The sequence below is a fragment of the Tiliqua scincoides genome, chromosome 7 (assembly GCF_035046505.1).
Source record: "Tiliqua scincoides isolate rTilSci1 chromosome 7, rTilSci1.hap2, whole genome shotgun sequence".
NCBI classification, from domain to species: domain Eukaryota; kingdom Metazoa; phylum Chordata; class Lepidosauria; order Squamata; family Scincidae; genus Tiliqua; species Tiliqua scincoides.
This window is the reverse complement of record NC_089827.1, coordinates 56,642,858-56,714,946: the sequence shown is the minus strand read 5'-3', so window position 1 is coordinate 56,714,946 and position 72,089 is coordinate 56,642,858. Positions and strand designations below refer to the sequence as shown.

The following is a 72,089-nucleotide window of genomic DNA, read 5'->3' as shown; positions in this document are numbered from 1 at the left end:
GCCAAGTGGGGCAGCGCAGAGATGACCAATGAGATCAGCAAAGCCCTGGTGGCCTAACCAGACAGAGATGCCATCTTTGCGAAAATCATCCACAGAGATCCCGGCTAAGATTATCTGAGGACCAGAAGGTGGGCAGGCAGAGGGGGGGGGATGTGCTGTGCAGAAGGGTAATGAATACACCTTATATGGACTTCAGAATTGGTCCTGCAGGGCTGGACTAAAGTTCTATGTAAGCCACCTTTCTGTCCTCATCAGCAGTCAGCCAGGTGTCTTTGGAAAGCCTCAAATAGACAACAGCACCCCTGTGTCTCTTGTTCTGTACCCTCTGGCAGTCATAGATATACTACCCTTGAACTTGGGGGCTGTATTTGTGGTAATTGCTAAAAGTAGTGTTAAGGTAGAGTGGTACATTTAAGATTCTCGCCCTAAAAAGTGGCACATGGTGTGCTGCAGGTTGGCCACTTCTGTGTTAGCATATTAGTGAAGGAGGACTGACCTTTGCAGAAAGATGGCTGTCCCATGTCAAGGATGTGGGTTCCCAATAGCTGTATAGGTGTTTCATCCATGGTATCATACATACCCAACCCTGAAGGCCAAAATTTTGGCCTCCAGAGTCCTTTATACTCCTAAATGCACAAGTTCAAATGGTCTGGCAGAATGGAATAGGGACCCAGGATGAGGTAATTAAAGGGCTAGTGTGCTTTGGCAGGGCTGTGTGGGTGGTCCAGAATTAGAATAGAAGTGGGTGCAAGAGGAAGCTGAAGTGAAAGACTCTCTGTTCAGGAGTGAACTGCCACGCATGCAGCCCTAGCACCTCCTGACATTTACCCCTACCCCACCTCTGGCTTGAAAACAACCAGAGGGACAAAACCTTGGAAATCCCCTCTGCCTGATCACATGGGAAGGAGGAGGCAGTCTTGGTTGTGATCTCACCCTCTTTGTCTCAGTGAGTGACATTAGTGACAAAGTGGGCTGATGGTGGTGGTGTTGGGGGGGCAGAAGGACGGCGGGAGGGAGATGACGGGCAGGAAACCAAGAACACATCAGAGGCTCTATATTTAGTTTTTATTCAGCCGAGGACAATATTCCTAGATTTTGCATTGTTTGGGTCAGGGCAGAGGGCAGGGGAGCTATTGAAACCCTTTGTCTTCAGAGATGCCACTTCGTCTGGGTCCGCAGGGGTGGTGGTGAAGGTGCGACATGTTAGTCCACTCAGATGTGTATGTCGTGGGTATTTTTGTTAGAGAAGGTGTCCTGGCCTGGAGAGGAAAGAGAGTCTCTGTATTGATTCTTCGGTCACTGCCTGGCTCCTGTTGCAACATGGCTCTTGTTTGTCCTCCAGTATGGAATCCTGGAGCAGCATCTTCTATGGCTCTCTAATGAAGATTAATTGTTGTCACCTTTCAGGCAGAAGAACTGCAGAGGTATTTCACTGCCTAAGAACAGAACAGCATGAAACTGCTACTCAGTGACAGAAGTTTGCAAGGATGCCTGGAAGTGACTGGAACATACATCTTCTCCGCAGCTCTCTGGTATCATGTGAAAACATGAGCGTGCTGTAGTGGGATGTGCATGAATAGCAACAGCAGATTGTGTAGCTACCCCACTTTTAACTATTTCACAGCAGGATTTTTCACATGTAGTATCCCATATTTCTCTGCTAACTGAGCATAGAGGCACTTGTTCAAGTGGTGCTCCTCTTATATTTAGGAAGGGGAGAGTAACTGTCCCTTTTCACTCCAGCAAGTGTCTTTTCGCTGGTGTCCTTCTGCATCTTTTTAGATTGTGAGCCCTTTTGGGAGCCATTTAGTTATTTGGTTTAGGCTGCAATCCTATGCAGACTTTCCTGGGAGTAAGCTCCATTCAGCACAATGGGACTTACTTCTGAGTAGACATGCGTAGGATTGCACCCTCAGTCTGTAAACCACTTTGTGAACTTGCACGGGGGTGGAGGTGGGAACAGGACCTGGACCCTCTGAACGTGACCAGAGCTGTTCTCCGGTCAAGTCCAGAGAGTGTTCTGAGGACAAGGGAGGCTGTGTGTGGCCTCCCTGATCCTCAGAATGCCCGTTTTGGGCAAAGAAATGTGACTTCTGGTTTCACAGGGGAAATCGGAGGAGATGTTTTTATGCTTATATAAGGTATTCCGAGGCCTGAGAAAACCACACAGGGCTCTCCTAGGCTTCAGAATGCCTTATAAGGGCATGAAAACATCACTTCCAGTTTCCCCTGAGAAAACGGAAGTCCCTTTGTTTACCCAAAACGGGCACTCTGAGGGTTGGGGAGGCTGTGCATGGCCCTCAGAACACCTTCCAGACATGACCAGAGCACAGCTTCAGTCACGTTTGGGGGGATTTGGGGCCCTAATCTGCTAATGGGCAGTCCAATCTTGAGCTGCTCTGTGTTCAAAGGAGCAGTGGCACTGAAATGGCTGCCACTGCATCGAATAGCCACAGGGTAGCCACCGGACCTGCTCCCTCCCCTGCCTTCCCCCCCTCCCCCACCCTGGAATGCCTCCCCTGCCCCCACCACCTGGTGCTCACCCATAGCTCTGGGCGGCGTGTGATGGGCCTCTGTCCGACGCTGGCTCAGTGCAGGCTCAGCCACGCTGAGCCAGCAGTGAGTGTCGCAGTCGTGCCTTATGGCACATTTGTGACACTCAGCACTGGCAGTGGACTGGCAATGACCCAATACGATCGGGCCCTTAATCAACCACAGGTTTTGGTATCCATGGGGGTTCCAAGAACAGAGCCGCTATGGATAATGAGGGCTGCCTATATGTCATTTTGAATTTACATAAGTGATATGGACTTCTGTGTGTGATTCATCTGTAATGGCTCATTCACACATGCAGGTTTTCACATGGTGCTTCAAATATGCAGCTATAAATTGGCCCATATAAAGTCTATGCTATTAACTTAGCAGTTACACCAGATTACCCTAATGTGCAAACACTCTTTGCAAGCTTTATTGTGTTCAGCCCTTCAACGATACTGTGAAGAGAGGCACTATTCTTCCCATTTCACAGACCTCTTCAAGCCACTGCAGATGTAGTACTGTACTTAGGCCCAAATCTCCTAGATCAGGGGTGTCCAAAGTTTTTGGCAGGAGGGCCACATCATCTCTCTGACACTGTGTCGGGGGCCATGGGAAAAAAGAATTAATTTACATTTAAAATTTGCATAAATTTATATAAATTAATATACTAGAGGTGGAACTTACATGAATGAATGAAGGTCTTGCAATAGCTCAATGCCTATAAAAGGCCTTGCACAAAGCAAGGCTGGCCTTTTCTTTGCTGCTGCTACTGCATCACAGATGTGAAACAGCAAGCAGTGGAGGGAGCCCTCATCCCACAGATAATGCCAGAGGTCAAACAGTTGCCCTCATGCTGAGAGCAGTTGTGTTGGGCCAGTGCGGGCTCCAGCAAGTTTCCGGAGGGCCAGAGGCTTATTGGAGACTGGGGTCTCCCTGAGGGCCCCATTGGGAGTCCTCAAGGGCTGCAAGTGGCCCCAGGGCTGGGGTTTGAGCACCCCTGTCCTAGATCTAAACCCAATTTCCTACTGGATCTCACAGTTAACTTAATTCTTAAATCTTAAACAGAATTCTAATTTCAGTGATGAATGTAACTTGTTTGTTTTTTTCTGCATAATATCTTGCTGCTACTTTGTTCAATTTCAATTAGTTTTGCTACTCATCACAGGCAGCTTCACAAAATGAAACTTAAAAAAAAAAAAGTGTTAGAATCTCCCCAGATTACACAAGCAAAGAGAGACAGCTCAGCTGAAGGGCTCACTCACATCCTGAACCTGGAGCCTGATAGATCAAGGAAAAGTCATGTTGCTAGACTGAGAAAAAGGAGATCAGATCAAACTTTCTAAGATAAGACACCTTGAGATCTCTAGGTTCTAAATGAGGGGCATCCATTATGTTCAAATAGAAACCCATGAAGATGGTTCTTGAACCAGGGGGTTCATGCATACCCATACATGCCTACGTATATTTCTTGAACCAGGGTCGAATCCAGCACAGTTGTTCAGCAGCCTGCATCAGCCTCTGCTAAAGTTACTGGAACCTGACCAGTTTCTATTTATGACTTGCAGGGGAGGGGAACTCCTATTGGGATTCATAAAGCTTCCTTGCAAACACAATGTCAGGCAGTTTCCAAGATTCCTCAGGAAACTCCTCTCCAAATTCAATGCACACACAGGGCAGGCTTTAGGAAGATTAATGAAGATGGTGGGTCCCAGGAATCCAAGGCACACTGATCACTTCTAAAGTGCCTGGATCATTTTCAGGGCAAGCATCATCAATCATCATCATCATCTCTAGCTGCCAGTTAGTCTAGTAGACAATACAGGGCTAGATGGATCCATGCTATGACTTCATAAAAGATACCTTCCTAGTTTCATAACTTGGCCAAATGGAACCTGTTGTCAGAACTCATTCCATAGCTTATACCCCCTTTTCTATGCTAATATTACACAAATGCTAAACCACTAGATGGTCAGTTCTGAGGCATCAATGCACATAGTGGAAAAAATGGTTGCAAAGTCAGGAAGGTCAGGTACAAACTTGTGAACCAAAGACAACATGGAAGTTGAAGAAAAGTTCAAGTTTGATGAAATATGGGAAAGAAAAATGGCAACCATGCATTCAGTACTAGATATCTTCCTGTCTGAATGGATCACACTCAAGAGAGATCATCAGGAAGAAAATTTCTAGGATAGAGGTTCTCAAAATTTTGGCCTCCAGAGTATACTCTTAAATGGAATCTTGGGGAGGCCTGCCGTTGCATGTGTGGAGTCTTGGGGGGGGCAGAGCACTGGCACAGGTGTGGAGTGGTGTAGCACTTACCCCAACGCTAAATATCCGTGAGAAGCCAGGAGGGAAATGAGGAAAGAGAACCTGAACAATAAAGGCAGGAGGGATGGGCAATGGATTAGCATACCGGGCAGGCGACAGATGGTGGCCACTTATGGTGTGCTTGTGGAGTCCCTGAAAGAGTCTCAGGGAGCCCCAGGACTCCAAGTAGCACACTTTGAGAAGTGTTGTTCTAAGACCTTGGATAAGCCTTCACTGAAGCATGTATTCCCATGTCAAAATATTAACTCTGTCCTTCCTCCACATTCCCATTTTGTGGATTAGGCAGAACCCATTGCCCTCCTTGACCCTCCATCTTATGGTTCTTGCCCTATACCTCCAGTAATTGTCTTATCTTTAAGAAAATTGAACTCTGAAAATGAAATGTAATTTTTTGATAACAACTGGGAAGGAGTCAGTGCCCAATTCACCTGGATATTTACCTGAGGGTGCAGCACCTTCTGAAATTCAAGATGATTCCCCTCCTCCTTCTTAGATCTGATATGCAGAAGAAGCTGGATGGAGGTGGGAATAAGGTATACTAAGTGCAGTGGGGTATGTGTGTGTGTAAGTGTGTGTGGGGAGAAATGCCACTGCTTTTGGTTTTCACATCTCTTTATTTTACCTCATGAGTCATGTCATCATGTTCTCAGGAGCTGAGTAACTGCCGGTCTATTTTTACTCTTATTCAGCCGGCTTCCTTTCCTCAGCTGCTGCTGCTGCTGCTGCTATTAAAGAGATGAAGGACAGGAGGATGGTGAGTTGGGGGAACGGATGGGCCATACCAGAAAAAGGACTAGGGCTAGCTTGTGATGGTAGTTGGAAAAAAGGGGAGGCTGACCATCCTTCCCCAGTTAGGAAAAAATAATATGCTAATATCCCTAAAGGACAGGATGTGGTGTGATGTATGTCATAAATAAACATGTATATTGTTATATTTGGGAGGGTGTGGGAGGGGGCAGGGGGAGATATTCCTTTCCAGTGCTATTTGACTCTTTGGAAAAATAAAGAATAAAAATCAGAATGGTTTTTCCTTCCATCAAAACAGGAAAGAGATCAGGGGAGAGAAGGGGTGGTATATACCTCATCAATTGCTCCTAAGGGTGGGGAGAGCTCCCTTGTGTCCTGAAACTCAGGAGGGGGGGAAAGAACAAATGTGGGGTGTGTGTGTGTGTGTGTGTGTGTGTGTGTGTGTGTGTGTGTCTTAGGCAAACCATCTTCTCCCCCCTCCCCTGCAGGGAGAGATTCATCTTCCCTGAGCATTTTCTTTCACTGTTACATCCATAAACAGACTACAGCAGCATGCTCAAGTTCACGTCTCATGGATGAGTTGCTTCTCAGCATCACGGAACCACCCTGTGGCACTCACATCCAAAGTTGTGAAAGGGCGCACCTTTTCCATGCTTCTGATGCATTTTGAATGGATGAAGCCGGACTTTTAGCAGGACAGTTGTATTGCATCCGAGGGTGATATTTCAGTGTTAATAAATGCCAGGGACAGGGTGTGTTCATTGTGTGAGAATTGTGGATATAAGATTTGTCTAATGCTCCGGATGTAAAATGGGGTTGGAGGCTGCAAGCAGGGCAACTCTCTTCTTTCCTACTCCCCCTCTACATGATGTGCTCCTGTAGCTCTTTGAGGATGGGAGGGAAACACAGTTTCCTTTAGGCATGAAATTGTCTAGACTAGAAGCCACTTGCAATCTTGTCCAATCCATTTCACATGTCTTTTGAATGTTGTGGGATTAGGGCAAACAACTGCAATTAAGATATATTTGTCCTTTTCAACACTACTGAGGATGGGTTGATAGATGGATGATGGCTAGTGCCACAAAAATACTAAGAGGAAAAGGGTATCCTCACCTATTCCCCGCTACCATCATGCAACCTTGAATTTGCTTTTAGCATGCTTGATTTATTGACTCAGTTGTCAGGGACCTCTCCAGGAGCAGAAGGAAGGCTGTCCTGAAGCTGGGGTGGGGGTGGCTGAGTGGAGAAAGAAATCCACCCAGGTCAAGTGAGTGATAGTGAGGCAGAGGCTTGTTACTAGGCCTGGCATGGCAGTTTTTGGCAGGCACTCATTCTCTTCCTAGGTGGCATCTTTTGCTCCCCCATGCCATGAGAATGGTTCCTCCCCCATTTTATTACCTGAAAAGACTTGAGCCCAAAGGCCTCTTTTATCCCTCCAGTTCCTGGAATTCAGCTTAAAGACAGTCTATTCAAATGCCAAACACCCTTTAATTCTCAAATCCAACTCCTACAATGTCAACACTCCCCCCCCCCCCAAACTCCTCCTTTAAGGCTAAAATAAGCTGGGTGCAATTTCTCAAGCAGGTCTCATGTGCGTGGTCTGAGTTTGGAATGTCATTCTGATTGCTTGGTCAAAGTTGGAGCAAGTCCATTGAAAACCACCAGAAATGCAATGAGCATCACACTGATGGGAAATCAGAAAGACACTCCAGTGGTTACCATCCCCCCTAGTGCTTAACTTGTGATGTTGGTGTTCCACAGGTATAATTCCAGTGCATTTTAATTTAAGAACATATTGGAATACTAAGTAATATTAATATAGCCCTAAGGCTAAAACCAACACAGCAGCCAAGTAGTTGATCTAGAGGTCCTGCAACCTAACTGCAGAACTGTGGTGCATATCTAGGTTGATGGAATGAGCATCTATATAGCACTGTAAAAGCATGTCACCCACCTGATCTTGTTTCAACCATTACAACAATCCTGTAAGTAGTTTAGTATTATTACACCCATATTGCAAATGAGGTGGGGAGAGGCTGGGAGAGTGACTTGCCCAAGACCATCTGGTGAGCTCATGGCAGATGTGAGATCTAAACAGGGAGTACCTCAATCTGTAGCCCTGCCCTTTAGTCACTGTGTGAGACCAGCCACAATGACACTCTACATTTGCTAAAAGAGTCCTTTGTAGCAAAGCGTTCAGCCTAATCTCTTCACACCCCTCGCAAGGGCCCTACATTGTTCCCATTTTACAGATGATAAACTGAATATACAAACAGTATACATACAATATATGATTTGCACAGTTTTAAAAAAATATGACTTACAGTAGAAGGAAGGGGGCAACCCAAGCTCTCCCAGCTCCAAGCCCAGCTTCTTGCCTACTGAGCCATACTGGCACTGATTTCCATGCCATCTTTGTCCATTTTTGCTTGGTCCATTTTAAGTATATTGGGCTGGTAACTTTTGAATCTCAACTGCAGCAAACTCCATTGCCTCTAAGCACATTGCAGAGTCGAGAAGTACTGTAGCTTCTTTTCATGCTACGATGCTCATTGCAGAGTGATGGGGTCATAGAGGATGCAGGCCATCATTCAGTGGTAAGTACAGCATCTGCCTTGCCTGCAGAAGGTCCCAGGTGTACAAAGGTCCTGAAAAGATGTTCCCTAGAAGGAACAGAGTCATAGTGAGTCATAGGAAGCTTCCTTAGCTTACAAAGTCATAAGCCATTGATTGTCCCCCATGCCAATGAAGTCTCATTATATCAGGTTACTCAGTCTATCAACCATGGATTCACCAGGCTGTCCTGTGCAAGCTACACCATTATGCCTTCTTCCCCTTTAGTCCTTCCTCTGCAGTTCAGAATTGTTGTAAGGATTGCTAAGTTAATGAGTGCAAAGCAGGTTGAACATTATTCATATTTTATACCGCTGTCTAGCTGTTTTATTTATACTGCTGCTTTTTTGCTTCTTCTTATTTTATTGTGCTGTCATTGTACTTTTATTCTGTATTTTACTGCTTTCATTGAAATGTTTTCTGTTGTAAGCTGCCTTGGATGACCTATTGCAGGGGAGGGGGAAAGCAGAGCAGAGATTGTTAAATGATAAAATTTCAAAACCTAATGGAATTAGGAGTATAGATTACAAGCAGCTTGCAAGGTTCACTCTGCTTTAACGTATCAAAATGATAATGAAGGAATGGACTTCTCCACCACATATTTTAAGGTGTCAGAGGATGGAGGTAGGCAGTGGTCTCAGTGGGTCAGTCCTCCTTTTTTTTGGCCCTACCAAAATGCACTGGAGAGCACTAGGCAAAGCTGGAGTCCACCTGATCATCTGTCTGTTTCATTTACACCCCTCCTTTGTTAGAGGAGCTCAAGTTGGTAAACCTGTAAAGTTGATTAGGGCAATGACAGTGACAGCCCAAGCCTACGCATGTCTACTCAGAAGTAAGTCCCATTATAGTCAGTGAGGCTTACTTCTGGGTAAGTGTGGATAGAATTGCAGCCTGAGCTGCCTTAGATGGCATTTCTCAATACTGCCCCCCTCAGCAGTACCACTGGAAGTAACTGGTGATGACATAATCACCAGTTACTTCTGGATTCAGAGACTATGACAGGCGGGATTTTTCAAGCATGCAAAAACCGTGTGCTGGAGCTCTGCCTGCCAGGTCAAGCCTCCTTCCGCTGTTTGAAGTGCCCATCGTGATCTTGCTGCCAGGTGGTTGTTCCTGCACATAACCACCCAAAACTACCAGCATACCTCCAGCTGAGAACCCCGGCCTAAGGCCATCTACTGAGATCGCAGCTGAACAAGGCATTCCCAAGCCTAAATCCACTTCTCTCACCACTATATCATACTGTTTCTTATCTCTCGAGGGCACTCTGGAGCAAGGATAGTCAGATTCTGGGCTCAACTCACAGTCACTTCACATAGACATCTACTCTTGTCTACTTTAGAAAAGTAGGTTCCAATCCTTAGATTTCTAAGGGCCCAATTCTATCCAACTTTGTATCACTGGCCAACAGGGTGTGTGCTGCATTCTGTGGTAGTGGAGAATGTCTGTTCCCTTACCTCAGGGCTGCATTGCAGCTGCATCTGTGCTGGAAGGCTGGATTAGGAAGGCTACAAGGCAGCAATGCCATATTCTTTGAGAACCTCTATTTTCCGATGATTCTTAGATGACCAGATCCTATAAAGTTTCTATCTAGATCTAATATCTATCTTTTCTGAATCTCACCTGGAAAAGATTTCATAGGGCAAATCTGTTCCATTCCGATGTCAAAGAGACTATTGAAATAGCCATTGAAATCTTAAGCGACTTTGAATTTTATTTACCTCTGGCCCCAATCAGGCCTATAGGTGGATAGTCTACTCCAAACATCCTTTTCCTCATTGTCTGAAGAATCAGTCAGACATAGCTTCTCTTGAGAGCCATGCTTCTAAAAATTCCTCCCAGCATCATCCACATGTAAATAAATAACCTGTTTCTCATCTCAGCTCCCACGTAATTTAGCCGGATATGGAAAAGACAGCAAGGGCTGGAGGGCTCAAAAACGCAACCTGAGATTTCCAACATTCCTGTGCCACAAATGTCGAATTTGCTGATAAGTCAGTCCTAGCCTCCGCACAGACTCTGTTTGATTTACATAAAAGGGATTGGTGAGTAGTACACCCCACTAGAGTACACACTGTTCCTTGTCTGGATAAGGAGACAGCCAATGGTGACCTCTAGGTGTGATGGTTGCAGAAACCCACCTAGATGATTAGAACAATAACTCTATTGTTTGTGGTTTTGTCTAAAATGGGACACTGTTAGCATCTTTTTTTGCACATACTAATGTTCAACTAACGTGAACTAATGTTCAAACAAGGTATTCACCTCCAGGACTGAACTAGTCAAGAAGGTTAATAAACAAAACTATGCAAATTACATACTATAAACATGAGTTAAAGGCGCATTGTCTAAGCAAAATTTCAACAACGCTAACTAGTTCCTATATTAATGTTTAGGCTGTGATCTCCTTGATTTCAATAGAATTACCAAGTAAACATGATGAAGATTTTTAAAATGTAGATATAACTTTCCCAGAGGAATGCATAAAGCAGCATACAATTTAAAAAAAAAAAAAAGCAGAATTCAACATTAAAACCCATGGATGTAAAATAGCACAATCCATATGAAAAGACTGGGATATACTGCTAGTTTGTGCATTTTTCAGATCCACAGTTTCAGTATAAGGCATACACTGGCTCCTATAGATGTTGAGCTGATCAATGCTCTTCTAGTTTCTATCTTGTCAAGCAATAAGGTTTACCTCAAGTGGAGGAACCCCTGCTTTTCTGGGATGATCGGTTCATGGGTTGTCTTCTAACTTGATCAGCCAGACCCTAACAATGCTTACTGAGGGTCCAATTCTATCCAACCTTCCAGCACTGGTGCAGCTGTGTCAATGAACTGGGCACTGCATCTTGCGGTGGGGGTAAGCACAGAAGGTAAGGGGTGTTTCCTTAGGGCCGCATTGCAGTTGCATTGGTACTGGAAAGTTGGATAGGATTGGACCCTCAGAAGCACATCACAGTTCAATGGAGACTTGTTTCCAAATAAAGATGCTTAGAAAAGCAGTTGACGTTTTGCATAGCAATTCTTCTCTCCCATTTTGAGTTGCTTGACTTGTTCAATGACTTTATGCCAGGGGTGTCCAAAGTTTTTGGCAGGAGGGCCACATCAGCTCTCTGACACTATGTTGGGGGCTGGGGAAAAAAAGATTAATTTACATTTAAAATTTGAATAAATTTGTATTGTATTGGCAACCTTCAGTCTCGAAAGACTATGGTATCGCGCTCTGAAAGGTGGTTCTGGAACAGTAGTGTGGCTGAAAAGGCCAATCCGGGAGTGACAATCCCTTCCACACCGGGAGCAAGTGCAGTCTGTCCCTGGTCTGTCTCCCTGGCTATGGGCCTTCCTTCTTTGCCTCTTTGCCTCAGACTGCTGGCAAAGTGTCTCTTCAAACTGGGAAAGGCCATGCTGCACAGCCTGCCTCCAAGCGGACCGCTCAGAGGCCAGGGTTTCCCACTTGTTGAGGTCCATCCCTAAGGCCTTCAGATCCCTCTTGCAGATGTCCTTGTATCGCAGCTGTGGTCTACCTGTAGGGCGCTTTCCTTGCACGAGTTCTCCATAGAGGAGATCCTTTGGGATCCAGCCATCATCCATTCTCATGACATGACCGAGCCAATGCAGGCATCTCTGTTTCAGCAGTGCATACATGCTAGGGATTCCAGCACGTTCCAGGACTGTGTTGTTAGGAACTTTGTCCTGCCAGGTGATGCCAAGAATGCACCGGAGGCAGCACATGTGGAAAGTGTAAGTGAATATATTAAAGATGAACTTATATGAATGAATGAAGGTCTTGCAATAGCTCAAGGCGTATAAAAGGCCTTGCACAAAGCAAGGCTGGCCTTTCCTTTGCTGCTGCTACTGCATCACAGCTGTGAAACTGCAAGCAGTGGAGGGAGCCCTCATCCCACAGCTCACGCGAGAGGTCAAACAGTCCCCTCACTCAGAGAGCAGTTGCGTCGGGCCAGTGCGGGCTCCAGCAAATCTCCAGAGGGCCAGAGGCTCATTGGAAACTGGGGGTTCCCTGAGGGCCACATTGAGACGCCTCGAGGGCCGCAAGTGGCCCCAGGGCCAGGGTTTGGGCACCCCTGCTTTATGCCATAAGACGACTTGGCCAATAATCTACAAGCAGGTTTGGCTTGAGATCCTCCTGGGCCTCCTGGGCCTGAGAGGTGATCCTCTCCTGCACCCCGTCTTTTTGTCTGTAAAGGAAAGGCCGTTATAGTCCCTTACCACCTGTAGTCTTTCCAAAGCATATGTGACAACTATATTTGCTTGTGAGTTCGCTTCCAGTCATTAACAGATGGTCCATGGAACAGAAGGGATGCATAGATCTAGTTCCGCTGTGCGTGGTAACGTAAATCCCCTGAATCCTGAACTGCAGTAGAATAAATGAGACCACACAATGCAGCCTTTTAGGGATTGAATGGCTTAGCCAGCGTTGAAGTCTTGGGAATGCCAAGCTGCAACCAAGGCTTGAATCAGGTTAATCTACTGTGGCTGTCATTCACACAAGAGGTCAGGATCCTGGGGCACCACATAGATAGCAACACCAAGGTCCTAGCTGGAATGAGATTTCTGGTGCTGTTTGTTGAGCGCCTGCCACAGCTGAACAGAGGCTGGCTATCAGCCTAGCCTGCAATGTCTGCACCCTGCCAAGGTTCTTTGACTTTGCAGTGTAAAGTATTTCTAAATCCCAGAGGTATAAAACTGAAATTGGAGCATGCTCTATAAGCCAACATGTGTCTGACTGTATCTGTGTGACAGAATAAGAGAATGAGGAAGTTGTGCCATTCATGAACATGTGTGAATGAAGCTGCCTGGATACCATATAGTTGTGTGCCTGAGTGTGAACTCAGGGGATTTTATTTTTCTAATTCAGCTGAAACAATGGTTGTACACAGTACATGGCCTTATGGCATTTTTAGCTAAACGCAACTGAAAAGGTATTCTTGGATCAAATAAACTCTCTTTGCAACCAACACATGATCCATTTCCTTCTACACCAGACAACTTCCAGTTTCAGCACTGATTATGTCAACCAAATGACAACCACAGAGGAGCTCAGAACAGAACGGGAAGCTTAGAACCAACCCCATTTTTGTGATGAAATATTGTTTATTAGGAGAGGCGTTCTGGGCCCCTTATCTCCAGTATCTGTGTGAAAAGCTTTTGCTACCCAACTCTTCTTGGAACAAGACCCAAACACCAACAACTAGGACAAAGGACTTCCATAGAGGAAAAGGTACAAGGTGGTTTAAGTGGCTTTTGCAGCATAATCCTCTTTGCCACAGGATGTGGTGATGGCATCTGGCCTTTAGAAGAGGACTGGACAGATTTCTAGAAGAAAAGTCCATCATAGGTTACACATTCGTGATGGGTATGTCCAACCTCCTGATTTTAGTAGGCTACCTCAGAATGCCAGGTGCAAGGGAGGGCACCAGGATGTAGGTCTCTTGTGGTCTTGTGTGCTCCATGAGGCATCAGGTGGGCCACTGTGAGATACAGGAAGCTGGACTACATGGGCCCTGGGCCTGATCCAGCAGGGCTCTTATGTTCTTATGCCCCAATCTGTTTGTGTGAATCTTAGAGAACGTCAATAAGACAGAAGCAAACTAGTTTGGTGGGGTGAAATATTTCTTTGTTAAAAGATACTAGTGTGTAGGCATATTAAGGAGCACTCAAACACAGTACTGCAGAGGGCAGAATGGCAGTACCACAAATATTCCTCCTTACAGTAGCGTAGCTAAAGGAGGTGCAAAGCATTAAGTGTTGCACTGCACCGCACCATGGCATGCAAGTGGCCCCTTCCTCTTGGAGCCATTCCAGGCTGCAAGAGCAAAATGGAGGAGACACCAGTGCTTTGCACTCCCTCTAGCTACACCACTGCTTCTTTAGACAGAAAAATAATCCAGCTTTTCCCCTACAATTGGACTCCATGCCCAATGCCAACTGCAGTGCAGAGGGACACACTCTCCCCCCTGTGAATGAACAACATCATAGAGAATCCACAAGTGGGATGTGCACTGGGCTGCATCTGAAGTGGCACAACCTTCAGGAAACTCCTATCATAGTCACAATCTAAATTGTATATGGGCGTAATCCAAACCCTGTGTTGGGCCGGCCCAAGTCCCTTGGGCTGGCCTGGGAGGGTTGCAAACCTGCCATAAAGCACGTTTGCACCTCCTTGGAAGGAAGCCAGGCTGGTGCTCCCAGAAGCGTCAACCTGCGGAGGCTGATGGAGGCCCCTGCGCTGGCTTTCTCCCTGCTCCTTGCGTTGGCTCGGATGAACCAACACAAGGGTGACAGATAGGCAGGGGGGAGGTGGAGAGGGGGAGGAAGGGAGGTGTTCCTGGGCAGGGGGGAGGGAGGCCGATGGGTGGCTCCAGGGATGGGTGCGCGGGGAGCCGGAGGCAGGGCTGGAATCTGGCAGTTATGCCGGATCCCAACCCCCGTCCCTGGGAAGAACAGAGCGGTTTCAAGCAGCTCCAGACTCCTCTGACCTATGCCACCTCTGGAGGTGGCGCAAGTCCGAGGAGACCCATTGGGGCCAGCAGCCCTTACCTGGGGGTAAGGGGAAAAGTTTCCCCTTGCCTCTGACTAAACCGCTGCTGGCCACAATCCTGCGCTGGATACAGTGCAAGCCTCCTGGCTTGCCTGTTCCAGCGCAAGTTAGGACTGCGCTCAGAGTCAATGAAGGGCTTCCTATCTCATGCTTTGAGTATCTAAACATGAAATGTTAGAGGACATCAGACTGCGAATCTTGGTCTTTTGTAGGTCTACCTTACCTGCCTCTCATTTTGTTACTGTATCTCTCCTACTCAGCCATCAATCCCTCCTGCGCTGCCTACTCTCAATTTCTGCTATCTTCTCCATCTAAGGAGGGTTATTAATTGTAGGCCTATTAGTTATGCATAGATGAGGGCTGCTCTGACAAAAGTTATTCTCATGCATGGAGAATCAGACAGGAAATAGCCATAGGCACCACAGGTCTTACATGAAGAGGTGCCATAGCTAAGAGGTAGAGCATATGCTGTGCATGCAGAAAGTCCCCGGTTCAGTGTCTAGGTAGGGCTAGGAAAGGACTGTCTGAGAGCTGCTGCCTGTCCCTGTGTAAACAATATTATCCTGGATGGACAAATGGTTTGATGACCCAATCCTATCCAACTTCCCAGCACTGGTGCAGCTGCAATGCAGCCCCAAGGTCAGGGAATAAATGTCCCCTTACCTTGAGGAGGCCTCTGTGACTGCCTCCCCACCACAGGATGCCGTGTACACCCCATTGGCATGGCTGCACCGGCACTGGAAAATTGGATAGGGTTAGGCCCTGAGTCAGTTAAGGCAGCTTCAAATGTACAACCATCTCTTGCCACTTCCCTACATGCGGATTCACAAGACGAGAATATTTAACATTACATGTCCCCCTGAAAAAGGATACATTTAGTCTTTAGGGAAATTGTGCTATTTTAATAGAAGATGACTCTGTCTTGCTTTCACCTATTAACTAATTGCACCTACTTCCCCCAGCAAATATCTGCTGGCTCAACTTTCCAAAGCTCGGATGTTTATTACATTGTGGAAATTACTATGCAACAAAATGCCTTCCAGCGCCGAAAGTAGCGCCAAGTGCCAACCTCCGTGTGGATCCTGTTGTAACAACTTTTCAAATTTCTTTGGCTCGCTTTGCCATAAGTAGACAGATCAAAGATATTTTTTAAAAAAAACCAAACACAAACCCTGCCTTCCTTCAGAACCACTGAGGTGGCAGAGTTTTAAGAACACAAATTAATCTTGTCTCTGAAAACCGTCTGAACTTCAAAAGAGAATATCAGGAGACAAAAACACAAAACAAAACACAACCCTGTTCCAATGGGCACGACCCTCTCTTTATTACCCTCCTGAAGGAAGAGGTGTTGGGAGATTCTCCCTTTTGAGAAAAGCCATAGTTCTACATTCATACTGTTTGTTAATGAAGGGTTGGAGGGGGGGGGAATCTGACGTGTACTCATTTTTTTTTCCCCTCTCTGATTCATGGCCAAGAGAGGAGTAACTTGCACGCCTGTCTCCACCCCCCTCCTGCTTTAAAAGGAGCAACTGAAAGGGTGGCACCTTACTTTTCAACAACGAGCCCCAAACTACTGTGAGCTCTCTCCCTGGTGCTGTCTCTCCTCCCACTTGTGCTGATCTACCTTTTCTTTCTTGCTACCACAGAGCACAAGAGCTCGGCAGGCAGCAGCAGCAGCAGCAGCAATTCCAGCCTGAGACTTAGCAGGACTCCACCAGCACATGCACACCAGCTCCACCACAGCCCTTCGCTCACCTGTCTGCAAACATACCGACTTCACTCTCACCCAGCCAAAGCAAACCCATGCTCTTTGGAGAGAAGCCTCAAAGAGAAGCTTGGCAGAAAGAGAAGATTCAAACTGAAGGGGGCCAGAGTTTTGAGAAGAATAAAGAATGGGGGGTTTGAAAACATCTGTTCTCCCTCTTCAACTTTTATTCTTTTGAAGTTTAATATTTTTTTAGGAGTCCTGCAAATAATTTTCCTTTTGCCGTGGACACTTTTTTTCTCTTTTTCAAGAACTTCTTTCATGTGGGCTGCTGAATCAAAGGAAATGTTGAGAGACTTCTTGTAGTGAAGAACTGGGGTAGAGCAAGATACCCTATTTTGGAGGGGCAAGTTTGTCGATGGGGGGATTATTCCATTCTATTTCTTTATGCTTTGCCTTCCCTAAGAAGGAGCCAGAAAAGTAACCAGTAATTATTCCTTAAAACCTTCAGAGAATATTTAGGAGTGTTTGTGTGATTTTTTTGGGGAAGGCAACAAAACGTTTGTGGGAGAGAAATGAAAAAGCACAGAACTCTCTGTGCATGATAGATACACAGACTGTAGGCAGAGACTTTCACCTCTGTGCCTAAAGTGTGGGAATCTTATTCTCTTTTTTTAAAAAAAATAAGACTCTCCTTCAATGTGTCTGGAACTTCTGGGGATTGGAGTCGGCATGAATTTCGGAGTCCTCTTCGTATCTCTATGGTACCTGCCACTCATCAGCAGTGAGGTAAGTGGTTTACCTTTAATAAAACCTACCTGGTGAACTGCAGACCCACAATACAAAACGTTCAGCAAGTGAATGAAAACATTCTGTGTAGATGTACCAGCAATGTACATGTGCAAAAGAATCACACATTTGTGGGCTGCATGTTTTCCTCTTTTTTCTTTTTTGAGAAGATTACAATCAGCCCAATCCTATGCTGTACAGACTCCTGTGCAAGTTCCAGTGTATTCACTGGACTTTATCCCCAAGTAAGTATGAACGGGGTTGCAGACTATGACTGACTTATGAAATGTGACTGATTCATTTTAAATGAAAAGACTCATGTAAAGAAGGCACTGGGTACAATTGAACTCATTTCAAACTGAGTATGTGTAGCATGACAGCACAATCTGATGCACATTTACTTGGAAGTCCCAACAAGTTTACTCCTTCTGTAAGTGTGCCCAGGATGACACCCTTCATCTTATTATTAACCAACTGGCAAACGTAATCCATGCAGCATTTTAATTCCTCTGGCTATGTATGTGGAAAAGAAGGCTTGTTCATTATAGCTCCACCTAAATGTGATAGAACCCTCATTGCTCAAACCAGATCTTCTGATGATCCAGTTCCTTCTGTCCTCAACATCAATACATATACTGTTCAGATGTATGGACTTGTGCTTTGACATGGGAAAGGTGGGGTGTAAATTCTTCAAATACATTAAATTAAAATGTTTATGCTTTAGTACCCCACAGCATTGATGGAAATGAAATTTGACAGAAGGTGTTTGTTTTACTATAGCAGCCCCAGAACTTTGGTGGCTAAATTGCCATCTTAGGGCTCCTTATAAGCTTCCAAACCTCTTCCACAGAACATACCATTTCAGCTTGCCCCAGAAGATCACCCAGATAAGGCTTTGATGAAATCAGACAAGTCTCCCTGGGAATTCAGCCCAGGTACCTGCTGCAAAGAGGGTGGGAGAGTCTCTGGTAGTTAACAGAGGAGTCTGCAGTGTATCTTACAAATGCCTGGGGGAGTTAGTCTGAATGGGAAAGCACAGATAGTTCACTCTCTGTCTCTCCCACGATAGGAGGTCAGCTAAAGGGAGCTGGATATTGCAGAATTTTGGCTGGCAGCTGAATTCCAGCCAGGGGTTACTAGCTGAGGCCATGGTTTCCCAGCTGTTCCAAGCTGGAACTGCCGAAGGAGGGATCCTGTATCAGTTCCAAACAAATGCCCAAGAGGAAAGCAAGGGAAAGACTGCAGAGGCTGGGGCAAGGGAGGGGCCCTTAAAGGGCCATCGCTGTCTTATTCCCTTTTGATTTTGAACACTGTGCCTGCCAAGTCTACATACGTTCATCTCAAGGAGGTGAAGATTGCACCTTCTCTCATTAACTTCAATAAGACTTGATCTTTCCTGGAATGTAACTCAAGTATAATTTGGGATTTACTACATTAGAAGCTGTGTGTCTTATTTATTATTTCCACTGAAGTCATGCTGGTTTATAGCCATCTGACAATACAGCCTACTGATGTCTGAGAAACCATCTTGATTTATATTCACTGAAGGTAATTCGAACCCATCAGATATCAAGAGGCTATGGTTAAATTGCCTCCACTTTGCTCCACTGAACTTATACTAAAGCAAGAGTAATTTGCACCAATGGTGCATTTGGTCCTGCAGAGCTGGATTTGATGCACATTATTTTGGACCTAAGTCTGCTGTGCCTATTCTGACCTACACCAGAAGATGACCACAAACAGTATGCTCCAGTATTTTGGAGATGTATACTTAAATTCATTTCAAGCACATTTGCTGCTCCTTTACATGCCCCACAGGGTGGATTTTCTCAACCCTTTCAATATAAATAGATGTATTAAATGGAGACGAATCTATATTTCCAGAGGGGTAGCTGTGTTTGTTGTCACAGAAACCACAAAATGTCTTGTATATCGCCTTACAGGCTGTTAACCCATTTCTGGTAGAATAAGCAGTCATAGACCAGATGTCATTGGATGCATGAAGTGTTATCCCAGGTTAGCATGTGTGTGAATACCTTACAAACACAACTGGTAGACATCAGCTAGCTTGGGATACCGCTTCATGCATCAGGTGCAGTGTACCTGGAAGTTCATGGAAGTTGATGCCTGCGGCTACAGTCCTATGCACTTTCCTGGGAGCAAGCCCCATTGAAAAAAAAATGGGACTTACTTTTGAGTAGACCTGCTTAGGATTGGGCTTGTGTGATCCTCACTTTGACAAGCCTCTGTTATTTAATCTACATTTGTGATTGTAGACTCTGCAGTGGTATGTTCTCCAGACCCATTATCACAGAATATAAGGCTGTGGACTTCTGCATGCTCTGATTTATGTCCACAGCCAGGAGGGGTAATCCGATGTCCTTTGCCTGCGAATATGAGCAGAGTAAGGGCCCAATCCTATCCAACTTTCCAGCACTGATGCAGCTGTGCCAATGGGGCATGCACTGCATCCGGTGGCAGGGGCAGTCATGGAGGTCTCAAAGTTAGGCTGCAATTTTCAACCACTATGCCATGGCACACTGGTGTGCTGCAAATGGTCTGCAGGTGTGCAGTGGGAGTGTGAAGGAGGGTCGTGGGGGGATGTGAGCCTTGTGAGCCAGTATGGTGTCAACCATTGAAAAAACTGATGGTGTGCCCTGAACATTTTAGTGTCTTGTCAGTGTGTTGTGAGAGGATGAAAAATTGCTGAAGTTAGGGAATGTCCATTCCCTTTCCTGGGGGCTGCATCAGCACTGAAAAGTTGGTTAGGACTGGACCCTAAGAAGAGCATCTCTGGAAGGGTCAGCAGAGCATGGGGCCAGAGGTGCAGCAGGTTGTCTGGAAATGAACCGCTACAAGGGGGAGGGGCTATAGAGATTAAGAGTGCAATCTTATGCATGTCTCCTCGGAAGTAAGCCCTCTTGTGTTCAATGAGATTTACTCCCAGGAAAATGTGCATAGGATTGCAGCCAAGTGGGGTCACTTTGCGGGGGGGGGGGCTCCTCCTTCCTTGCCACCAGCTGGCATGCATGGGCATTAGAAGGAGGAAAGGCACAGGAGCTGCAGCTGGGCAGAGGAGGCTTCCTGATGTTGCAACAGCATTATTGACCGAGAAGCCTGCGCAGGGCCCGGGGATGGGTGTGGTTCCCAGCTGCCCTTTTCCAATGGGAAGCAGGAGGGCAGTGCCCGGGCTCTGCAGGTGAGGAAGCTGAAGCAGTACCAGAGCGCCTGTGCCTGGGGGAGCCACACAGCAGCACAGGCTTCCACAAGCCAGCCACTGCCTGGTGCACCCTCCAATCTGCCAGGGCAGCAGCAGGCAGCGGCCTCCTTTTGTTCTGGGTGCTCCAGGAAAGGTGGGCCAGCAGGAGGCGCCTCAGGCAATGCTCCCTGCCAGGCGGTCACAGCCAGTGGGATAGCCAGAAGGGGTGCCAAGCACTCAGTCTTGCAAGGAGCCCCCTCGGAGCCATTGCAGGCGGTGGGTGCAGAACAGAGGCACCCCTTGCACACTGCAGTGAGGTTCTCTGCAAGACTTAGGCTGCAATCCTGTGCGCGCTTACAGAGAGTAAGCCCCTTTGACTATACTTCTGAGTAGACAGGCATAGGACTGGGCTCTTAGTGCTTTGCACCCCCTCTGGCTACGCACTGGCTGCAGGAACGAGGAGAGCCAGCCTGCTGCAACTCCCTCACAGGGTGGTGCCCAGACGCACTACCAGGGGCACCGCCTTTTGGCTCCCCAGACTGGCTCCCTTTGGCTGGAAAGCCCTGGCTGGCAACAAGCAGTAGGGAGGCGAAGCTTCTCTTGCCCTCCTCAGTGCGCTTTTCAGGCCAGCGCTCCTGTTGCCACCCGCCTGAGAGCTTCCAGGTAGGAATGCAGCAGGAAAAATGTGGCCTGACTTTGGAAATAGGGGAGAAGTTGTGGCCATAGGGGAACAGGGAGAGCACAAAACACATTACAACTACACACATCGGCGAGGGCTGGTTGGAGGACTCAGGTAGGTCATACTTTGCTGTGGGGCTCCCTGGAGGTGGCAGCTGAGACAGTGACTGTAAGAACATAAGAAGAGCCCCGCTGGATCAGGCCACAGGACCATTTGGTCCAGCTTCCTGTACCACACAGTGGTCCACCAGATTCCTCAGGGAGCACACAAGCAATGGCATAGCTAGAGGGGGTGCAAAGCACTAAGTTTTTCAGGGAGCCTTGGCGCAGTGTGCCCATCGGAGCTATTCTGGGAGGCAAATGCCTTCATTTTGTTCCCCCACCCAAATGGCTCCGAAGGGGAGGGGGGCCACTTGCACGCTGTGGTGAGTCTCCCTGCAAAACTTTGTGTTTTGCACTCCCTCTAGCGATGCCACTGCACAAAAGACCACAAGAGACCTGCATCCTGGTGCCACTCCCTTCATCTGGTCTTCTGAGGTAGCCTACTTCTCAAATCAGGAGGCTGCACATAGCCATTGTGGCTTGTAACCTGTGTTGGACTTCTCCATGAATGTGCCTCACATAGGTTTTGTTTTTTTTAATTATGATTTAATTATAATAGCAAATGAATTCCTACCTTTCATCAGGTTGCATTACCAGTATTAAAACAATTTGGAGCTGTGATAAAAATAAGCTATTGCAGATGTCGCTTTGAGCCCTAGAAGGAAGGCTGGTATATACATGCAGTCAGGGCTGGCTGCAACTGTTACCCTGCATGTACCTGATCTCATCTGATCTTGGAAGCTAAGCAGGGTCAGGCCTGGTTAGTACTTGGATGGGAGACCACCTTGGAATACCAGGTGCTGTAGGCTTATACCATAGTCTTTCGAGACTAAAGGTTGCCAACCAACAACCAACAGGGCTGGCCCAAGACCTACCAGTGATGCCTGAGGCAGCAAGCCAAATGCTGCCCTGCCTCTTACCTGATGAGGTGCCAGCCTCTGCTCCTCCCTCTCCCCGAACGGGAAAAGGAAAAGGGGGGTCAGAGTGGAGGAAAGGAGAGTGGTGGGCCAGAGTGTCTCACTTTGCCTTTCCAGTTCAGGGAGGAGCAGTGCAGCTGAGGGGTGGCTGGGGGTGGTTTCCTACCATCAATCTGTAAACTGAGGCAACTGTCTCAGGCAGTAGCATAGCCAGAGGGGGGATCACAAGGGTGAGTATTGATGGTGTCACAACGGGCCATGTAATTGGCCCCTTGCAGCGTGATACTGGGCTGTGGGAGCAACATGGAAGCGTCTCTTGTACATTGCTCTCACTGCCCAGTATGGCTCCAAGGGGCCAAGGGATGACTACATGGCATGTAGCAGCACTGTCGGTACTTACCCTTCTGACTCACCTGGCTTCGGTACTGGTCTCAGGCAACCTCATGGGTGGGCGGCCTGAAGTACAATACGTAATTTTCCCAGACTTGCACTAAATGGTTGTACTATCTACCTGCAGCATCAAGGAAGTGTTTCTGCAACACTTGAGTCTACATGCAGTGATTGACTGATACAACTCTTCTTGGGGGATGGGGAACAATAGTATTGGGCTGTGACTCAGCAATGATTTTTTTTTCCAGTGCTCTAAAGATATATGTGCTAAATGACTTTTCTTTCTATCTATCAGAAAGTTAGCTGTTTCCATTCTGCCTGACAGAGAGGGTTGTGTAGTTCAGAAGCCTGCATGGTACACTACATGCTTCTCTATTCTGGAGCTTGTCAGCTGTTGCATCTTATGATACACTTTATACTTGCTATAGATACCTGAGTACAAAGCACACAGATTGTGCCTGTTACAAATGGTGTAAATGTATGAATGATGGCTGTCCCCCTAGAAATGTAAGGTGGGAACTGATCCTGTTACATGTATTCCAGATGGAAAGCTGTACGTGTTTTACATTTAGGAATCCATTTATAAGAGGAATATGTGGCTAAAATGTTACTGTAGGAGAGAATTTGCCCCACTGTGTCTTGACTGTAATGGGATGAATTAAACCCTCTTGATGTTGGCCACTTTTAATACTGGGATATACCCCACTGTATCTTTATGATTGGCCAGACGCTCTCCATTCAGCCCAGTAATGCTACGCAGCACACAATAGACTCATAAACACCTACACACATGCACCATGTGCAATTTGTTCTTCAGCGCCCAAAGCTATGTAAGACAGTTAGTGGAGACAAGTAAAGGCAAAGTCCCTGCCCTGAGGAACATACAGTTGTTGCTGCAACATGGCATAACAAGAACGGTTGCCTACATCGACAGACAAAAGAATGGGGTGTGCTCTGGTGTAGGAAAAAGGAAGGAAATTAGCAGAATACCAATGATGTTGTAAGCTTACACAGAATAGTGCACACACCCGCCTTGATGGTTTATGTATATTGAGGTGAGGTGTTTGCTTTCTGAGCACCCTATTTCATTTCATCATCTTCATAGAATCATAGAAATGGAAGGGACCCACAAGATCATCTAGTCGATCCAAGGCATCTGCTCACATACAAATTGTACATAGGCCCCTTAGAGCAGAGATTGCCACAGTCACTTAAACCATGTGATGAGACAGAAGAAGTCAAGAGCTGCCTTGGGCTGCTTCCAGATGATTGAGCTTGTGTTTGTTAATGCACAACTGTGTCTGTGCCTAACGTACATCAGGGATTGGTGAGGCCACCCCTATGTCTAACTAGGACTGGCTGTCAGGTCAAGAAGTAGCTAGCCAGTATGGGATCAGATGAGATGCAAACCTGCAGGCTGCAAGAAGTTTCTGAAGACTGGTGTTGCTTAGGGGAGTTTTGCTGTTTCTACTTTATAGCAGCTTTGGGCCCAATCCTATCCAATTTTCCAGCACCAGTGCAGCCGCAATGTAGCCCCAAGGTAAGGGAATAAGTGTCCCCTTACCTTAAGGAGGCCTCTGTGACTGCTGCCCCACCACAAGATGCAGTGCATGCCCCATTGGCACAGCTGCACCGGCACTGGAAAATTGGATACGATTGGACCCTAAGCCATTTCTCCCCAACATTGCATAGTAGCAACAGGGACCAAATGTGTACACCTGTGGGCTGAGCAAAAATGGGTTAAGGAAGTCTGTTGAATACTCTTGCCCTGCACCAACTGTCTGCTGCAGGCCCTGATCCCCTGATGGCTCCCATTGGGGGTTCCCTAGCTGTCTTGCACAGCTGGTGACCATAAGGCAGCCCTGCATCATTCCAGCTTCTGTCTATGCCCTGGAATATACTACTTCCAACTGTATGTCTCTCACAGGCTCACCCACCCTTCCACCCACGGTGGCAGCCACCAAGTTTTCCCAGGGCACACAGGCAGCACGCTGGTTGTAGAGCTCCAGCCACAGCTCTCTCCTTCCCAGTTTGGCCATGTTTTTCTGCTTCTCTGTCATCCATGAAAAGCCTACTAGTTCTGTTAGGCCTTGAGCACCCACTCTCTCTGCTTTTACCTTTCGTTCCCGGCTCTGCCATTTGAAAGGTGCTCTGGGAACAGGCTTCTACCAGACCTGCTTGCTCTGCTGGAAGTCTTCCTCCAGTCCCTTTCACTGGGCTTTGCAGACCCTAAGATCACTCCTGCAATTTTCATCTGTATGGTACAACTAGCAGCTGATAACCTTTCAGGAAAATGAATATGTGTGAGAGATTGTTAGCACTAACCTAGTGGCCCTCTCCCTACCTAGAGGGAGTGTGATGTTATCCTGGAAGGATTAAATATGAATGAGGGGGTGGATGTGGGAAAGTCCCTTTCCTTAAAACTTCTACCAAACTGACATGAGCTCTCCCTTTTCCTCATTTTGATCAGTCACTCTATGGCCACAAGAGAGTGAGTGGTGTGAATCCTCCCTGCTTGTCCTATTGTTACTCAGGCCTTAAAGGGAAGCAGTTGGAGATGTGGGCTGTGTGGTGGTTGTATACATGTGGCCATTTGTGTTTCCTCTTCAAGCAGCAGACATTTTCTTGCTTTGATGGATGATGTAACCTGCATAATCTTTGAAAGGAAATGTGCCATTTGGCATAATGACGGATGATTATCAAGTACTCCAAGTATTGGAGTACTCGTCCCCCGGCACGTACATGCACATGCTCACACACATGCTGCATTGTCGCTTGGATCTGGGATTAGGTTGCAGAAATTCCAGCCCAACAGGAGGTTTATGACATTTATCCCCTTGCCAAAGATGGGACTTGCTTGCTTGGAAATCCTTGCTTCCATTCAGCATACCAAAGGAGTAGTCTGCTCAGATCTGCACTCTGCAGAGTGACTTTTGTTTGTTCTCACTGTTCTTTGTCACTTGTCACTCATTATTTATTCCCTAATGGCAGGCATTGTATGAGTACCAAGTATGACTCTTTAATGGGTGCAGAGCAGAAAAATTCCTGATGTCATAATGCAGAGGAACAGCAGAGTAAGAAATGTCGGTTTTGCATTTCTAGATCCTCCCTTAAGGCCTTTACTTGCTTGCTGGTATTAATCCATAAGCACCTTATAGCTTTTTTACCCAGCATGTAATTACTGTGGAACTCCTTGCCACAGGAAGTAGTGATGGCATCTTGCCTAAATGCCTTTAAGAGGGGATTGGACAAATTTCTAGAGGAAAAGTCTTTCACCGGTTAGACTTTGATAGGTACAAAGTCATGTCATGATAGGTATGTGCAAGCTCCCGGTTTTAGAGGTAGACTACCTCAGAGTGCCAGATGCAGGGGAGGACACCAGGATGCAGCTCGTGTCTTGTTGACTTATGTGCTCCCTGAAGCATTTGGTGGGCCACTGTGAGATGCAGGAAGCTGGACTAGGTGGGCCTTTGGCCTGATCCAGTGGGGCTCTTCTTATGTTCTTTTCCAAAGGTGTTTTGTGTGTATGGGAGATGGGGAAAGTGTTTCTTGATCAGGAGGAAAAAAGCCTAGAAAAGAGACGCCTGAGGGGGGGACATGATTGAGACATACAAAATTATGCATGGGAAGGATAAAGTGGATAGAGAGATGCTCTTTACACTCTCACAACACCAGAACCAGGGGACATCCACTAAAATTGAGTGTTGGGAGAGTTAGGACAGACGAAAGAAAATATTTCTTTACTCAGTGTGTGGTCAGTCTGTGGAACTCCTTGCTGCAGGATGTGGTGACGGCATCTGGCCTGGACGCCTTTAAAAGGGAATTGGACAAGATTCTGGAGGAAAAATCCATTATGGGTTACAAGCCATGATGTGCATGTGCAACCTCCTAATTTTAGAAATGGGCTATGTCAGAATGCCAGATGCAAGGGAGGGCACCAGGATGAGGTCTCTTGTTATCTGGTGTGCTTCCTGGGGCATTTGGTGGGCCGCTGTGAGATACAGGAAACTGGACTAGATGGGCCTATGGCCTGATCCAGTGGGGCTGTTCTTATGTTCTTATGAGGAAGTAGTTGCATTGCATAAAATTTTTGAATCCAAATGCTTCACGAACCTGTGTTTACTGTGCTTTATATTCATTTAGGGCCAGCCCAAGACCTCCTGACTCCTGAGTCGGCATGCCAAATGCTGCCTCCCCTTACCCAATGATGTGCCTGCCTCTGCTCCTTCCCCTTGCAGTGGAGACAAGTAGGTGGACAGAGATGGGTGCGACTGCTCCATTTGGCCTCATGAATAGACTGGCCCTGCATTCATCTCTTATTTTGGATAACACTATATATTAGGCACATTCTGCAGACTTAGTGCAGAATATAATGTCCAAGCAGCACTGAGAGAAATTAGACAAGGTAGATGTGGATTTGGAATTGCATATACTGTATCCATTAGGTCAAAGGTTCCCAAGCCTTTTTGACTGGTGGCTGCCTTGACCTGCACGGCTCCCCATTAGGGCTACAATCCTATACATTGTATAGGGCGGCGGGTTTTTTGCAAGGATTTTGCAGCTCCCCTGGTTGGTTTCTGCGGCTCCCCAGGGAGCTACAGCTCACAGTTTGGGAACCACTGCATTAGGTGGTTCTTTTGGGTCCAGTATCCCATTGACAAACGAGAGCTGGTAAGCATCAGAGTGTGTGAGACATGCCAGGATGCATTGGCACCGGACATAGAAATGTGTATGTCTCTCCCCATCAGCTGATGTGCAGGTTCAAGAGAGAATGCCTCTGACTATTGCATTACTTCCTGGACCTATCAGCGTGCATCATGCTGCTGGAGAAATATCTCCCCTTCGCTTTAACTTGCATTATCCTTTGTGTGAAAAGTGGATCCTGGAACTCCTCTCTGAGTATCTTTGATGGTGGTGGTTAGTGTGTGCAGAGTGACTCCAAACGGAAGAGCTCTCTTAAAAGGCAGGGTCTACAAGGCATTTCTCTGCTCACAAAGGAAAGACTTCAAGGCACAAGGTGAAGCTTCCGCTAATATCCAAGAGGGCAGAAATCCTTGGAAGTGCTTTGTCAGGACTCCCAAGGTGACCATGCATTGCTGGGTGTGGTGTCAGAAGGGTTAAAGACACCTTCCCAGCCACAGAAGCAACAGCCCTGAGGTTAAATCGGCTCCTGTATCTCTTGCTAGGTTCTGCTGGAACTCGTTTACCTTACTCTATGCTGAGGAATGTCACGGTGTTTCCCCACCACCCCCCTCGAGCACAGTTTGAGAGAGAAGAAACCTCTTGATTTTTTTCTGCTTTGTGCTCTCAGTCCTCCAGGTGTGCAGTATGCACTCCACCCTCATATAGCGCAGAGCCATAGCAGTTATTTGCTGTAAGGCACAGATTTTGAAAAGGTTGGTTGGGACCTTGTGGGTGGGCTACCAGGTTGGTGGTACTGATGGTATCAATTTGGCAAGCTGGGCATGTAAAACTTAAATAGTATTTTCTAGATTACTGTCTGAATATAGAGATCAATCCCCTCCAACCAATTATTTCTATCGTTTTATGCTTCTGTGATGAAAGGGTATTAATTAGAATGAACCTCTTTGCAAAATATAGCAGGGGATGGAGGAGCACGAGGAATCCACACGTATTTCAAAGTTAGAAGTTGAGATCGACTCAAAGGTTTTTGTGGGCTTCTCTGAGGAATAAAAGAAGCCACTGCTGTTAGTATGGTTTTAGTATCTCTTTTCACTTCCATAATGGGGTGATCCGAGCATTCCATAATCTGATGCTATTTCCTGAAATAAAAGCAGATAAATAGCATTAGAGCAGTGGTTCCCAAACGTTTTAGCTCTGGGACCCTCTTTTTAAAAGGACACTCTGTCAAGCTCCACCTAGCTTTATGAGACTGAAAAGGAGCTCTGCTGTAGAAAGAAATATTATTTATTTACCAATAATAATAGCCTGGGCTAGGAATTTGCAGCCTCACAGCAATGCAAGGCCAGGCCCCAAGCACTTGATAGCCCGCCAGGCAACAGTCGTCTTTGATCTACTGAGCAATTAAAAGGAGATCATTAACCTGCTCTAGACATATAACCCTACCTTCATAGAGGCAAAGCAGGAATAACTTTGACTGCTCTGATTGGTTCATGGACAGGCTCTGCCTCCGTGTTGTTTCTCTCCCAGTCAGTTCACAGACTAAGGTGGATGGGTGAGTTATTCATTGTTTGGACACGGTCCCTTTCCTTATAAGGGTTGTCAGTGTCTGAGAGCCTGGAATTTGTGTGTGTTCAATTGACTGTACACATCAGCTCTTCTGAACTGAGCTCTCTCAGTGCTGATATCACAGGAGTAGCTTGATGTGAATCAGTTTCCTGCTCAGGCTTTGTCCGTGGGAGTTTGCACACTTGCAGCCCCATCTGAAGCACGCGTACTCTGAAGTAGGTACATACAATGGCACTTACTTCTGCATTAGTATGTGTAGGATTGCAGCCTTTAGACCTGGTCCAAAAGGAGAATAAAGAGCCTTTGTGGCTTGGGCCCGCATGCCCCTCTGTGAGATGAACGATAATGAACTTTACAAGCTGGGTGTGTTGACATGCTTTGGTCCAACTGATACCATCTCTGACAAGAAAAACTTGGCACCTGAACCCACCTCTCTGAACAGGGAGTGGAGCTAATTCCTATAATCTGTTCCTGAACATATTGGCCTCCCAATGTATCGGCTTTTGCAATTGCTCCAGGAGAGCGCTGGTCCATAAAGGCTTGTCCAATTTTTCTTCCTTTCCTGTTATCAAGGTTACATATCGCTCCTCCCCACTGAAGTTATGCAGCCCTGCAGCATTTGTCCAAGTCAAGTAAGTTTAGAATCAGGTCCCATCTCCTCCATTTATTAAGTATAAAGAAAGGCCGGAGTCATCTGTGTGAATGCAGCATTCTTGCACAACTGTAGTTCTTGACATGTGCATAACTTGCAGGATGATCCCATTTATCATTTCTGATCTCAAGCTACAAAGACTTGGCCTTGCATAGTCCTTTTTTCTAATAGAACATGCCAATGCAATACTGGAGGCAGTGGTGTCCCTGGGGTGTGTGGGCTGCACTGGGGGGGGGGGTGACACTATTATATGCCCAAATTTTTGAATAATGCCACGTTATATATCAATTGATGTGTAATTTCATGCAGAATGCAATGAAACAAATTGTGTTGAAATATCTCTATTCTATCAAATGTTATAGCCAGAAAACCACTGGGGGCGGGGCACTGGCACATCACCACGTCCACCACCTGGGGTATTGTCAGAGGTCCATCATAGGGATGATGCGCTGGCCTCCCACACCAGGTTATGCAAACCCTAGTGATGCCACTGACTGGGGCATTGGGAGCAGACCACAAAGCATTTTCCCACTCATAAACCAATCTATCGCACTTGGCCCATAAACCAGCATTTCTCCCAATTGGCATCTATTATTTGATTCCCAAGTGAGATGACCTTGTAGTCTGGTCATACCTTACTGCTAGTTATTTTAAGTTGGTTTAATAGGCATTCTCTCCCCGGGGAACCTTGGGAACTGAAGTTTTGTAGGAGGACCAAGGATCTTCAACAGAGAATTATCAGAAATTCACTAAAAGCCCAATCCAATGTAAATCCCGATGCAGCAGTGTCAGCACAGCCTATGCTGCATTGCACAGGGGATTTTTGGCTTCTGGAGGTCTCCTTTGGTAAGGGAACAGTTGTCCCCTTGCCCCAGGGTAAGGCCCAGCAGTTGCAACAGGTCAACTCAGACCTGCACCAGTGATATTGCTGTCAAAAGTTTCTGTTGATCCTTGCAGGAGGATCTGGCCCAGGAAGGGAGTTTGAATATGGTGTCTGCTGGCGCCAGTGATCCCACCTTCTCCCAGGCCTGATCTGTCCACTGTCGTTGCTGAACTAGGGAGCATTTTACCAACAATTTGAAAAAAAAATGTTTGCTGTGGAGAATTTGCTGGCAGGCTTGTCATAAAGACCAAGAGGCTCATGGTCCATTTGAAGAAAAGAAAACGGAATGCTGACTGATTTGGAACCTTAACCCATTCCTGCCCACAGCTGTACACATTGTTGTGTATACACAATGTTGGGCAGAAATGGTTTTAACTTACTTATGCTTCATCCCTGGGTAAAGGACTGCCGTAATAACATAGTCTGCACACCTGAAGCATGCAGAAGTATAGGCAGTCTGGAACGCTCTTCAGGCATGAAATTGTACCATTCTGGAAGTAGAATGTGTCTATACCATGAGCCCTTAGACTCTGCCCTGAAATCATGCAGTGTGGAAAAGGATGAGCCGGATGAGTTCCGTTCCCTTCTAGATCTGATATTGCATGAATCCCTGATGCACAGACAATACATGTTAGTATTGTCCCATGCATACTGTTGTGGGAAGGAAAAGTGTGTATACACAAATGCATATAATACAAGATATTGTTTAAAATTGTGTGGAGCCCTGTTTTGTCCTCAAAAACACTGTGCAAACTGGTTTAATCTTCATGGGATCTCTCCAGGTTGAAGAATCAAAATCCTTATAATCCATTTCCCAGTTCAGAAGTCATAAAGAGACTTTTTCGGCCAAGTAAGATAATGGAGAGAACAATGAGCTATGAATAAACATTTATAGTGTGGTATTTTTTCCTTATTGTTTCTTCAGTTAGACTTTAACTAGGGTTGATACAACACTGGGAAGTCAAAAATGGGCTCTGAAGTTTGGGATTGCATTTTTGAGGTAGAAAGCTCCCCCTCTTCTCCCCCCTCTCAATTTCATGCCTGATTTAATGAAAAACTGTATGCTAAACATACAATGATCACAATCTACCAGGACTTTCGTCTGTGCACCCCTGCTGAAACATCAGAGACCTGCTCAGGTGGTTGTGCAACCCTCATTCATTCTAGCTGGGCTTGTGCAGAAGATCTTGCAGTTGGATTGTGCCCATAAATATCTGGGAGGATCAGGGTATGAATCTCTTCCCCTGAATTCATACCTTTGTTCTCGTTAAACTCACATACCCCTTAACTTCTTTTGCTTCTAAAATATATAGGTGTGTTTCTGCCCCTGTTTTTTAGAACTTTAAGTCATTTTCTTGAAGCCATTTCTGCCCAGTGTTGCATATATGCAACAGGAATCAAATTGTGCACACCTGTGGGCTGGGCAGAAATGGGTTAAAATGACAGGAACTGGTTTCATTAGACAGTAGATAATAACTTCATTATAATCAGCTAGTGACTCCTCTCAGTCTGGTGCACAAAGGCACCCTCCTCTTGAAAAAGTAGCCCTATGATGTATTGAATTTTAGGATGTTTGTAACTGAAGCATGAACATGTCATTTAAGGAACTGTTTCAACATTCTAAAATATGTCATATCTATGCAACCATTCAAGACCAGTCAACTGGCCAGTTTTATGAACATGTGAGCGTACCTAATGGTTAATTTATGGCACCGTTTAATTTTTATATCATTTCTCCCCCGAGCCAACTCTCTTTCTCATGCTATCTCACACCTCTCCTGCAGTGCTGAAAAAAAGAGAAACCCACCATGTGGTGGTATAGTTGGAAACCGTGGAGTGGTACAATACTAGTCTGTGCTAAGAGCATATTAATGTGGCTAAAATAACCCTAGAAATTATTGTGTGCTTTTGAACAACTGTGTGGCAAACACATGGCAAAATGGTAACTGGTATTGTGTGAATGAAAGTGGTCTCTCCTTGAAAGTCTTGATCAATAGCCCAAGGCCATCTGCTGCTTAACCTTATCTGGTGTTTGCTCTGTGGTTACTTAATATACTTATAATGTATTGAATTAGCATTTTTTTTATGTTGGACCAATCAGGATTCCAGTTTTGTGCATGTAAAAATACCTTAGTAATGAATGTGCTGTTTTCTCTGATAACTAACACTGGCTTGGGGGCTGTACACACACAATTCATTTTTTTACATAGAGATCCACTCTGTGTAAGAAAAAAATCTTTTGTAAACCTATGTGTGCTGTCACATGTGGCATTCATGAGTGTCTGTCTTGCTGTGATTGCAGTTGTTTGGTTGTCACATTTCACTATGGCTTCCAAACTTTAAGTAGACACTTCTATTTAATTTTCATACCCAGTATTGCACAGAGTGTAAAACATGTGTGAGGTGCTTCCTTAGGGGGGCTGACTAAGCATTATATGAACCATCTGTACGAGCCATAATGCCATTATTATTATTAGGAAAGCAGTTTTGAGAGAGGATGATAGAGAGTAGAGAAGCTGTGGGAAGGAGAGGGCACTTAACCCCTTCTCCTCCTGCCATTTCCAACTTCAAAGGACCTCCCAAGCAGCTTTCCTCCTCCATGAGATCCAAACATGTGTAAGGGTCTGGGAAAGCAGTTCAAGGGGATACTTTGGAAGGGTTAACCCCCCTGCCGCTTCTCTGCTCTTAGTTTCCCTGTCCCAAAGGCTGCATTTCTGCTCTTTTTAACAGTGTCAGAACTGATACGCCATTTCCATCTTGTGTACATAGCCCCTTAGGTGAAGGAACTTTGGAATTCGGGATTGTTGTCATTACAATTGTTTGATAAAATCTTGTCAGTTTTTCTTTTAGAACCAGCATCAAGGTTGAATGCGATCAGAATTGTTTTATTTGCACTTTCAATTCAAACAAAGGGAAGAAATCAGATTTCCAAAGATGAGTCCATCTTGCTTTCCATTTTGACACTTCTCATGATCTCCTACAACTGGGTCAAGATTAGAAAATCAGCATAATAACAAAAACCTGGAGAGCATCTTCAGACATTATTGTACAACATCAATTTTCAACATTTTTCATTTCAAGCGACACTGACTAGGTGCTAAAATGGTCAAGGCACATCATCAGTTTTTTGACAATTGACAAGGTGCACTGCACTGCCAGTGAGAGGCTTATTAATAGCCCTATTAATAAATGATCCCCCCCCCAAACTCCCTTGACTCATCTGTGGACCATTCACAGCACACAAATGTGCCACAGCACACTGGTTGAAGATTGTTGTTCTACAAGTTCATTTTATATCAGAGGAGCATATGTTAAGGTTTCCCAGTTGATGAATTTTTGTATTGCATGCACAATTTGGGAATTCTTAAAAACTTCCCAAGCTCCATGTGTATGTGTGTGTGCAGTTTCAAGTTGCATGTCTTAGCTGATTTGCAGGACTTTAGGGTGTACGGTCCTAAAGGTCAAGTGTTACACATTTTATTCTGCAGAGCAGGAGTGAGTGATTCTGTCATGAGAAGCTGACTTTCTCACATATCCTAGCTCAGGGGTGTCAAACTTGTTTCATACAGAGGGCTGAAGTTAGCATTCAGGGTGCCAGCTGAGGGCCGGAAGTGATGTCATTAAGCAGAAAGTGACACCATTAAGCAGCTATTAAGCAGCTAATGGTCAGAAATCAGACCCTGTTCTCTCGTCTAAAAAACCCTCGTATAAAAAATTGTTAACTGCAAATGACAGAAGAGAAAGTACGCAAATCTTGATCATATTTCAAGATTTGGGAAAGCCCAATTTTCATGTGGGCTGCCATTTCAGCTGTAACACCTCAGCAGCTAAGAGCCTGAGGGCCAGATATAAAGCTTCCCGGGGCCACATCCGACCTCTGGGCCTTATGTTTGACACCCCTGTCCTAGATTCATACTTTGGAACTCTCTGGTGCACGTTTTGTCTAGTTGTTCTGCTTGCGTTCCTTCCACAAGTCTCTCCCCCCTGCCATAGATATAAAGCAGTTATTACAAAACTGGTATATGGGACCTATTTAACACTTAACCTCTCTCTTTATTGTCTTGCAGGGAGACCCCATCCCTGAAGAGCTCTATAAAATGCTGAGTGACAGCTCGGTGCGCTCCATCAGAGACCTCCAGCAGGTCCTGCGGATAGACTCCGTAGGTAAATCTCCTCAACACCGAATGCTCCGCTTCTCTAAATCCCAAGCAAAAGCAAGACGAGAACAGATATACAGGTCTACCACCAAGAGATGCTACTGTTGGAGCTCACTCATTAGACTCAGGTTAAATTATATAAGGGTTGCAAAGTCCACTCCCCATTGTAGCCGACAAGTGTCTGGTATGTGTGGTAACTCACCCACAAATCAGTTGCAGGGGGGTGGATGATTTTGGTTGACCACATATAGCCGGCTTATATAGCCTACCTCTGTTGTTTTGTTTATTACATTTAAATGTGACTCAAGGTGGCATAAATGGGGTTCTTGTGAAGTCCCCCATCCAGACACTGACCAAATCTGGACCTGCTTAACTTCAGCAGGTGACAATAATATGGTCCACCAGCGCTCCGACTAGATATTTGGGCCACACACGTCTGGTTTTCAGTAAGGCCAAGGCAAGCAAGCCTGGCATGATTGGCGAAACAGTCAGAGGGTCTTCTGGGAAACAACTTTGACATGGCTCATAGGAACAGCAAAGAATGGGAAGGTGAAATTATCTTTGCCAAACTGGGAGATTTATTTTTGGTGAGGATGGTGATGACACTATGAAAAGACACATGGGAGCACTGTGGCATGTGGGGGCAGATATCCTAGCAAAGGGGGGACTTTGCAAAACAGAGCAGCCTGGACCCCTAACCCCTGAAATTTTCACCTGCGTCCTTCTGGTTTCTGAGAAACCCTTAGCAGAAACATTATTCTCTGGAAATTGCTACGGGCGGGTCTAGATGCAGGAAATGTTTGACTGGGTAGCAACTATAATAAAATGTACTGCTGTGAGAGGTAAACAGATTGAAATATAGCTTAACATGTAACCTATTGTATGAAGATGTGGTTCCCGCACACTTGTAAATATGCCTGTTTCTGTGCCACTCACTCACACAAATGCCGCAGCCTTTTTCACACAGCCAGTCCCTCCCCCATTTGCCGATCCTTCCTTTTTCTCTTGCTTGCTCCTCCCTTTCCATCACCTCTCTCCTCCCCTTTGCCTTCAGTGTTGGTGTAGCACAGTGACTAAGAGGATGAGCTGTGAGGAAATCCCCGTTTAAATATTCACCTCAATCATGAACTCACTAGGGAGAGGGCCTTAGGCATATTGTATCAGCCTACATTCCCCTGTGAATAATATTAGCTTACTTGACAAGGCTGTGGTACAGGCAATTCAGAAAATTTACATGATGCATTTTGGAATCCACAGAACAATTGCTATTTATGTACTAGGACACTAATCCTGATCACAATACAGCAGTGGTTCCCAATATTTACAAGAACGTTGGGACCTCTGTAAGTCATTTAGACATACCTGGGGTAGCACACTCCAGAGCAGGAGTGCCCAAACCCTGGGGCCACTTGCGGCCCTCGAGGCCTCTCAATGCGGCCCTCAGGGAGCCCCCAGTCTCCAATGAGCCTCTGGCCCTCCAGAGATTTGTTGGAGCCCACTCTAGCCCGACGCAACTGATCTCACCGTGAGGGCAACTGTTTGACCTCTCATGTGAGCTGTGGGATGAGGGCTACCTCCACTGCTTGCTGTTTCATGTCTGTGATGCAGTAGCGGCAGCAAAGGAAAGGCCAGCCTTGCTTTGTGCAAGGTCTTTCATAGGCCTTGAGCTATCGCAAGACCTTCATTCATTCATATAAGTTCATCTTTAATTTATTCATTTATGTAAACTAATGTAAATTTATTCAAATTTTAAATGTAAATTAATTCTTTTTTTCCCTGGCCCCTGACACAGTGTCAGAGAGCTGATGTGGCCCTCCTGCCAAAAACTTTGGACACCTCTGCTCCAGAGGATGCAGGGGGTGCACCCCCCTCTGCAGGTCTCCCCGGGACTCAGAACAGTTCCCTGAAGCAACTGTGACCCACTTCTGGTCTCATGACAACAACCAGAAGTGGATGGCAATCACTTCAGGGAGCCACAGAGCTTGCGTCCTGAGTACACTTCTGTACTGTAGCGAGTCATGGACTCTTCACTCACAACAGGAGAGGAAACTGAATGCTTTCCACATGCGCTGCCTCCGACGTATTCTTGGCATCACCTGGCAGGACAAAGTTCCAAACAACACAGTCCTGGAACGTGCTGGAATCCCTAGCATGTATGCACTGCTGAAACAGAGATGCCTGCGTTGGCTCGGTCATGTCGTGAGAATGGATGATGGCCGGATCCCAAAGGATCTCCGCTATGGAGAACTCGTGCAAGGAAAGCGCCCTACAGGTAGACCACAGCTGCAATACAAGGACATCTGCAAGAGGGATCTGAAGGCCTTAGGGATGGACCTCAACAAGTGGGAAACCCTGGCCTCTGAGTGGCCCGCTTGGAGGCAGGCTGTGCAACATGGCCTTTCCCAGTTTGAAGAGACACTTGGCCAACAGTCTGAGGCTAAGAGGCAAAGAAGGAAGGCCCATAGCCAGGGAGACAGGCCAGGGACAGACTGCACTTGCTCCCAGTGTGGAAGGGATTGTCACTCCCGAATCGGCCTTTTCAGCCACACCAGACGCTGTTCCAGAACCACCTTTCAGAGCGCGATACCATAGTCTTTCGAGACTGAAGGTTGCCAACTAAGATCTGAGGCATGGAGAGGCCCGCAGAAGGGATCGTAGCCCCTCTGCACCCTCTGGAAGGCTGACACTACCTCCAGTGCCCTTTTTTCTAGGCAGCGGTGCAATCCCTGTAGTGCCATTGCTTCCACCATACCATCACCGCTGTCACCTCTCTCCATATGCAGTAGTTCCGGTTGCCCTGGGGGATCGTGACCCCCCAGTTTGCAAACCACTACAATAGAAAGTATATCCCATTGCATTCAGAGGAACTTGCTTCTGAATAAATATGCTTAGGACAAGGCATAGATATTACCCTTAAGTCAAGAACAGCTTAGCATGTACAGCTAGCTTAAATCAGGCTTAGCACGTGGCAGAGGGACCAGGTGAAGAATGTTGGAGCAAAGGTGTACGAGTGATGCCCTCATGAAGCTCTAGGCACCTCCTAGCTCACTAGGAAACAGGACTGCCTCAGCATACAGTATTTTTAAAAGGATCTTATTGCTCCAAAATTATAAATAGGATTTTTAAAAACAAAAGCCCAACTTCTGGCTTTTAGATCACACCAGAGATTTTCAAGAGCCTGGTAATGTCATCTGATTCTGTGCTAGAAAGCAGACATCCGTGATTCATGGTGCAGTTGCTGCCCTGTGACTTTTTGGAGTCCAGCTTTCCTCTTGCGAGGAAAAGAACAACACAAAGATGCACGAGGATGGTCAGTTGGGCAGGGGAAAATGTATTGCTTTCTCACTGTGACTGGATAATGGGTCTTTCTTTGACTGTGTTGTGGTGCTCCGGGGATACCTGCCCACAGGACTGAGGTCACACAGTAGTGGATAGATTGGAGGGGTTTTGGCACGTGTAGGAATGTGAGCACGTGTCATGACCACCGGGTTGTCCCTGGAATGTATTTATAAACGCTTTCTGTCCCCCTCATCCCGCCTTGCCTTCTCTCTTGTGTTTTGTCTGTTGGTAGCTTTGTGATCCTTGCCGAGACACTATCTATGGGAGAACAGAATTTCCTGCTTTTGTTTCCTAGTCCAGTTGGACCACTGGCGCACTCTCAAAAGCATTCCCGCTCCCTTTCAAAATGCCTGTGAGGGGAGGGAGGAAAGAGAGGGAGGGCACCAGCTGTGTTCTGCTATTGTTTCCTTTAGAGAAAGGCGACTTGGGTTTCTCCACCCACCTTATTGCCCCCCCCCCCCGCCTTGAACTCTGCAAACCATACAATGGTGTGGCTTCCAAAATTAGAAGCAATAGCTTTTCCAAGGCTGGGCCAACTGCCCTTGTCAGCAGTCGCTGGACTGGCCCTATAAAAAAGAAGGGCACCCTTGGGCGACGCGGGGTTGAGTGGAGAATTATGTTTTTCAATAGAAGATTTGTTTCAAATCAACAGCACTACTATATATTTTTTTTCCTTGTCAATTTAACCTTTGTGCACAAAGGCAGCCCCCACCCTAGTCCGATAACATTCCAAAGAAAGGGGGATGGAGGAAGGGGAGGGGAGGAGAGGCTCACGCAAACTGTCAGGCCCTGTGGCGTACATAACAGGCACTGTTGTACCCCAGTGACTAATCTTGCTCATTCCTCTAGAGATGCAGGAACTATAGCCTTTCAGTGTCGTTTCAGTTCATATATCGGAGATCATATTTGAAACATTTGAGAGTTGCATCATCTCTTGCAGCAAGGCCTCATATCTCTGCAGGCAGTTGATGGACGTGTGCCCACCGCCTCCCAAGCGACACAGCTTGTGCAGTCTATATTGAATCCATCCAAATTAAGCCCACTGCACTGACATCTGTCCTGCTTCCCACTTTAGAAGTCAACTGGTTCTCAAAAGAAAAGACTTGCAGCTGAGCGGGACTGTCTTTGAATGCTGCCATTGTCCTAGATGCTAGAGAAGCTGTTAGCTCTGGGCCAGGCCGGGGAGGTGTGACGGCGACTACTGTATTCAGCATTTCCTATGGGAACACATAGGGGTGTGTTTCGGTGGAACTGATCTGAAAAGCTGGCAGGCTTCCCCCCCCTTACAAAATGAACTCAGTGCCTAAAATTTAACCTGTACTTCCCTCACCCTGTCACCCAAGGCATCCAAATGTCTTGCTTCAGTGCATGTCTGTCTACCTATAAACTATATACCTCCCCTTTCCTACAGAAGCAGGCCCAGTGTAGCTAACAAAACAAGAACAGTGGAGGCAAACCTACACAGAACCTACACAGAACTAAAATCAAGTACAGGTCGTGCCTGGTTATCCATGGGGGGGTTCCATTCTGAAACTCCTAGTGGAAAAATAAAACAGTGGATACCAAATCAGTGGGAAAATAGCTTTAAAGACTGAAATGGTCACTGCTGTATCCTACAGAGTTAGGGCAGCCATCAGAGTCTCCTCTCCTTCCATGTGTCAAGCTTTGCTTGCGACAGTGGGTCTCCTCAGATCTGTGCCCACTATTTAGTAGGCACAAAACCACGGAGGCCCGTTTTGGGCTTTCAGGCACAGGAGGGGGCATAAGATTCGGTGGCAGACTCTGCCACCATCCCTGCCTCCCTCCTGGGCCTGATTATCCCCTCAGTCCACCCTCTCTCCACCCAGTTCCATCTTCCCCCCTGCCCTTCCCCTATCCTGAAAGTGACTGCTGGCCAGCAGGGTCATTTACTGCTGGCTGCTCTAGTCCAGTGTCTTCCTGGCACTGAGACTCAGCACTGACTCATGCCAGCCTCTCCACCGGCACAGAGTGTCTCCCACCAACGGGAAAATGCTGTATATCACTTTTGTGACACCCAGCACTGGCAGTGTGAGCATGTCACTGGCGCTGGGCTCAGTAGGATTGGTCTCCAACAACTCTCCACTCTTCTCTGTCTTTACAGGCCTTTTCAGAGGAGTGGAGAACAATTTTTACAGAATGACTAATATGCATGGTATTTTGAAATGCGTAAAATGTTCATATGTTGGGAGTGTAACACTAAATCTGCTAATTTATGATCTCTCTCAATTTAAAAAACATGTTTCCTGGAATGTAGATAAACATATTTTACAACTGATTTTAAAACATCTTTGGCAAGGGGTTTGTTACCAGACCCCATGGAAGTGGCACTGAACATGCTCACTATTACTCTGTGAACTATACCATATTAACATGACACATGTAGCCCTGAACATCGGCTATGATGCTGAGATACTGAGGCTACTGCAATCCCACATATCTGTAATCTGGTGTCTGGTGCAGAATGTGGATTCCTGGTGATTTCATCCTGCATTTGCAAAAAATCTCCCACACAAAATGTTTGTTGCTTTCCTGGCTCTAGAGATAATATTTGCAGAGTATGTTCTCAAAGAATTCCATTATGTAAGGGTTGTATATTCTTTATCTTGCATGACTACCTGTCTTTCCCTATCTGTCTTTCCTTCTCCTTCCCCCTGCCAATGTTCCCGTACCCATTAATCTCTGTTGCCCCAAAGCCTTTTTTTTTTTTTTTTTTGCTGCTTGTTGGAAAAAAATTGAACTCTTCATATCCTCCAAAAGAATAAAGCATGGAGACTGAGCAAGCTTATGCTGAATAAACCAGTCAGTAATTCATTTGAGTGCAGAAATATGGAAGTGGTCATGGTGCAGAATCTGGAGTGACTAGAAAAGTATGAAGGTCTCAGTACCACACCCCCTGTACTGAAGTTGACCTTCCCAATGACTGTCCTGAGAAAACATAGTCATTAGTGCTCTACCTGAACCACCCCACTGAGTCTTTCTCTTTCTGTGAATCTCCACACACTTATTTTGGTGATGGAAATTTTGCATTGTCTAAATTATGATTTTTTTTTCCCCTCTTGCAGAAGTGGATGACTCCAGTTCATACCTTAACTCCACCAGAATACAATCTGGTCAAAATCCTGTCCTTTTGTCTCGAGGGAAAAGGAGTCTAGGTGAGCCATAGGAGCTTATGGTGTGAGGACATTTGTGTGTACAATGGACAGTATGAGTATCGCTGTGGGTTTGTATTCAATTTTTCAGCACATGCATGTGAAAAAGATGCATCTAGAAAGCATCTATGAGACCTGTGACATAGGGATGATTCACATGTTCAGCACACATTACTTTAAGCCTTAGCTCAGTGAGCAGCAATTGAACACATGAACTGCAGCCGTTAAAATTTTTTTGTTTTAAGTGATGTTGAGTATGTGAAGTTTTGTCTGTGTTATCAGTGATGTCTTTTAGTGCCATTGTCTCAAAGCCAGTGTGGTATAATAAATAAAGTGTTGGACCTGGGCCGGGGAAAGCCCAAATTCCAATCCTCCATCAGCCATGAAGCTCACTGGGGAACCTCCTCTGCTGAATCCCAACCCCCATCTCAGGCCTCCTGGCTTCTTGCAGTTCCAAGTAGCCCAACAGGGCAGGCTGGGGCATTATTTGGGTTAGGGGAAATATATCTCCTTACCCCAAGGAGCCCTCCAGCCACCTACTAAACTGCACTGAATACATTGCAGGATATGCAGCCTGGCTGTGCCAGCGCAGGTTTGGATTAGGCTGTCAGTGAAACTAAGCATGTTGTTGAACGGAATAGGAAAGAATATAACATTGATTTCCAAGACTGATTTCACCAAGAAGTGTTCCTCTTGGGCTCTTTTAGGAGGAAGTGAACCTGTTGAGGCAGCAGTACTCGCTGAGTGCAAGACACGGACAGAAGTCTTTGAAATTTCCCGGAGCATGGTGGATTCCACCAATGCCAACTTCCTTGTGTGGCCGCCATGTGTGGAGGTGCAGCGATGCACAGGTTGCTGCAACACCCGAAACATGCAGTGTCGCCCCACACGAGTTCGTGTGCGACCCATCCAGGTAGGCAAAGACCCACTTTCCTTTCCGCAAACCTTTAACCATCTCTTTGAGCAAAACTATCAACCTGCAAGAGCATGTACTTGTTTTGCGGTCAGTAGTGCAGGCTGGGTCGCTTTTTGACCTTGACGTCGCTACCTGAACCCAATTTGAAATAAAGCTCATCAAAGACAATCTATGAGCTTGGCCAGCTTACTGGTGTGAATGGGCTTATCGTATGGATTTTGCCTAAATTCTTGTCTGATGGGAGTTAGATATTTGATAAGAAACTTTAGTGTTTCTTTAATGGCTCTAGTGTGGATGGTTCCTGAGAAATTCACTTGCGCATGTGTGCGAATGCGCGCATATGCGCACACGCGTGTTTGTGTGTAATCCCAGTTTGGAATTGAATGGAATGGAGGGAGGCAAGGATGCAGATAGTTTCTGGTGGAAGTTAAGTTGGAATTGAGGATGCAGAATTTGGATGTATGCTGCTTTTTTGAGATCTATAGTCCACTGAAGGAGATTCTGTGTGCTTCTGCTGTGCTGTGCTTGAGTATTTTTAAATAAAGTCAGACTTCATAAATCTCTAGGGCTAAAGGAAACAAAACCCTGTAGCATTGCCCCTGGAATATCTGACTGCTCAGAGGAATAGGACGTGCATACCGTGAGGCATTTTGATAACTTTTCCTTATTGCAGAAAACATTTAAAATTTACTGTTCAGCTCATATGTATGAAACCACTTTGTAATCTACTTCTTACTGAAAAGCTATGTCTAAACATTTATAGCAGTCATAGTATGTAAAGACTGAAGGGTGGAGCCTTCCTTTGCTTTGCTGCCTTTGTAAATAACAGTCTGAATTGACTGACCAACATCTAACATCTGTCAAGGCTTCTTGTGTCTGCCTTGAGAAGCTAAAAATTTGCTAGATTGCACATCTGTTGAAAAGTCTGTTTTAGTTCCATTGCAGAGGAGGTGATAGTTTGCCAGAAGCTCTGCTTCACCATATGGGTTTGTATAAGAATACATTGTTGATTTTGATATTGAGGAGCTGAGGTCTTATATAGTGCTTTGCAAAGTGAGTTTCACTGAGTCTGGAAGGATTTTAGGATGGAGAAGAAATAAGTCTTCCAAACCCACTACATCCCTCTACACGCACATTGCTTTTGTAGCACCCTACATGAAGCAGAGCAAAAGCAATGTGGGTGTAGAGGGATTGATGGAGTCTTAAAATAGGCAGTCCATTGATAGACCTGGCAGATCTGAATATGTAGAGCTGAGTATCAGTACAGTGTTCTCCAAACACAAACTGCACTAAGCCAGGAGCTCTTCCTCTATCCTGTCTGGGTGTGCTGTAACAACTGGCCTCTCATTCCGATCCTGCTGCCGACCTAGGCAACAGCAATTTCAATGCTTCCTCCCAGACAATTAATTTGAAAATATAATGCAAATCTCTTCCTCGACCTGTGTGTGAGGAAGAATTCCATGGGCTGAGCGGGGATGGAAAGATATTACACCATCCATGTGCAGGAAATTCCTTTCTCCCAAAAGCCATACTCTGTAGGAGAGTATGAGGTGCGGGTAGCAAAAGGGTGAGTTGTTTTTGTTGAACAAAAGCAAACAAGAGGTCTCAGATTAGCCAAAAAATGTGACCTGGAAATGCTTTCCCTGAAAATAGTGATGCCCATATTGTTTAGTTGGAAACATTTGCCTAGAAAGCAACATGTGTCCTGAAGTGCGCAGAGCGGGACTTTCAAAGAAAGATAAACAGATAGAGAATCTCATTGTTGTGGAGTCTCTGGACAGGAAACAAGCCCACACTCAAATCTTAGCTCAAATGGTAGCTTTTAAGCCATTTCTGCCCAATGTTGCATATACGCAACAGGGACCAAATGTGAACACCTGTTTGCCAGGCAAAAATGGGTTGCCTCCAAGGGCTACCATCTCTCCCAGGAGTAAGCAATAGTAGTATATTTCAACCACTGTCAAGCCACAACACATATCTGACTGCCTTATAGCTAGTTTGGAACTAAGAGTCCTGGAGGTAACTTCTTGAAATTAGGCTTGTAGCTTAGTGTGATGGATTGATCTGGGTGGGAGGAATATTGTCTGCTGGTCCTTCACAAAAGGAGGGAAGACATGATGGCCTCTTGGCCTCTTCCAGCTTTGTGGGTTCAGCACAGTTCATCCTGTTTATCAAGATCACCAAAGAGAAGAACTTGTGAGCAATGATTAGGAGCCTGCAAGGTGGCCGCTCAAAGTACTTCTTCCTGATTCATTTAGGACACTACCCTAACCAACTTTCCAGCGCTGGCATAGCTGTGCCAGTGGGGCATGTGCTGCATCCTGCAGTTGGGGGGCAGTCATGGAGACCTCCTCAAGGTAGGGCAATGTTTGTTCCCTTTCCTGTGAGTTGCATTGGCCTTATGTCAGTGCTGGAAAGTTGGTTAGGATTGTGGACTTTAGTGAAAACTTCCAAGTGGCCCAAGCAAATGAATCTGGTAATGTTGAACTGTGCTACGTCTAAATTTAATCCAAAGACTAGAAAGCGCTTTCAGAATTATAATGCAATTAGTATTGCTTTAGTTGAGAGGTTAAGGTCAGCATGTTTACAAATCTTGGATTTTTTTTTAATTTCTCCTGATAGGTAAATAAAATTGAACTTGTCCTAAAGAAGCCAGTGTTTAATAAAGCCATTGTAAGCTTGGAGGATCACCTGGAGTGTCGATGCGAGGCAGTATCACCCCGACACCCGAGTCGGGCAAATTCACGTGAGCATAGAGGTAAGTATTGCAGAAATGACATTTATGAGAGTTGGGTAGGTATGAAGGGAAACTTAAAGAAGTCAAAAGTAACTCCACTAACTGGGCAGCAAAGTGCCTTAAAATGCTAGCTATCTCTGGTGTTTAGAAAAAGAGAGAGCAGCTGTCCTTGTTCATCCTAGCTGCACATCATCCCTTCCAGTGGCTGTTACTGGCATATCCCTTGTGGTTCTTTTTAGATTGTGAGCACTTTTGGGAACCATCTCTTTATTCCCTTTGCTTATGTAAACTGCTTTGAGACTTTTTTTGTTGGAAAGCGTTAGATAAATACAGGCAAGCCCCCCCCCCCATCTACGAATTCAGTATCTGTGGATCCGGGGGGATGGGACCCTGTGCCCCCCGCCATGGCCATTAATATTGTTTAAAAGTTTACCACAGTGAAGTGTTTCTTGCATTTACACGTCACTATAAGCTTGCAAGCTTATAGTGATGTGCAGGCAGGCTGCTGGCAGCTCGAATGTTTGAAGAGATGGATTGAAGGTTAACAGGAAGCAGTTGTTCCTGTTTCTTGTCAACCTTTAATCTGGTCTCTTCAAGCATTCAGGCTGCCCATAGCCTGCCTGCATGTTGCTATAAGCTTGCAAGCTTATAGCGACCTGAAAAAGAAACTCTTCACCGCGGTAAGCCTTAAAAGAACATTAATGGCTGCTGGGTGGGGTGACAGGAAGATAGGGTTCCCTGTATCCACTGTTTCTGTATCCACGGGGGTAGTGGTGGCTGGAACAGATCCCCCAAGGATATGGTGGGGGTGCCCGTATTCATAACAATGATGGAGAAGGATTTTGTTTTCTATCTTGGTAAGCTGCTGCATCCAATCTATGTTGTGCTCTGTTCTTTTCTGGCAGGTGGGCCACCCTCAAGTATTGTAGGCTCTCTCCCAGTAAGAGCACGGGTACAGCGATTGCACCCACAAAAGAGGAAGCATCGGAAGTTCAAGCACGTACATGATAAGAAGACGCTGAAAGAAATCTTCCCAGCATAGAGATGCTGGTTGGCAAAAGCGCAAATGTCAGGTAACTGCAACCAATAAGACCGCTGTGTTGTGAATGCACAAGAACTCCATCACCCAAACTCTACTGTGGGTAGGTTGCGCACTAGGGCCCTGAAGTATTGCTTGTGTGCAATTAGCTGGAAGCAAAGGTCCCCAGCAATGTTAATTCGTTGCTTCTTCCTTGCAGTTTTTGCTCCTTTTATTGCTTCATGTTCAACCATAGCTGAGGGATTAGTGTTGAGATTACCCCATAGCAGCCATTTTCAACCACTGTGCCGTGGCACACTAGTGTGCCGCGAGTGGTCCACAGGTGTGCCAGAGGAATTTGACAGAAGGTCATTTATTAATAGGGCCAATGGGAGATGTGAGCCCCCACTGACAGCATGGTGTGCCTTGTTAATTGTCAAAAACCTGGTGGTGTGCCTTGACCATTTTAGTGCCTTGTCAGTGTGCCATGAGATGAAAAAGGTTGAAAATCACTGCCCCATCACAATGCTATTTCTCTAAGAAAGAAAGATAGCCAGTAAATAACTCTGCTGTCCTGCAGTAATTGTATAAATGCAAGTCATAGCTAATCCCACAGCTGTGTTCAACAGCCAGCAATAAAAGGGGCAGCAGCAGCTGCCAGCAAGGAGCTTTTAATTAGGAGTGCAGTAGTCCTTAAAAGCCTCATAGCACTCTTTATGTTGGTGCTAGAGAGACTGGTGCTGCAGTGGTTTTGTATTGTAAAACAACAACAAAATCCCAATTTTCACCTGATTTTCAGGTCTGAAAAAACACTGGAGGACAACACTGGAATGCAATGATCTGACAATGATTTTGTTTGCATTCTCCTGTAAAAAAAAAAAATGAGTGAACAAAGCATGGCAACTCCAGATAAAAAAGATAGTGTGTAAGCAATCCTGAAATTTTGCAAGAAGGTTCATGGGAGATGTAGAATGGGAGACCTCCATGGCAGCATCATACCAGGGTCATTTGGACACCCTGCGCAGGTACTAGTCCTGTTTTGACCCCCCCCCTTTACTATAGCAGATGTCAGGCAGGCAGATAGTATGGATGATGGAACACATGTGGTAATCTAGCATGTGAGGTTCTCATTGTGAAAACGCTTGTAGCCATAATCCTATACACCTTTCTTGGGAGAAAGCCTCATTGAACTCAGTGGGACACAATTACTTCTGGGAATTGTGTTCAGTGGAACACAATGACTTCTGAATAGACATGCATAAGATTGTGCCTTAAGTTGCTTTATAATAGACCTGCTAAAATATTACCTGGCAACTTGAGCTCCTCGAGCCCTTGTAGTTTGACTAACTAAAAGCATTGTTCCCTTGTCGGTCACATGGGAATCAGAATTAATCTGCTATTCAAATGAGGGGAACAAAAATGAGAGGAAGAGACAAGGAATAAATATATCCTCCCCTGGGCTTTGTCTATCAAGGAATGTAACATTGTATAGTTCTTTGATTAGACTTAATGGCCTATCACCTGTCCAGGAAGGAAGAAGTAATAGGTGCAGCAAATACATGGACCTGTTGACTGGAAAGTCCTAGTCAAAGGAAAGGAACAATTACTAGTCTGTCAGGGTGACTGTTCATCTCTCCACTGAGACAAGACTACGGAAACAAAGGAATAATTTTATGTGCAAAGCCATTTTGTCTGCTAGGACTAAACAGAGGTCAACAACACCATGTCTGTTTTTGCCATGTCTTCCTACCTGCGTGCTCCATCACCTCTCACTTATTCATACATGGTTTATTTTACTATCTAAACCACTTTGTAAACTATTCTTGTTGAAATGTGGTATATAGATATTCATCATCATCATACTTCACTTTCTACCACCATACTATTCTCTCCCCTAAAAAAAAAAAATTCTTTAAGAATGTTTTAGTATAAAGCCTACAGACTGGATGAAATTCTAAATAACTAGTACATTTCCATAAATCTTTATCAGCTTGCCTACATTTTTAAAGTGTGTAATTGCTTTTTTGTTGTAACAGAATTTGAATTTTTGGTGTGTGTAGCATTGAATATGTCCCAATTGGCCTGTATAACCTCTCTTTCATATTAACTTTTGGAAGTAAAGAGTACAAACCCCAATTTGCGTTGAAAGTAGGACAACCCTGTAAATTCCACTTCTGGTATTCACTCCTGCCCCCCCCCCCCGGTAACTCATAAATGTTTTAAATTGTATTATTTTAACTGTTGTGGACTGCTCTGGTGGCATCTACTGCCCACAAAACAGTGTAGCATGAGATAAAAAATTTAATAACAAGGTATGTTTATTAGACAGAAAACAGATTCAAGAACCCCACATCTCATTACAATTTCTGCTTACACTGCAATCCTGTGCAGTGCAGTGCAGTGCAATCCTTTTCTGCTTACAGTGCAATCCTGACTCAGAAGAAAGTCCAGTTTTGTTGAGTGGAGCTTATGCCTCAGTATGTGTGCATAGGATTGCCCTATCAGGGTAGCATTGTGTTCAAGAGAATGTTCTCACCAAGCAGCTTCAGGCCAAACTGCAGAGTTTTGTTATAGCAGAAAAGCAGTTTTGGTGAGTGGGTGATTTTGAGAGAAAAAAAATCTGATGAAGAGTTCAGCATCTCCTTTCCCACCTGGCCTTCCTCTGCTCCTGATAGCACCCTCCAGCAGCTGCTTTTCATTTCAAAAAAACATCAGGGGAAAATTACAAGGAAGACTGTGAAACATAGTTATGCTTTGACCCTTTGCCTGCCTAGTCCAGGTTCACAGGACTGACAGCCCAATCCTATCCACACTTCCTTGGGAGTAAGCCCCACTGACTCTAATGGGACTTACTTCTGAGTAGACATGCACAGGATTGGGTTCTCATTCAGTGGATTGCTGGAAGGGGTGCATGCACACTAACCACTAGCAAGTAATCCCCTTGATCAGCCTGCCTTCTCCTGGGACTTACTCCCTCTTCCTTTTCCCTGACAAGAGGCTAACGAGGCTCTGTCAGCTGCCACATTCTCCTAGATAGCATGTTGCCTATCTCGTCACAGAGATGACGATGATGATAGCATGTTGCCTATCTCGTCACTAAAATGAAGCTGATATAGCGGGACAAGACGGTACCCTAACCTACCTTTTTCTGTTTGTTTACCTTCCAGGTTTATTATTTAATATATTTGCTGTATTGCCCCCATGGGGTCCTCAGAGTTTCTCTCCGTCCATCCGCCTCAACCACTCATTTTGGACGGCAAAATGGTGCTTCCTGATTCCTTGCTCGCTGGACGTTCTCCCACCAAAGTTTATCCCACGAGATCTTACTTCTTGCTTCTTTAACTGTGTTTCAGCATACTCCCAAAGGAAGAGAACTGGGGTGGGGAATAAACAGCAGAAAACCCAGCAACTTGGAGGGACAATGGGCTTCCTGCTACAGTGAACACAATGGAAACGTGGCAAGGACTTGTGGTCCCGATCTCCTTTTGAAGGGGGAGGAAAATGACGAACTCAGAAGGGCCTTCATTCCCTTACTTTCTTCACATCCATGAGTTAACTGGGCTTAGGCTGTTTCTAGTGGCATTGGACACGATTCAAGGCAGTCTGAGTGGCGACGGATGACAGCAAATGCACTAAGGACTTACGTTGTCATGTCTCAGTAGATATTTTCAATGTCTGTATGTATCTTTTATTTTTAAAACCACTAAAACATGTCATGCCTCGGGAATAGAAACAGTGATGGCAGGATGCCTGCACCTGACCACTCTGCTGTGTGTGGGTGGCCAGTGAACAGGAAGGAAGCAGTTGTGCTGCAGGGGAACCATTGCCCCCTCCTTGTTCCGGGATCCTTGCAGGTCAAAGAGGCCTCCTTTGCACATGGTTGTGGAGGGCTCGGCTTATCCCGTTTCCAGTCTCTGAAAACTCAGTTGGAATTCAAAATGATTTTTTTTTTGTAAGCATAGCTGAGAGATTCTGTTCATGAACTTATTCCAGTGCAGGAGGAGGACCCAGTTGCTATGTTTGAGCAACATCTCAAGGGTGTGGCACAGAAAAAGCAAATGTGCAGTGTATATGTATCCCCCAAGCTGTGGATTCAAGAACGCAGGCAACAGGGGTGGCAGCAGTCCAATCTCCAATTGCCTCGTTTTCTTTTATTGTCCTCATGGAAGGCCAAAGGAACCAGGTTCTCAACCTCAGACTCCTCTGCTTTCTTCAGAGTAAACCATTTCTGGATACCATCTGATCTGGAGAGCAGCACTGGATTCCCTGGAAGCCACTGAGAGTAGACAAGTATGTCCTTGGGGCATTCTGTGATTGAATCACATGGAAGCGCTATGACAGTCGGAGCATATCTTCATGTATCTGTACCTTTAAGGTGCAAATTTTCTCATCTGCAGTCACTTGCTTCATTTGCCCTTAATGCTAAAACAAGCAAATGATGGAACCCAGTAAAGTTTATGAACTGGGGTTCCTACCCAGACTGGACTGCTGCTTCCCTTGGGGAAGCTGTTTCTGTGGATTTAATTTTTAGGGAGGAGTCACAATCATGCTACAGCATGTTCTTTGGCTGTGTGAGGCCTCAAGGTCAGTCACTGGCATTTCTGCTTGAGGCATCATCAAACAGTACCAGTTTGAAGAGAGACCTCTGCCTGGGGCCAAGGAGAGCTTCTGCCCATTAGCCTGGAGAGTAGTGGGTTGAATGCATCATTGACTTGACTCAGTTACATATACATGTCATATCAGCCCTCCGCACATCATTTTTGTGTGAACTTATTTCTGGAGACCACCACCTCCCTTGCCACAGCTATGAATGTGCAGATGCTCAAGGCGCTAACTCATATTTAATAACCTCAGGTCGACATCCTCCATTCTGATGCAAATGATACTGTTCCCTGTTTGTACAAAACTTCATGGTAGCTGTAAGAAAAGAACAGGCCATTGTGCGTTATATATATTGCATAGATGCATCCAAAATGCCAGCTGGCACTGAATATCACCAGAGTCTCTGGCCAAAGTTCCAGTCAGTAGCAACTAACACATGTGATAGGAAGCTAAGAAGGCCAACAGAATGGTCCAGCCCTCACTAACCACTTGCTATTGTAATGTATTCTGTTTCTCCAGCTCTTCCTACATTTCATCTCTCCAATTGTAAAGGTTAGGGATAGGGTCTTTCCAGTTCACTGAAGAATGTGATCCAAGCAAAGGTTTTGAGTGTCTTGTAGAGTGATATTGACTTATTTTCAGGAATGATGATTATTATTCTTATTAAGAATACTTAATAATGGGAACAAAAAAATACAAAAAGGAAAGATATCCACTTTATACGAGGAAGAAAAGCTGTATATGTTGAAAACATTGAGGACGAAACGGACCAGGTCCCCCAACTTTCTTATTAAGAAAGACAAAGTCTTGATTTCCCATCTACCTCTTTAGCACTTTTCATTCGCTGTGTTCTGTTGCTCCAAAGGTGGAAGAACAAAACATCAGGAGGTCACAGAGACATGGATGTCACCCATGTGGTTAAACTCCTCCTTTCCACATCGTTTCTCCTTTGCCTTCTACCTCAGCTGTTTCTCCAGTTCCCATGTCTACTCAAGGAGTTTAGAGCACAGCAAATGCATTAAATGCAATCTGAGTAGACCTAAAGCATTGAACGTTTTCCATTTGCAGACCAGGTAAATCAGGTAGTCAGGGCAGATCCCAGATAGCAGTACAACATGTACGATGGTTAAGAAGAGATGGATGCAAGTGGAGAGGAGAGTGTGCAAGTTTGGTGGAGAGAAAGAGATGGAGAAAGCCCTCTTTCAGTCACATACATTGTCGATAGCCTATTCAATGCATGCTAAATTTATCTGGTGCCAGCTTTGGAATTGAGATTTGATCCAACCTTCAGATTTGTTCCATTTTGTCACTGAGCTGGTGGAAACAGTTTTGCTGCCATAGAAATTGGTCCCTGTCACTTGTGTAAGGAAATGAGCTGTGCTGAGGAGGAACATTGTGGAGGGTACACCTATTCTAATCCCAGACTTATGGGATAATGGGGTATGGGGCATAACAAAAATCGTGCTTCCCTGAAGAGTTCTCCCATTTCAGCTCTTTTTCCCTGCTCCAGACAAATAAATTGACATTTTCACTCTATCCGTGATTGTCCCATACCTCAGGTCCAAAGTGTCCAAGATGGGTTGGGGTCTATTTCCCCCTTTGAATTGACGTTTGTACAGAGTATTTGGAATTTTACTATCTCATATATCTGCCTCTACTGCCTGTTATCTTGGGTTGGCCCTGGTTCTTCTCACATAAAAAGTGGGTTAGCACCATCAGGAAAAACTAAATTTTGTAGCCTCTAATAAACCATGTGCTTAGGCAGTATCGGCAAATGTTACTGGCAAATAAATGACTGACTCTTACAGCAAGACCAATGTGGTCACTCAATATAGTTCCGTAAAGTGGATCAGTAGCAAGATAAAAACAAATTATTGAGGGAGACTTTTTTAGGGAGACTATTGCCTGTTTATCTGCCTTACACCCAAAACTTTATATCAGACACTGAAAAATATCTCTTGCTTTCCAGTCCCATCCCTCATGTCTTAAAGACAATTTGTTTTCCTGTATCTTTTCATCTGCAAGGATGGCGAGGCCTTTTCCTTCCCCACTCCCCATTGTATGTAAAAATTAATTTATACTCAGTACTGTATTTAAAGTTGTTTTAAAAAAAAAATCTAAAATCAAACATCTCAATGGTTTTGCGTTTCATTTGTGTTCAGCTCCTAAAAGCAAGGTGGGAGAATGTAGAGAAGAAGAAGAAAAATCCCAGAGGCCAAACTGACAACCTAGACAGCACGTTGCCATAATTGTTCATATGCATTTTCATTAATGCCCCAAGTATAGTGTTCACATTTTGACAAGTTCAAAATACAGGAAATGTCCAGTGACATTCTGAGAGCCTGAAGAAGGCCAACAGTATTGTTGCAGCAAAGCAGATGCAGATGCAAGTGATTTCATAAGACACAATTTTAGTAACACACAAGCCAGGGGTATACATCCTAAGAAATCATTTATTTATTTATTTGACAGATTTGCTCATTGCTTTTTTTTTTTTTTTTTTTTTTTTTAATAAAATCAAGTACTGGATCTCTGAAAACAGGTACCAAATACAACAAAACCTAGACAAGCTTGACTCAGACAGGATGAATCACTCCACTTGCAACTGGAATGATTCACTATTTGCTGCATGCCCCAAAGGGCTTCATCAGCACAAGAACAACATCCTATCAGTGTGGTGTGATGGGTGGAATTGCAGTTTGCTAAAGTGTTCGGTGCTTGTCAACATAACAGTGTCCGACCCAGGGGAGAGCGATTCAGACTTGTTATTAGTAGACAGGAAAGTAAATCTCAACTCTTTTGGAATCATAAGGAGGCATAGCAGTCTCAAAGTCATATATAACAGAAACAACAATAACATTCGTATTTAATTTGCACCCCACTTTCTTCAATCATGGAAGTAAAGTACCTGGAGTTCCCAGACAGTCATCCATCTTTGTAGTGACCAGATCTAGACCTGCTTAGCTTCCGCAAAGTGGCCGAATCATGCGTCCTCCCTGGACTTTCATACAGATTCTGTAGCATTAATTTTTGTCAAGCACATTAACTACATTTATAAGCATCTAATCCCTTGATCACACTAAGTTATTTACCTTGAAATGAACTGGGAACACACATGTACAATTTAGGGTCCCTCAAGTGATTCCACTCGTGTCAGCCCACATCTACCGCCTTGCAGTTGAAACCAGTGGCTATCAACTCTCCTACCTTCAGGGCACATTTTTCACAGTGACATCTGCCATGGCAGTTCAAATTGGTCTGAACTCAGTTCATAGGCCACAGAACAGTTAGAAAATCATGTATCAAAACTTAAATGATTTTATCTTAATAAAGCATGAGAATCCGCTACAGAACTTTGCACCAGGCAGGGGATTGTCCTGTTCTGATATCTACTCATGAAGCAGCAAGGATGTTTAGAAGACACCTTGAATAGACTGTAATACACAGGAAGTTTCCAGCTATATCCCAAGGAGAGCAAGTGGGCAGAGTGGAGCATTGTAAAGCATACAGTTCACCTGGCCACTGTCACCCCTTATGAACTGAGAGTGTGCCTTAAAATACACCCAACACAACCTGCAACTGGATACTGCAAAGAGGGCTCAGCTGTGAATGACCACATTCTACTTCATGAAAGCTGGTCTTCCATTACTGATCGCCTCATTGAGAAATCCCATGCACACTTGCAAGGAGCCCCTGGATTCTCAGGAACGCAGTCTGCAAGCCACTGATGAGGCCATAGGGATAATAGCAGAGCCTCTGCTTTGCATCCAGGAGAGCCAAGGTCCAGTCCTTGGCATCTCCAGGTAGGTCTGGGAAAGCATCTACCCAAATCCTTGAAGAGCTGCTGCCTGTCAATGAAGACAATATTGACCTAGACCAGTGTTCTTCAACCTTGGAGCTGGGACTGCACCGGGGTCGGGAAGCTTCAGTTGTGGGGTCGCGGCAACTTACAGAAATGAAAAAAGGTTCTAGCCACTGAACTAGAACACCACCAGGTAAATAAGGAAGCATCTGGTGTACCCCTTCAAGTACCAGGAGATTGTGTCCCAGTCCTGCTCAGGTTCTTAGCAAGTGTGGCAAAATAGCTTTCACTAGTGCCAGGCTTCATGGTAACTTTTTCTGCTCTCTCTAATAAGAATATTTAGTAACAATGAACAGCGGTGGAATTTATTTATTTATTTGGGTTGTGGTGCAAGAAGGGTTGAAGACCACTGACCTAGATGGACCAGGAGTCTGACTCATTGAAAAGGCAGCTTTATATGATGTTGGCTTAAATTACTGGGATCTTAGAGATTCCTCTGTCAAACAGTGTTCACTTCTGGCAAATTCCAACCTCAGTCTCACTTTCTCAGCAATCACTTTTGTCACTCCATTCCTCATTCTAATGCATTTCTACTGTTCCAGGACATTATTCTTCTCCGTGACTTTCTGCACTCTTCAAAGCCCTGCAAACTGGCAACATATCCCTTAGTCACTGTCTAGACTGATTCAGCTCCTCTGGGTTCAGAAGGGCATGTTTTTTCCCCCTACCTATGAATAAGGGAAGTGCTTACACATACTGGCACCTGTGTGCTGCGCTGCCAGCCAATGCCACAATGCATTGAGCACACTGACAGTGGGTGTAAACAGTGCCTGTCTCCCACATGCTCCACCAGCAGCTGCTGGAATCACCTTCTCAGTCTCGAGGGTTGAACAACAGGATCCAATGGCTTTTTGGTATGTGGGGTGGGATTGCTTTGGTTACTTTGCCCCATTTGGTTTTCTTCTCCATTTCTTCTCCAGCCCATCCACCACCTACTCTCTAAACATTGCAGTGCTTGAATTAAAGGGGGGGGGGAGCAAGTAGGTTACAGATTTCTAACCCTTTCTGCCCCCACATCTATTGTTGTCAGAAGCCTATGTAATTTATTTAAGACTACAAAGAATCAGGGAGCAGAGCTCACCAGAGATGGTAGCTTGATTCATAAAGACTCAACTTGAGTTGCAAAAACATGCATTTTTCGCAACTAATGTTAACTCAAGCCACAGGTGTCACTGACTTGCGTAACTCGTGACTAGGGGCCAGTGTCTCGGAAAAGAGTCATGACTCGAATTGACTTCCAACTCGCTTTTGTGTGTGTTTGTGACTGTTTTCTGTGTGTTTGTATGTGTGTGCTTGCTTACTTTGGGGGGGCTGCGCCTGACTTGCGCTGCAACTTGTTTCTTAAAATGACTCAGACTCTACAGCGGCTCAGGATGAGTCATGACAGTTGCCTGTTATGACTCTCGAGTTGACTTGAGTCAGGGGGTGATAGACTTGCAGTTTGACTTGCAACTCAGCTCAGTGGCTCCAGCACATCCCCGGAACGCACATTAAGGCCTCCCCCAACTATTCCTCCATACTTCAAGCCCTATTTGTTGCCTGTGATGGCTCACATGGAGATGCTGCCAACTGAGTCAGACCATGGCTTCATGTCGGTCCGTGTTGCCCACACAAAGATTGGAAGCAGCTCTCAAGGATTTTAGTCAAGGACCTTACCCAGGCCTCCCTGGGAAGTTCCCACCTGCATGCTCATCACCCATGGCTGCAACAGTACATGACAGCATATTTGTAGGAAACAGCCATCCTGGTGGGTCAAGTCTTCACATCAATTCATATGCACAATACTTTCCAATAGGCATGATTGATACAGGTCAGCTGAGTCACCAAGTGACAAACTACTTAGTGACAAATGCATGTGTGAAAAAATCCCAACACAGCTACATTTCTGAAACTTGCCCTGCAGGTTCCTTCCAGACAGAATGGCTCACTTTCCTCCCTAAAATACTAGCAACTTTTACCACTCATGGTCTAGGATGGATTTAGGAAGGGCTGCAGGGCTCCTGGGAAGATTGGCTATTTCAACTCAAAGCTGCAGTAATCCCCCCCCCCCAAGCTCTTTTCAATAGTGATAGATAGAATCAGGGCCCCTACTCAGACCATTTTCTCAAAGCCATTCTTCGGCTGAGGCATATGTAATGCCAGTACTGATGCCAGGAAACCACAGGGGCTGCACAGTGGCTACCAAGTCTTCCTGTTCTGTGGTTGCAGCCAGGGCTGGGAGAGAACTGCATTTATGGCAGAACATGAATGTTCTAATATGATCATTTTAAAAATACAGAACAGTAAAGTGCAAAGGACTTCCAAAAGTCCAGATGGGAAATGTAGACTGGGTGGAAAGAACATGAGGGTTAGGTGCTTCTTCCAAAGTTGGTTCAGTACTTTGCACCAGAAAAGGAAGTAGAGCCAACCCATGACATTTTGCAGCCTGAAGCTGAGCCCCACATGGCACCGACTCCCTTCCTTCCTCTTTCTCTCCTTTCTATTAAAAACACACACCCAGATTCCTTCCTTCTTTCGATCTCTCCCCCTTCCTAATTAAAAAAAAATGGGAAGGAGGGGTGAAGAACAAGAGTGTGGTATACCATTTCACCTTCCTTCAGCTGTTGGTCACCTGTAGGGAGTGCATAGAGTGGGCTGCCATCTCTGTAGTTTCATCACATTCTCTAAAATAACTTTGCCAGGAAGGATTGCCTGAGACGACTTCACCAGGCCGTGCTTACGCAACGCCCTGTTTTCCCACCAAAACATTCCTAGCGCTGATGGTTATCAGAGGCCCTGCAAACCTGGATTGTTGTGATGTTGCTACAGGGCCCAGAACGTGGCCACGTGTCAAACAACTAGTAGCAGCCGCAGGAACCTGGAGTCCTAATTGACTTTCTTGAAGCACTCAGGATTAGGTTGACTTTGCTATCTGATTCTTGCTTAATCTACGGGCTTTAAAAAAAAATAAATTTAATGAATATACTTTCTTAATCTCTAATGACCAAACTGGCATAAAATACAAATTCTGCCCCAGTGCTGCATTATTTAATCTAGTCATGAAATGTGGGTGTTCAGCTTGGAGTAGCATGAATTCCAGTACACAATAATCGTTTTTTCCTACTGTATTCACTATTAGGGTGGCTTTGTGCACGTACGTTCGGACTTGTTTATTCTTGTGCCATTTGTGTCACTGAAACAGGTGCCGATGTGCAGAAGCTGAATGGGCCTAGACTCAATAACCACAGTTCCCTAAGGAACATGCACGGCAGCTGTGTGGTGTCGTGATTTGTCATGATAACACTTCTGGACGTCCGGCAATGACATCATCGTGTCATCGCCAAGCTTCTGAGTTGCCGAGCTCTGCACGGAGCTCGGCTGGGAGGTGTGAGGCCATGCTGCTGCATACCTTAATGGGAACTTCATTGGTAACATGTGTCTATTCTGTGCTGCATGATAGTGATTGTGGCACAGCATGCTGGTTAAGTGCACAGACTCCAGCGTATCTACCCGAGTAGCATCATCCCCATTTTAATTCTATGGTACAAAACCTGAGCCATGACTGGCACTTTCACATGGCAACAGAAACTGATTGGCAGCTATGGGGGTCAGAGCCTTTATGGTGGCAACATCAGAAGACCAATCTATTTCAGAAGGATTTTAATTCTGCTGATTGAAGTGATTTTTATCTCTGTTGCTGACTGTGCTTTTAATTTGTGTGTGTGTGTCTGCGTGAGCCACTTTGATTTTTTCAAACTAAAAGTGGGGTATAAATAAATAATATAAAAACTAGGAAGGCCAATGCCATGTCTGTTGTGCCTATAATGATACCACTTAGCAATGAAACAACGCTGGAATAGCTATCAGTTCAAGGCAGAGGTGAGATGTGAATGAAGGATGATTTGGCTCAGTCTCTTCACAGTTCCATGAACTCTGTGAAAGGAATTGAGCAGCTGTCTGGCACGGCAATAAAGGTTGGGCACCGGTGCTTCATTTTACTGTGAGTGGGTGGGTTTTGCTCCTTTCTGGAGGACCAAACTGGATTAGTTTCCTCACTGAAATCTGAAATTGATTGCTACGTCCACAGCAATTCATCGTCTTTTAGGAAGGAAAATGGCCAGCCGGTGCTTAAGCTGCGTCCGCTTAGTCATGGGGAACGTTTGAGGCAATGTTCAGGGGAATAGCCCGATTTGCCTGTAGGTTGTGTGAGGATAAGTTGCGGACAGCTGCAGGGATGCTTGGTTTCCATCATGTCTCAGGCACAAACGAGACACAATGGCGGCAGACCTGGGTGCCAGGACTGGGTCATTTCTGAGGGCCAATCCTGTCCAACTTTCCAGTGATGATGCAGCCGTGCCAATGGGGCATGCCCTGCATACTGTGGTGGGGGGAGGGCAGTCACTGATGCCTCCTCAAGGTCAGGAAATGTCTGTTCCCTTATGTCTGAGAACCATTGTGGCTGCATCAGTGCTGGACAGGATTGGGTCCTGAGTCTCTACAAAGCAGGAGTCAGGGGGCTTTAAAGCGTAGCATGCACAGGCGCTGGAGAGGACTGAGTCCTTTCCCCAGCTGTGCTTCTCCCCCCCCCCATTATTTAAAAAGGAGCCCCTGCCAAGAGGAAAATGTATTTAAAAAGCGATTGCAGGGGGAGAGTATAAACAGGGGAAGGGTTCCACTCCCCCTCCCGTTCCCACATACTGTGCCTATATTGTATCTATAGCTCCTCCCCACCCCGCTTTGTTGGGATCCAGTCACTGGTGTCACTATGTTTTGCATCACCTGGTATGAGAGGCCAGGTCATCACCCCCATGATGGACCTCCTCCCATGCAGTGAGCAGGGCAACACCCCAGACAGTGGGCATAGCGATGCACCATTGCCCCGCCTCCACTGGTTTTGGGGCTATAACTTTTGATAGAATAGAGATATTTCAACGTGGCTTGTTTCATTGCATTCAGCATGAAATTGTGCATTGAATGTTATATAACACGATGGTATTACACGGAAATACCAAGATTCAAGGGGCAAGGTAGGCCTCTCTAGGGAAGGGATCAACCTGGTTTCCTTTGGGTGGAAACCTTCCTTTGGGTGAAGCAACAGAGAAGGACCTCTCCCACATCCTAGATCAGGGGTGTCCAAACTTTTTGGCAGGAGGGCCACATCATCTCTCTGACACAGTGTCAGGGGCCAGGGGGAAAAAAAGAATTAATGTACATTTCAAATTTGAATAAATTTACATAAATGAATATATTAGAGATGGAACTTATATGAATGAATGAAGGTCTTGCAATAACTCCAGGTTTATAAAAGGCCTTGCACAAAGCAAGGCCAGCCTTTCCTTTGCTGCTGCTGCTGCCTCACAGATGTGAAACAGCAAGCAGTGGATGGAGCCCTCGTCCCACAGCTCACGCGAGAGGTTGAACAGTTGGCCGTCATGCTGAGAGCAGTTGCATTGAGCCAGCATGGGCTGCAGCAAGACTCCGGCAGGCCAGAGGCTCATTGGAGACGGGGCTCCCCGCGGGCCGGATTGGGAGTCCTCGAGGGCCACAAGTGACCCCAGGGCCAGGGTTTGGACACCCCTGTCCTAGATGAAGATCAGATGCTAGGGGCAAAAAAAGCAGCTCTTTCCAGTGGACCTTAAAACAAGACTATATGGAGGTATACAAAAAGTGAGCTGATTTTTTCAGAAGCAACATTCTAGCTATATGTCTCTGCAGCAGTCTGGGATCTTCAGAGTTGTACACCAGGAGCTCCAGCAATGCAACAAATGGGCAACTCTCAGCTCTCAAGTTATACTGGCAGCACAGGCTCAAGGGGGCCCTAGGAAAGAGGAGGTAAGGGGGTCCTGCCACAAAGCCAATCTTTGTCTGAACCCACTGCAACATCTCAGAGTGTTCTGGAAAGGAGTGCATTTGGTTTGCACAAAGAGGTGGCAAAGACAGACATAATGCAAGTGCATGGACTTATGAATGGCTGACTGTGGCAGATATCCCTTGAATGCTGCCACTCAGGCCATTGCCCGAGAAGTAGTACTGGGTGCCAGCAATGCTGAAAACCCAGAGATAGTACCTGGCCTTGCATACTTCTTCCAGCATTGCTGGTGCAGGATGGTAGCCTGAAATGTGCTGGTGTAACCTGGCCCAGATTGGCCCTACCAATTCAGCTGCTTCTCCTGCCTTCCCCTTGGATAGAGAGGTGAAAGGAGGAGTTGGTAGTGGAAGCAACTTCCCTTCCCAAATGTACTGACTTCTTCCCAGAAAATACTGGAGGAGTTACTTTGGGTTCAGTCCAGTGCTCCACACATTAGGCCCCACTTAATCCCAGGTACATTTGCATTGGATTGAGGCCTTGATATAACTTGAGCTACATCCTGTTTTATAGGCAGTCCTTGCAAAAGGTGGTGCCTGAGGGCCCAATCCTAACCAACATTCCAGCTCTGCTGTAGCCACAACGCAGCCCCACGGTAAGGGAACACATGATCACCTTGAGAAGATCCCAGTGTCTGCCCCTCCACCACAACGCAGCACACACACCACTGGCACAACAGCACCAGCACTGGAAAATTAGATAGGATTTTGCCCTGAGACATTTCTCAGTTTTCCTCCTACTGAACCTGACTCTTCTTCTATGGTGATGTCCTTTAAAAAAGTTTCAGAGGTGGCACCCGAAAGCTCCTGCTGATGACATCACCTGCTGTAGGAGACATCCTGGAGTTCCACTCCCCCTTGATTACACCCTTGCCTACCATGAACTTTGTGCTAGGCACCGAGTGGTGTATTGACAAGGCCAGCTGTGCATCTATTGACTGTGGAGCAGCATGTTCAGCTGTAAACATCCAACTAGACCAGGCCTCTGTTAGTTAAACAAACAGCTTGGAAGAAATTAAACAGAGGTACCTGGAGGCACAAAGGTTTATGGCTTGACAGTCAACTCCTATTTAATTTCAAGTGCTTGCTGCGGTTTTTGGAACGCTTGCGAAAATGCAAGGAGAACACGGGGAGGTGGTTGGGATGGCACGGGCCTTTCTAGCACGAAACCCAACAGTCACCTCAAGCTGTTGCAGCCATGCCTGAAATCCCACCCAGTCTGCTCATTCGACTCTTTCTAGGCCTCCGACCTGACTGGCAGCAGCATCTGCTTAGCCAGTGCTGGATTTCAACGGTACTGCGGGCATTTCTAATCCATTTTTACAGCCGCAGCTGCATTTTTTACAGTGGTAAAAATGACCATTTTGGAGGGCACCGAAATTAGACGGCGCTGCTCCAACGACGGCGATGCAGTCAATGTATCCTGATAGCACCAGCAACAAACAAATTAGTGTGGAATATCATTGCATAGACCCTTCCCCTGGCTCTGCCAAACACAAATCTTCTTCTAGCATGGTTGTTCTTCTGTGACTCTGCCTGCTGATGTAGGGAGCAGGTTGTGCACATCAGGCGTTCCCATGCAAAGACTGCTAATTTTTGAACTGCAAAAGGAATCCCAGTTTGATTGGCAAGATACACTCACTGTCATCAACTGTCAATGGTGCATATGCGTTTAAGGGCGCAATCCTAACCCCTTATGTCAGTGCTTTCCAGCACTGCCATAGCGATGCTAATGGGACATGTGCTGCATCCTGAAGTTGGGTGTCACTCACGGAGTCCTCCTCAAAGTAAGGGAATGTTTGTTCCCTTACCTCAGAGCTGCATTGCCCTTATGTCAGTGCTGGAAAGCACTGGCGTAAGGGGTTAGGATTGCGCCCTAAGGCTACAGATCTCTGCACATGTTCTTGGGAACAAGGCCCACTGAACTCAGATGGACTTGCTTTTTGGATAAATATCTGTAGGACTGGGCATGCAGGAAATGAACACAGAAGTGGATGCCAAACCCTTTTCCAATTCTCACTCATATCTCCCTTGTCCGCAAGCAAAACACGCTTCCATTGGCAGAAGTACAATGATGATGCTGGTGGAAGTGATCTTGCACACCATTCATAAGCCATTTCTGCCCAACGTTGCATATACGCAACAAGGATCAAATGTGTACACCTGTGGGCTGGGCAGAAACTGTGTCATATATTTTTGGCTGTCTAAATTTATGTACTGTTTAGTTTCAAAAACTGTGTGAATCAATCCTCACTTGTGCAATACAACATAAAAAAAGTTTTCCCCTGCTTCACATGGTTCAGTACAAAACACGGTCCAGTCATTGCGTGACATGCATTCACACTGCTTTCCCATACAGTAGATACTGCTGTGCACTCTCCCCACTTTTCTGATCAGTGGGAAATTCCAGGGGCTGCAGCCCAAGGTGCCTTTCAATTCTCAGATGTCTCTGGGTTCCCTCCAGTCTCAGCCTGTGTCACAAGCTGCAAAACCTGCCATCTCTGTTGTTGTCTCTTCACTCGCACATTACCAGCCCTATCCATGCCATCAGCAATGAGAGGAAGGGACAGGATGTGGCCCTTTACAAGCTCCAATAGTTTCATCCATTCAGAACACTCCAGAGACATTTCTGTATATCTTCCAGGCACTGGAACACTAACACAGGCATCTGGGGCCATCATCAATAATCTGTTTAACATTGTGCAACTCCAATCTTGTAACAGCATGTTACTTTGAATGCACAACACATTCAGTCCAATCCTAGAAGTACAATCCAGGAGAGTAAAATCCACCTAGCAGAACCCATCCGCTAAAGCAGGGGTCTCCAAACATTTTGGCCAGAGGGCCGCATCAAATATCTGGCATGGTGTGGAGGGCCGGAAAAAAAATTTAAATATAAAATTTATATAAATAAATTAGAGATGAAACTTAGATGAGTGAATAAATGAATGAATGGGCTCATTCATTCAAACTCTCTGGCCCTTAGAACACCCTCCAGATGCAAGTAGAGCACAGTTCCAGTCATGTTCGGTCAAGTGGGCCAGAGGCTTTCAGGGGACAAGAGGCTGGCCGTGGGCTGGATTGAGGCTGGCCGCGGGCCACATTTGGCCCCCGGGCCGGGGTTTGGAGACCCATGCGCTAAAGCACTGCATGGAATCTGGGATCTAACAAGGGACTCCGAATGCCTGAGAACCTTGGGGCTGCTTCTCATGTTGCATTTTGGAGTGTGCATGGGTGGGGTGGGTGTGTGCTTATGTAAGTCTTCACACACAACTGTTGGGAAGACTTAAAATACATTGTTATTTCCTGATTCCTTGAGGGGGGAATAACAAAATGATAGCAAACGTCCCAGAGAGGGAATGAAAGCATTATATATTGTTAAGCAATCCCTGCTTCTCCAAGGAGTGAGAAGTTCACTGGCAGCACTTAAGGATTTTGCTTCCTTTGTACAAGAGAGAGCACGCTCAGGAGGTGCACTGTGTTTTTGTAATATTTGTTTATTTACAAATAAGATAGCAGAGCACTTTGAGAGCAAAGTGTCTCAGATCTCCAAACAGAGCACCCACCCCAAGGGTAGTCTTCTAGCTGTCTCTGTATCCCTCCTGCTACTCTGGTGGTACGTATTGCAAAGGGAGGGGAGAGAGATTTGCAGGACCTTAAAGTCGTTTTATTACAGCACCCCTCACATTTGTCACAAAACCTAGTGATAGACCGTTGACTGAGACAGCCAAAACATGGGCAGCACAATCCTAACGCTGCCCTGAACTGGCACAAGTCCCTTGTGACGGCTCCCGAGTGTCATGAATGTGCCATAAAACACATAAACAACTCGGGAGCAGGCTAGACCAGCACAAGGATATGCGCTGGCATAACAGGCCTGGACCTGCACTGAGACAGGGTGAGTTTGTGCTGGCCCAGATAGGCCAGCACGGGGGTGGGGGGTGGGTGGGAGGGAAGAGCAGAGGCGAGAAGGAGCATTTTAGTGTGGAGGAGGGTGGCCCAGGGGGCAGATCAGGCTGGGAGGGGATGAGACTGGCTGTGGCAACGCAGGCTTGATCCTAACCCCCGTCCCCCTTCTGAGCAGCATTACACGGGCCACTTGGATCTGTGCCCACGAAGTTGCGGGCGCAGTTCCAAGTAGCCCCATAGGGGCATTTCTCGGGGTAAGGGGAATATCTGCGTTGTGTCTCAGCCTGCACCAAACCTGAGCTGGATACAGGCAGGCCAGTCGGCTTGCCTGTTCCAGCGTAAATTAGGATTGTACCCAGAATACCATTTAACTCCAGCAACCGCAATGACTATGTATCTATAGAAGGAAACAACCACACTAGTCCTGGGTGAAAGGGGATACATAAGGCTAAGCTTGTCCCCTCCCCCTTCAGATCCAAAGCCAAACTTGTTTTGGGCTCAGAGGATGAATGCTACAAGTGAACATGCTTTGTGTGTACTGGGTGCTCCAGAGTCCAGCCCCTGGTCTATACAGTACCAAGTAACAGAGCTGGAAAAGATCTCTGCCCAAGACCCTGGAGGTCCACTTTCAGCTAAAATGAAACCCATTGAAAGTGATGGACCCTTGCAGGGATAGCATCAGACATTGGCCAGGTCAGACGCCAGCCACAGACCCACACCTCTCAGACAGTGCATCCACCTGGGCTGACCCCAAACCCCCAGTACTGGAGGTCACAGTAGTGGCAAAAGCACCATCAAGAGGGGCAGGAAGTCACACATAGGTGAAGTCACCAGTGCTTTGTCTTGAGTCCCCAGCAAGCTGGCACTGGTGCTGGAGACTTGTTCTCTAGTTTGTAGGTAGACAGGGAGAGAGAGAAAAAGAGACAGACCATGGAAACTGTATGTCTAGCCCCATAGGGCAAACAGCAGCTTCAACAGGACATTTTTAATCTGAGGAACAGCCCACAGGATGATCACCCTATTCTCCAGTGTCATAAACCCAATCTAAATTGGGGAACTAACTCTATACAAAAAAGGGGGGATCCATTTCAGATCTCCCCCCTATCTAGTTTGGTTCCCAGGCAAACAAGTGGCATAGCTGACTTTTAACAAAGCACTTTTCTTGGTATCCCGCTTTTGGACAATAACAAGCATTATTGGCAAAACACAAATGGATCTTTTGAGCAACTCCCTCATATTCCTTCTTCACCCCGAATACAGTCTTGTGCCCACCAGTCATGTTGCCCTACATGATTCTTATATCTCCCTATTTCATGTAATTTCTATCCAAAGAAATGAAAGTTCTGGAAGAGCCAAGATTTAGAAGAAAGCACGTACATTTCACAGGTTTGTGTACACTAAAGATAATTGCATCATTTTATCAAACTTTCTTTTTTGAAAGCATTAACTGATGAGTTTCCTGCTTCTCATTACAGTAAACAAGTACTTTGTGCAGAGTTCTCCAGGCAGAGAATTGGGTTTCACTCAGCATCAAAAGTGAATGTGGTTGCTCTGTGCCATGTGAAGAGTCATTAAGGAAAATGGCCAGAAAATGAATTTCTGAATGCACACACCCATGTTTGTGGCTGCAGGCTACAGTGTCACAAACACTCAAGAATGATAAAATCAGGGTTAGAAAGACTGGCAAACTAGAACATGCTTGGCAAAAAAGTCTCTTGTTTAGCAAAGTGTTCAGAAAACACATCAAGGATTCCTGACCCTAAAAGACACCGCGTTAAAAAACCCCTTTAAAATCTCCAGAGAACTCTACTACTTACACCAACCCCATCTCCTCACCTCCACTACCACTGCTACTTCTCAACCAGTGGTTCCCAACCTGTGGTCCGGGGACCACAAGTGGTCTGTGAGACCCTGAGAAGTGGTCCGCGAAGTCTCAGGCAAAAAGATGACCACCTTCCAGTGTCTCACCAAGTGCACACTCCCCCATGGGCTGTGGCTGTAAGTAGTCCATTCATTCAGCACTTGCCACCTGCGGGAGGGCCCATTCTGCACCTTTTCTGGTAATCTGTGGAGGAGCAGTCACTTGGTGAGATGCTTCCCCTTGGACCTCCAGAGAGAATGGACCCCCCACAGTTGGCATTTCCACTCCCCCACAGGCTACCAAATTGAATTCTGTTTTGTGTGTGTGTGTGTGGTGGGGATGGAGGGGGTTGCATGTGATCCATGACAATTCCAATGTTTGCCTCAGTGGTCCGTGGGTTGCTAATGGTTGGGAACCACTGTTCTAGACTGACTAGGTGGGAGGATCCTGGGTGTGGAAACCCCCCCCCCCAAGCATCCTCTACTCTCAGCATCCTGCATACTTGGCCAGTTTCGAAGAAGCAATATTTCATTTTTCACATTTTTATACCGTCCTTCCTCCAAGGAGCTCAGGGCGGTCTACATGGTTCCTTCTCTTTTTTGTCCTCACAACAACCCTTTGAGGTAGGTAAGGCTGAGAGATGGTGACTGACCCAAGGTGACAGAGATTTGAACTTGGATCATCCAGGTTTAAGTCCAACTCCTGAACCATTACACCTTCCTGTAATGGTGCCCAGCGCTAATGCTGTTGCTCTTAGTGTCAAGTGTAGTTAGGCCCTTAACATCAGAAATTGTTTCCTGGGCAAGGCCTAAGAGTGTAACCCAGTGCTTTCCAACAGATCTGGAGCCCAGTACAAAAGCTGACTATTCACTTGGCAGTGATTGAGAACTTGTGATGTGGAATTATTTCACCCTTATAAGGCCCAGTGAGGTGGAACTTTCACTTAGAAAGAATGAGCTCACATAGGAAGCTGTCTTCCACTTAGTCCACCTACCTCAATGTTGCTAAAGCTGGTAGCAGGTCTCCAGGGTTTCTGACTCAGGAGTCTTTGCCGCCCTACTTGAAGACACCAGCCATTGAATATGAAACTTTCTGCATGCAAACCATGTGCCCTTCCACAAAGCCACACCTCTTGCCCATGTTTACAGAAGTACACAATTTTAGTGGCCCACAGGGCTCCAGAGCTGGGTTGTCCATGGCAGCTCTACTACTAGAAGCAGAGCTATTGGGTTCTGGCTACATCTAGTCAAGAACCAACTGAATGACCCCTTGCAAAAAGAGGCATCCCATCAACGGTAACTGGCATTGATTGGCACTTCAAACAGTTTTAGCACAGGCAGGTCTTCCAGCCAGGAGCCACTCTGTTAAGTGTTTCTTCTGAGAAGGACAGTGGTATTCAAACTGGGGCATTGCAACGCCCCAGCCTGTGAGTCCTGGCCTCTGCCCCCTTAAGGGGCAGGGGCAGCCAGGAGATGGGGAAGGCAGCGGTGCGATCCACAGGATTGCACCGCTCAGGGGGGCTGCAGGGGCTTGGGTGCACTTGCCCAAGGCTCCTGCAGTCTCCTGGGGGTACGGGGAGCCCTGCGCAACCTTCAGCAGGGCTCCCCAGGTCAGGAAAAGTGAAAGCAGAGCGATCGCGCCCTGCTCCGCAAAACCGGAAACAGAGCTCCGCTTTCCCTTCTGTCGGGGCTGCAGGGACTGGGCTGCACCCTCCAGTCCCTGCAGCAGCCATCCCTGTGTGCAGGGAGCCCTGCACGAGCGCCTGCAGGGCTTCCCAGGTCAGGGAAAGGGAGAGTGGGTCAGGTCAGGGAGAGGGAGAGCTTCCGCTTTTGCCTTCCCCCTGCCCCTGCTGCCCCTGCCCCTGCAAAGTCTTACTGCGGGTTTCAAACTCCCGGAGAGTTTGAAAACCGTAGGAGAAAGAGATGGGAATAGGGTAGCCTCCAACAAGTGTGCTTTCCCTTTAAGGTTGGATCCATTGTGATTTGGATTTGGAAAGAGTGTGTTTCCTTGTTATAATGGAAAGTGTTTGTTTTACTAATTAATTGAGGAGAGCTATAAGGGAAGACTTTCCTTCTCCATTACATATCCAGATATTTTTTTCCTTTAATCAAGAAGAAAAACCAAAATAAACCAAAACACAACACCCATCTGTGTGATGAGGCGGAGGAGAGGAAGAGTGAGGAATCCCTGCTGTCCAATAAACCTGATGGCTTCTGGTCAAAACATTTTAACCTAAGCAAACTCTGGACTGGAAAGCTTGAGGCAACACTGGCAACAATGGGGAATTCAAACTGGTACGCAGCAGGCCTCCTACGCACGAATGACTATTCTGGCGCAGTTCTCTTTGCTGCTCCCAGGTGAAGATGGATTGATTCTCAGATTTGTGGCATGATATTAAGAGATGGAGTTATCAGCGAACACTGTGATCTGAGGGCTGTAAACACCGCTTGCCAAATGTAAAGAGTTTAGGTTTTTTCTGTAGCCATTTTAACTTATTTTCTACAATGTTCATAGAAAGAAAGAAAGAAAGAAAGAAAGAAAGAAAGAAAGAAAGAAAGAAAGAAAGAAAGAAAGGCCATAGGAGGCTGCCCTTCACTGATTTGGACTGGTCAGCACTGACTGGTAAGGGGCTCTGTCACTTGCTGGGTCAGGCTAAAGGCTTAAATAGTCCAGCATCCTGTTTTTGCAGACTCATACAACCAGGTGCCTCTGGGTAGCCAGAAGTGGGCCATGTAGGCAAATAGACATCTCCGGCTGTTGCTTTTAGTATTTAACTAACTGTTGCTGTAGTATTTAACATAATTCCCATGCAGCACAATCCAAACTGCGCCTTGGGTAGGCGCATATCCCTTGCACCGGCCCAGGAGGGTCACAAACATGCTGTAAGGTATGGGCCAACGCAAGGCTCTGGGGTGGCTGGGGAGGAGGCGGGAGGGAGGCTTTCTGGGGCAGGGGGAGGCAGGGTGGTGGGTGGCCCCGGGGCAGGTGGGTGGGGAGCAGGAGGCGGGGATGGAACCTAACCCCTGTTCCCGAGGAACATGGAGAAGCTTCAAGCCACTCTGATCTCCTCAAACTTGCGCCACCTCAGGAGGTAGCGCAAGTCTGAGGAGACCCTTTGGGGCCAGGATTGCTTACCCAGAGGTAAAGGGAAAAGTTTCCTCTTACCTCTGGCTGAGCCACTTTGGGCACCTATCCTACGCTGGATACAGTGCAAGCCTCTTGGCTTGTCTGTTTCAGTGCAAGATAGGATTGCACCCTTAATGTTGTTGCCAGCAAGGCTTTACACAGGGGCCATAGTCTACAATGGAAGTAGAAAGCTCAAGACCTTTGACTTCTCAGCTGGTGTGAGCATACCTAACTCTGCCCTGAATGCGGGCCTTCATTTTTTAAAAAGTTTCTGTCCACATCAAAATGTGAATTTCAAATTATGACCATGTTTCAAAACTACACAGCATTTTGAATTTGTGCAGATTTTCATTTCATCCAGGATGATATGGTCCTAAGAAATACACGCCTGAATCTGGGGAAGTCAGGACTCAGCTACAGAAAGCCTTCCCCAGAACCTCTTCTGGCTTTAGCAGGAACGGCCTGTGTTTTTGAGCCATCTAACCTCAAGCCATGAAGGCTAGAAACATGATGTTATTGTTTAAATAGAAGCTTGCATTCATTCGACACAAGCTATGAGATTGTGTTTCCTGTGCAAATGCTGTGCTGCTTCGAGCCATGGCAGCCACTGAGATTTCTAGATTCACCCACTCCTGCAGCCGGAGGAAGGGCATTAATGTTAGGAACGTCACCAAATCTTTCGGACTTAGAGATGTCACCATTAAATAATGAACTGAGTATTTTCTCAGAGGCTGAAATTAGAAATGGCCCTCCTTCGTTCTGGCTCAGAAAATATTTCCTTGGCTCGGCTGCGAAGGGTGGGAACTGTACAGTAGTCCAATTATGTGCTTTTCTATTGTACTTCATGAAACAGAAAGGAACAGCTGAAGGGATTTAGCCATTTTCCCCTTGACAAGATATTTATCCGTTTTCTTTTTTCCCCCCCACTGCTAAATCCATTGGGGATTGCAGTACTTCTGGGGCATACTTTGTATGTAACAGTTTTGTATATGAATTTTTTTTTAACACAATGTTAGCTGCATTGTTTTTAAAAACAAACATACAGGTGGGCACTATGCCCCCTTCAAATAGAGCTGTAATTCTTGAGGGAGGCAGGATTTACTTGCACATTTCAATTCTGTAGCCCCAGAACTGGGAATAGTGTACTAATCCCATTGCCAGGTGATGGGAGATTTATGCAGTCCTTCTTTTCCCTCCCTATGTTCACTGAACATATGAGGGGAAAACAGGAGAACTGCCAGCTAACCATGTTCCTGGCATATTGACATGCTACATGCCTCTGGCCATGCCTCTAAGTCAGCAGTTTTCAACATTTTTCTTATCACAGCACACTAGACTCTACAAACTTCTTTATGGTCTTCACCTCTTGTAATGGCACTCCTGGCTTCCAGGAGACTCTTCCAGGTTCTGTAGCTCTGTTTCTAGGGCAACTGTCTGTAGTAACAAATTGTCTTTCCCTCTTCCTCCACTGGCACACCTTGTAATGGAAATGCGCAAGATACCTCAAGGAGATAGGATGTGGTGTCAGCAGTGGCCCCTTTAAGGGTTAAGGCCTGGGCTTTCAGCAGAGGGTGTGCTGCACAGCTGTAGCCACTAGAGGCAATGAGGTCTCTAGGGATATAAGCAGCACCTGCAGGAAGGAAAGTGGTATGGGTAGTAGAAGGGGGAAAGCTGGAGACTGGATTAATGGACTACTGGAACTGCTGATGGGTTAACTGCTAATTGGGTAAGAGGCACTTTTTCAAGTGGGTGCTCCTCTTTTATTTAGCAGGGGGAGAGTAACTGGCCCTCCTCACCCCAGCAGTGTCTTTTCTAGTGGCTGTCTGCTGGTGTTTTGCATCTTTTAGATTGTGAGCCCTTTTGGGACAGGGAGCCATTAGTTATTTGGTTTTTCTCTGTAAACTGCTTTGTGAACTTTTGTTGAAAAGTGGTATATAAATACTGATAATAATAATAATAATAAAGGACAGATGAGTGAATGGACTTTGGAGACTGGTGTGTGGCTGCCATGCCCAAGACCTGCTGAGGACTAAGGTGCTGCTGTAGTGGTGGGAGGAGCTGCTGGCAAGAGAGGAGAGGAAGGAGGCCCTCTGCAGGTTGAACAGGTGAGCTACTCTGGTGCTGCAGGCCCAGCAGTGCTGCAGGGCAGAACTAGGGCCATTGTTGGGGAACAAAGGACAGCTAATTAGCTGAAAGTGGGCATAATTCTCCAAGTGAAGCTTAGACCAGGAGTCTGACAAAACACACCTGCAGACCTTTTTGTTACAACAAACAGTACAGTACTAGAAATACATTCTACAAATACATTACTACAGGCTCTAGAAATAGAGCCACAGAACCCAGAGGAGTTTTTCAATGATTTTCAGCCACTGTGCTCTGAACTCTCACAGCACACCTGTGGACCTTTTGTGACACACCAATTTAAAAACACTGTTCTAAGTGGCTGGGAGGCCACATTTAAGGACTAGAGGCAGCCAGACCAGGGAAGTTTCCTGTGGAACCAAGGGGGAGAAGGAAAACTGAATACAGTTGTCTGAGTTGGAGCCCTGGTTCACCAACTCTGCCCTCCCTTAAAGCATTCTGCCATAGTTCCCCCACTTCATATGCAAAGTTAAAATGGCCCATTGCTTAGCCCTAAAATGGAACTTTAAAATATGGCCTCTGTGCTGCTCTTGATTTACTCTGGCCCCCAACAATGACATTGTGTGGATAACATGGCACCCTGAGGAAAGGCTAGCTTAGGCAAATCAAGGGCCTCTCAAAGGTTTTAGATGGGGAGCCAATTGCCCACCTAATCCTTCCCTCCACAAATGACCCAAATTTAGATATATGACTGTTCTGGCACCCAGGGCTATGGAGTGCCAGTCAAGGGCACCTTGAGAAGATTGATTAGGTTAAGATGGCTGCTTCCCCACCTCATAACTCAACATAACTTTTGAAGTCTTAAGCCCTCCCCATTTCCCTGCCAATGGTTAACTTTCCTGGAAGCTCCGCACAACACCAGAGATCCCATTTCCCCACCGCTATATTCTCATGCAATGTGTAGAGTTCACTAGAAAAGAGGATGAGGTGAGTGCAAGATGGAGGGCATAGAAGCACTGCCTCTGATCTTGCTCCCTCCACTCCTTGGCAATCAAGGGGGCAATGGATCAGGGTCACCAACAAACCTTTAACAGTAGGTTGATTTGCACTAATCGTCCGATGAAGCTTTCCACCGCGTGAAGATAAACAT

The 72,089-nt window shown here is 46.0% G+C and overlaps 1 protein-coding gene and 1 pseudogene across 1 annotated transcript; both read left to right on the top strand.

The window, feature by feature from the left end:
- The first annotated feature begins 21,956 nt into the window (after positions 1-21,956).
- LOC136657777 (5S ribosomal RNA) lies at positions 21,957-22,073 on the top strand (annotated as a pseudogene).
- A 12,298-nt stretch (positions 22,074-34,371) lies between these two features.
- Positions 34,372-52,337, top strand: PDGFB (platelet derived growth factor subunit B; the record flags this gene model as incomplete). Its single annotated transcript, XM_066633919.1, has 6 exons — positions 34,372-34,480; positions 40,896-40,985; positions 41,690-41,895; positions 44,521-44,656; positions 45,541-45,708; positions 48,821-52,337. Coding segments are annotated over 5 exons (678 nt in total), but the record flags the coding sequence as incomplete, so codon positions are not given.
- Between the last annotated feature and the right edge of the window lie 19,752 nt (positions 52,338-72,089).